We start from the raw sequence: 62,327 nt of genomic DNA on the forward strand, positions 1-62,327 counted from the left end.
AGCTGCAACACTTCTCATTTCCTCTCCCTGGGACGAATAAAGGATTATCTTATCTTGAACGTGGACAACGCAATGAAAAATGTTCCTTCATTACCAAAGTTTGAATTAAATTTAAAAAACCGAATACAAGCTACCAGTCACAGAAGCTGACCTGATAAATATTGTGTTCACTGTTGGAGCTACGGAGAAGGGATAGGACCATATATACACCAATACTTCTTCCTACTCCATTTGTGGTATGAAATATTTATTTATGTTAATTATAGATGTAGTTCGCTATATTTATTGTTCTTTTTATTTCTTAGTCTTGTTTTTTTACATGTTTTAAAACAAATAAAAATACAAGTGAAAGAAAATAGTTGTCACTAATAATGTCAATAATGCAAAATGGGCATATTGTTTCTTTTTAAATGTTGCTGCCACAATGAATTGTGGGACGTCATTATCTCCTTTCCTGTCGTAAAGGAACGTCCAGTGCCTGAGGGAGGCTGGCTGTCTGGCTCATTTTACTCAGCTGGGAACCTTTCTAAGCAAAAAATACATTTTGACCGCAGCCAGTTCTTGAGTGTGCTGTCGATGGACACTTATCTTCCACAATGCAATCCGCAGAAAAAGGGAGAATCTGTTCACCGCTTTGAAAACTAAAAGTTACGTTTCAAATCATAAATAAATCGATTCTGAAATGAATTTCCTTTCAGTACAAGATGATTAAGTAAATAGATTTTTTTTTTTGTATTAGTATGTTGTACATGCTGAATAGAAATACTATGTAGTAAGGATTTGGGACATGCTGACAGTACAGGGGAAGTTGTGTGAGTAACTGAAAGTTACAATGAGTACTATACTTAAATACACGTTTGTGCTCCTGGAGACTGTATTGCATCACATTCCAAACAATGTGATGCAATACAGTCTCCTGGACCAGCAACATCATTGAACTGCTGCTTCTGAAAGGCTCATTACTCATGATGAGTAATGAGCCCCCCCCACACACACACACACACACACACACACACACACACACACACACACACACTATGTTACTTCTACCACCTGTATACTTTTTCTTAAGTGCACTTTGTCAGTACACAATTTGGATACAAGACGTGAAAGGCTGTAGCTTTACAGTGATGTGTTGCAACTGTTACTTAAGTAAATGACCAATGTGGCCTCCAGCAATTGTAATCAATAATCATACTTTCCTGCCTGGCACACGGATGAACTCTGCAACGCAGCTTGAACAGCTCTCTGTGAGACTGAGAGCCTCATCAGAGCTGCTTCACGACAGCGTTTGTCACAGGACACATCTATAAAAAGAACAATAAGAGTGTAATTCAGTGAGTGAATGAACTTACTGCGAGAGCCACACTGAGACACAGACGTCCCAAATACACCGAACAACTGGCCGAGCCACGCCACTGATCTCTGTGTGTGTGTGTGTGTGTGTGTGTGTGTGTGTGTGTGTGTGTGTGTGTGTGTGTGTGAGAGAGATAGAGAGAGACAGTGGAGCATGTTAGACAGACAGCCCGTCTCCTTTCTTCTTGGCTGCATGTCTTGGTGCAGACTGGAAGAAGCTCAGGCTACTACAGCTCTTGAGGTCTCTAATGTTTTGTTCAGAGATTAGAGAAAACATTTTCCAGCACATATATCATCTATAATTCATCCCGCCTATTGAATCGGCAAACATCACTCACAGTCTATTAATAATCAAGTTCACAGACTTACAGCCTGATGAAAGTCACTGTACTGCAAACACATGAATTCAACGTTTGTTCGTGTAACAAACCGCCTGAAGGTTTAAGCTTATCACACACTATATGTTTGTAACTGTTACCAGTGAAGCCCTATTTTCATGTGACTTCACTTTTTAAAATTGCATAAATATTGCGTAACAAGTGTCGTTCAATAAAAGACAGTAATGTTGCACTAATTGCTTTTTGTTTACAGGTGTTGTAGGCTAACTGATGGTCTCTATAAGCTGGTTGATAAATGTTTGGACGTACCTTTTCTTTGACATTGTGGACATTTTGAAACAGTTGCACAAAAACCTCGACACACACAAGGTGCTTAGCAAGTCATTAATAAAGACAAATTCACACACCTGTGTCATATTATATCTAAATGACTGCGTGTATCTTCAAACCTCGCTCTTCTCCGCGATACTATTGTTTCGCAGCGACCTCTGCCGATTATTATCGTTGTCTACAACTCCTCTCACGAGTTCATAAAAGCAACAGCACTGCAACAATAAGTGACTGACCAAAGATGGGACATGCATGTATGAGTTTAGTCCGTGTTTGCTTACTTTAAAGGCGAGGTCGTCGAGCAAAAGCCAGGGCACGGCTGACGTTCAGCTCAGCGCATTGATATGTGAGTTGTTATCCGGTCGCAGGTGATTTTACAACTCACTCTGTGAGGTCTAGGGTTTTTTTTTACATTAGCAATTCTGTGTCACCATGGCATGGATATTAGCATATTAGCTGTAAAATAACAGACATCTCGAATAAAACAAAACACTGGTAGCCTTTTTGTTATTGTTACTTGCCCATTTGACACACAAGAGGGCGCCACCAGCTTGGATTATTTTCACAAGTCGTCCAAGCAGGCAGGAACACTGGCTCTAGTTTTTCATTTCAGGTGGCAGGACAGAGGGAAATGTGTGTATCTGTGACGTATGAAGGTTTTTCTGATGAAAATAAAAGCTTCTTTGTGCTGAGTTGACTGAGTCTGGGTGTGATTTTATGGATTTGTGGTGTGTAGGCTAATCTAATAATAGCGTACGATCTAATAACTCTTCTTTCAGTGTCTTTCCTTATCAACCTACTGCCCCTGTAAACCTAGAAGTACTCTAATAATAAATGTCATATTTATAGATTTGTGTAGGGTATCACTCGTCTTTTATTGGAAGGAAAATGTAATTATTCTGTGGATTTTTTTAGGCACATCCTCTACAAACATCCTCTACAAAATATCTTTAAATTTCTTCAATTAAAAATGATTATCAACTATTTAATTATCTGTGCACTCACCGGGTCTCAGCATCCTTTCAATGTTGTAATTTAATGCCCTAAATTTCCCTTGCTTTGCATCTTCTTGCACTTTGCATAGGTTACTCGACACCATACAGGTAAACACAAATTGAGGATATAAAGCAAACATTTGGGCTGGACCTTTGTTTTAACAGGTAAAAGAAACAAAGGACTACACAAAGTGGACATTTCAGGAAACTCCTTCAGCTCTCTTTCAGATCAAACCATCAGGAGGTTGTTTTCTTATGAAAACATTGGGAAACGTGAGTCTATAACCTCAATGAACGGAGAGGGAATTGCTGCTTTCGCATATGACATGTATTGATGTGATTGACTAAATCGACCCCAGCCGTAAGTGAGCGGTCTCAGCTTAAGAAGATTTGGATCATAAACACCCTCCATCTATCCATTACAGCTGCAACGCAATAGGTGTAAATGAGACATGACAGCAGCATCGGACAGCTATTGGCCAGGAGGCCGGGGGGGGGGGTTAGATTACATAAACTCATCCAAGAGTCATGGGAGAGCAGGAGAGAGAGGAGTGCAGTAATAACCTGTGGATCGCTTCTCTCTGAGTCAACATCAAGGCTCTGTGTTTATTTTTCATTATTTCCCAGAGGCACTGAGCTCCTGGGAGAGAGGCCTCATGCACGTGAACAGTGTCTCATCCGAACTACGGGCTCAACTTTAACAGTCACGTTTTTCAAGTCTCGAAAAAACGACTGTCGCCATGGGGACCAAATGATGGCTTTACTATTTGTGTTTGCAGCTTTTCCTCGAGGTGATGGTGTAGCTTTAACAGATGACACACCGGTCTACAACCCAGGGAGAGAAGCTCCATAATCTGTTTAAATATGTCTCCGAAAATTGTTGTTGTGATTACCTGCAGAGCTGTTATTACAGGCATTACTGCGAGCTTGTTAAGTATCTCCTATGCTTTTCAGTTCACGGGCACGTTGACATCAGCGATGACAACAATAGCTGGAGGATACATGATACGTGCGTGCATGGATGCATCATTTCAGTTCAAGCGTTGAAATGAGAGAATAAAAAGAAACAAGAGACCAACCATGAGTGAAAGAGAAAACGATACAGCCGGACAGAGAAGAGTTTGAGTGAAAGGGTAAGTGCCACCAGCAGACATGCAGCGGAGAGTTCAGGATGCCACAAAACAGTCGTAAAAAACAACAACAACAACTCTTTAGGCCGTTTGTTACAAACCAGGTTAACACACTGGAGGAGTTGACAACTGATGGTGAGGCACAATAAAGCACTTTACACTGTCGTGACTGACTGGTTTGGCAGACACACACACACACATACACACACATACAAAGACACTCCCAACACAGATTTTTGGAACAACTATCTTTGTTTTGAGAGTGTTCAGGTCTGGTTCTACCTGACAGGGCATGACTGCTGACACAACTCTTTAATTTTCATTTCAACTCCCACGTTCAGTCCCAAACCAGCCTTTGATAAACAGTATTCAATTATTCATTGCAGCACTTCTCACATACTGCAGCAGTCTGATTGCTTTTCTTAATACCTGACTTTATCACCCGTCAGAGTTTATTCTCAGCCCCCTGATAACACGTTGAGCCTGTGTTTACCTAACTCTCAAGCACAGCTAATACCAGTGTGGGCGCACCACCTCGGCTGTTGAGCCTCTCCCAGCGGGGCGCTTGCCAGGCGTTTGTTGACAGTGGCGTTGCCTCAGTAAGCCTGATGATTCACGCACAATATTGTGCCAATCTGACACGTCTCAACACACACCAACGGTACAAACGCCAGCCAGCCGGTTGCTTGTTGCGCAACAACAGGTCACCACTTTTTTCTTGACTCATGAGCAGAACACACTCTTCTCTCTTGGATATTTATTGTGCAACTACAACATGATTAAAGGAAGTTAAAAGGAAGATTTTATTGTCATATACACGAAATTTGGCTTCTGCATTTGACCCACCCCTGTATATAGGGAGCAGTGGGCTGCCATTGATCGGCGCCCGGGGAGCCGGGGGGTTCAGTGTATTGCTCAGGTACACTTCGACACGTGACACGTCCCAGTCGGGGATCGAACCGTTGACCTTCCGGTTCCCAGACGGCCCTCTTAACCCAGTGAGCCACGGTCGACCGTTCAGCACTTGAAATAACAAAAAATCCACGAAGCTGCCTTTCGGTCTGGTTTGCAGTACATCGCTTGGCATTTAGCTCTATGCTCTATTTGCGGCTGTCAATAGGGATGAACAATATGACGACTGCTGTATTGTTTGGAAAGGTCAAAAAAATGCTTTTGTCAGCGAGCGACAGAAGGTATTTTAGTGCGTCAGTGGAAAGCACCTTTTGTTTTTAAGTCAACCAAGGTCAGGTGTGTGCTTGAGGAGAGCCTTTGAGGCGTGTGACGCTCGCAGAGCAGCACAGTGGAGAAAAACCTGTCAAAAACATTTGTCAGGCGTGACACCCAAGCCCCGCAGGGCCTCACTGCAGGTGAGAGCCGCGCAGGCGGTTTGCACCTGTAATCGGAAGCCCAAGTGAGAGGTCACCTCTATCACTTGGGTTTACTTGTTCTCTGTGACTTTTCACAAAAAAATAACCCCCTCCGGCTGTTGTATCTGGTGTCTTTCTCCCTCCTCTCACCCTCAGTGTCTGTCCTGTGATGGAAAACAAGGGTGGGAACCAGAGCTGATGCAGATGGTGAGAGGATGTGGAAGGTGAAACGTGAGAGTGACAGAGCAGGAACACTGTTTGTCCTAATGGCTACCAGAGAAGGCAAACAGCAACCAGTGCTATCCAGATGTTGGCAGGTCCTTCTTTACGTCTTTCTCTCTTAAATGAACATTTTGTTTTACCCAAGTAGCTGGATAATTTGTTCCATTTGAGGGGAGGGGAGGGGAGGGGGGGCAGGCAGGCGACAGTCAGGCGAGCAGCCTCACAGGTTCAGGCCTTGTTGGAAGGGTATCGTGTAGCCGCTTTTTACGACCTGTTTAACGCCAGAAAGTTGAACGCAGCCATTTATCCCGCAGAGCATGACACGGTGTGAATGCGATAGGGTGAACACGGCAGTAAAACAAAAAAAAAAAAGCTCATGTTCATCACTGGGAGAGGAAATCAGGCAACATGGAAAGAAAGAAAGGCCCCTGTTTGTCTGCAGTAAATTACACTGACGCTGCCTCTCTGGATATACTGACAGAAGTTGTTGCTACAACTTTCCAAGAGGGAGACACTGTTGTGCTTGTGCTCATGTGCCAAGGGGAAACCCTGATGCATGCTGTTTACTGGAGGAGCAGTTATAAAATTGAAAGCAGCCACTGTCAGAGCACAATGGATCATTTGCATAACAATTCATGTCTCAGCTAGAAAGTAGAAGTTCCCAACTGCCTCCCAAGACCATCTGACCCACCAAAACATATTTCTCTGATGGAGCCGAGTGCTTCTTCCACGAGAAGATAAGAGAGATAACACACATGTCTCTGTTGACACATTAAGGGCTGCCATACAAAGGTAATGAGTGCTCCCTTATGTGATGCATGTGTGAGAAAGCGGAGCGAGGGAGAAAAAATAATCGACATCAGCATTATTAGCTTCATCTCATTGTGTGTGATCGAGAGAGGAGGGATTAATGGTGAGAGAAGATGTGTGCGAGGCGAGGATGAAGAGCAGGAGTGTGTGTTCGGACACGAGTCGTCATCTTTACAACGTCTTCAGCAGAACGAGGCACATTTTTCTTGACAGCAACCAACAGGAGCCGCTGTTAAAAACCGGCTGTGTGCGAGAGAGAGCGAGTATATGTGAGGTATCATGTTTATCGCACTGCTGTTTATTATGAATGTCAGAGCCAATATGTTTATATGACCGCTCTTTGGCTCAGGAGCCTGATCCACCATTTTCTTGAAAGATCACGAGAGGGTCCCCCTGTGAACACTTAGGCTCTGGCTTTCAGAGGGAGAGGAATAACAATCCCCTCTATGATGTCTTCCACATGCGCTCCATGACGCGCTCTCTTTTTTTTTTCTTCTTCTGACTACTTTGTCCTTCATCAGATGTGTTGGGAGGTTGTGTAAGAAGGAGGGAGAAGAGAAAGAGGGAGACAAGGGTGAAGGAAAGTGAGTGGGAGAGAGGAAAAAGTGAGAGCTGATCTTAAATTTCAATTGAGCCCCGGCAGCTACGCAAACAGTGGATGATGGTGGTGGGGGGGGAGGGGACAGCAGCTGAGGCAGAGGGATGGATGTGGATGTGGAAGAAGGGAGGGAGTGAGGCGCTCGGCAGAGCCACTCAGTCTAGACTCCAGATGTGCAGGCAGCAGCAGTGTGGCTGTTTTGGCCCCCACCAGGCTGCTCTGGGAGTATCCCCGGCACATGTCCCCACGCCGCCTGTAAATCAGCCCAGCCAGGCCTCAGGCAGCACCGCAGCCACAAAAACCCTCCGCCCGGACCCCCAAAACGGGCCTGGCCAGCGACAGACGGACGCCGATGAGCCCACTGTGCCGCGTTAAGCCTGTAATAGTCTACACTGCCTGTATGAGATAGAAAGGGCTCCAAGTTTTAAGAATTGCCATCATTTTCCTTGTGCACCTTATTTTTTTATTTGTTTTTGCTTCTTGTTTTCTTAAGTGCGTGTTTGCATGCATGTGTAAGTGTTCCTATAAGTGCAGATGAGGTGCAGCATCAGGGTACGGCTGCCTATAGATCAGAGAGGAATGCAGCTCGGTGTCATAAATGCTGCCGTCTCTCCTCGTTTAGATCTACCACAGCTCGTCTGCTGCTCCGCTCCCTAGTCTCACTGGCACCAGGGCATGCCTTCAATAGCACACTGCTTCCCAGGCTTCACATCCACTCCAACATCCACAGAGAACATTCACACAATTACAGATTCCTACTGGATGTGTGTGTGTGTGTGTGTGTGTGTGTGTGTGTGTGTGTGTGTGTGTGTGTGTGTGTGCGTGTGTGTGTGTAATCCTTTCCCATCAGTGCTCAACACATAATTAGATGTTGGACTGGGAGGCCCGCCCCATATATAGTAAGTAATGCAGACCGCAAACATGTACTTAAAACCAGATTTTGTATTGTACTCCGTCAAACCAGAGTGAACTATTTTAAGGGGGGGGGGGGGAGGAGTCCTTCAGTGGGTTACCGTGCAGCGTTTAACACATCCAAGTCCATGCGAGCAGAATGAGCACATGGAGGAGGAGGCCTGTGTGTGTGTTTCCAAACCAATCCCGTGCTATTGTGCAAAGTGCTAAAGTCAATGCGTCACTCAGCTGTTCAAACAGGCAGCGTGGAAACATTGGAGCGCTGTTTCAGTTGATCCGGCTGCAGGCATCCTCTGAACAAACAGGTGAGCGGCGGGAAAAAAAATGCAGAGGTCACTGTGTTTGCGTGCGTGCGTGCGTGTGTGTGTGTGCGTGTGTGTGTGTGCGTGTGTGTGCGTGTACACTCAGCCGTGACTGTGGCCCTGTGAAAAGAGGCTGCCTCCCCTTCTGTCTACTGTGTGTGAACAGGTGAGCAAGCCACCATTTTCGGTCCAACCAGTAGACACAAACACAGGAACTGAAACACACAAATACTCCTATTCACACACACACACACACACACACACACACACACACACACACACACACACACACACACACACACACACACACACACACACACACATCCCAGCTGATCCCCTTAAACCTACCCTTGTACATGGTGAGATTCTAGTAGCAGCAGCACTCACCCAGCCTCCTCCTGCATCCACACGTGTGTGTGTGTGTGTGTGTGTGTGTGTGTGTGTGTGTGTGAGGGTGTGCACTTCACTTGTTCAAACACCTTTAGTGTGTTGTTCCTTGTCGTTGGGATTCGGTGGGAGGTTTCCCAGCATCAAGGCCCAGACCCCGTACGGGACGCTGCAGCGTAAAACAGCTGACAGCCGTTGGAATGCTCCTGGACATATGAGGTTAACTGGGCTTTAACCTCTGCACCTCGGGAGGGGAGCGCTGCTGAAACACAACACAGAGCCCTGACTGGACTGTCATCAGCAGCTTACATTACACAATGAATTGTACAAGTATCACGGTGCTGTGAGATTTGTAGTCAATGGTGTTTGGTTTCAGCTTACAGTATGCCTTTGGGATGAAGAAACACAGAGAGATGAAAAAGAGGGGGATGTTTATGAATTAGGAGGGCTGAAGTGATTCATTGACAGGAAATAACTGTGTCTTTTTAAGTAATTTATCAAGATGTTCATGTGACTTTGGTGAATGTCTTTATGTTTGGGACCGTTGGTCGGTCAGAACAACTGGACTGCCAATCTTCAGTCAGTTTGGTCAAGTTTGTATTTGCACTTCTGCCACTTGGAGTGGCATTACCTTCAGCGAACACTCGCTAACGTTAAACCATTTCAACTGCTGAAATAGCTTCACTGTTAGCCTTCAGCTGTTAATCCATTATCTCAACATCTATCACTTTTAGCTCTTTTAATCATTCATCCGTCAGCCTTTTCATTTAATACTTCTGGCTATTCATCCGTTTCATGTCTTTTAACGATTTGGCCATGTATACAATACGTTTAGCTATCTTAAGCTAACTTTAAGCTATATTTCAACAGCTGAAATTGCTTTCAGGAAGATGGATGAAAACTTTTAGCTTTTTAATTTAATTAGTCGGCCAACTAACCCATTACCTCTACATCCATCACTTTAGCTATTTCAATCACTTATCATTCGATTGTTCATCGATCTAATACTTTTCGCTGTTCAATTGTTTGTTAAACTAACTATTCAAGTTAACCATTTAGCTGCAGTTTCAACAGTTTAATACTTTTAACTAACTATTTGACCTTTGGTCAAGTTTAGCAATCAGTTTCAACTCTTCCTCTATTACTTTTGGCTAACAAGTTGAACTGTTTATTCATTATGTTTAACAGTTTAGACTCCGCTGCTTGCTTGCCAACTGGCAGTCTCAATTGTGTAAAGGGGCAATGTACACGTAACCCTGGTTGGGATCTCTGGACTAAACAATGAATTGTGTCGCATAATAACTGGAAAATGATTTGACACTGAAAGTAGGCTAAAAGTTAGTTGCAGCCATCGATAGCATGTAGCTATCCACAACCAAGCCTAAATGTGATTATTTACTTCTTAGGTTTTCGGAAACTCATGTCGTCGAACAGCAACTGAGAGAATTACTCAGGACTGATTTATTATCATCAACAGCCTCAGCTTTGTACCACAAGAGGGCCACCTTCACCGGCTAAGATCCTCCCGGGGTCCACAACAGATAGGAGTCTGTGTGTGTGTGTGTGTTTTTTTCCGAGTGTCTGTTAGTATGCATGCATGAGCAATCCTGAGTGGGGGGATTGCAGGAGACAAGGCGGTCAGTCAGAGGGCCCTGGGCTCTCACAGTTAATTAGTAGCAGGGCTAGGCCACAAACGGGCCAGCAGCAGCCGCCTGGCCCACAGTCATCATGTGAAACGGCTGGAGGGGAGAACGTCTCCCTGACGCTGCAGATAGAGCCGTTCAAAGAGCTTATCTGAGGCGGTCTGGCCTCGCCTTATCTGATCTGACCCCAGCTCATACGCCTCCTGTTACATTATGTTTCATCTGCTGCAGAGCGTGGAAGGTGTTCCCGTGTGTGTGTGTGTGTGTGTGTGCATGCAACTGAAGACCCTCGTGTGCGTCTGTGTGTGTGTGTGTTGGAATCTGGTTATAATGTTAAATGCTTGGATTGGATGTCAACCAGGCCAGTGTGAGGTCACCATCCGTTGTAATGCAGTAAAACAAAAGGGGGGGGGGGGGGGTAGTGGAGGGAGGCTGCATATCAAATCAACCACAGGTACTGTCATTGTTACGAGGCAATCTGAAATCATTTAAGCGTACATTTGTGCAGTGATGTATGAAGTGATTTATGGGAAAGTTACTCAGGCGAGCTCTGTGGCCTGAGCTGGATATGTTCGGGGGGGTGTTTTTGTTTAAGTGTGTCAAGACCGCAGCTCAGCCAGCACAACAGAACTTGCAGAAACACAGGGTTTACAGAAAGAAGACCGATATTGTGGAAGATAATCAGTAATCTGTGCAAACTCATTCTTCAAACAGCCCTCTGAGCTTTGCAATGAGTATGCACTCATCCTGCAGGTGATCATTTATTTTCCATTATATGCTAATAAGCAGTGTTGTGTCTTTCAAATGAGCCGCTGCACAGCAATTACGTACCCACTCTAAGCTTTTCTCTCTTGGCACCGGCTGGCTGTGGGCAGGGACGAACAATTCAGACACAATTTAGCTACAATGCTGCAGTAATTGTTGTTGCCCACTGTCTCCCCCGGGGGTGACCCCTCACTTCCTGAAACACAAACACATGCAGATACAGATGCACATACTCACACACATTAACACACAATGTTTACACAGCTTCAGCCGGGACACCCCCTTCTACACCATGACACCCTCCCTCCTCCTCCTCCTCCTCCTCCTCCCTTTTGCCTTCTTGATCCCTCATCCCACCGTCCCTCCCTACACACACACACACACACACAGTGCTGTTTGGTGGAGATCAGAAGCCCAGCTCAGAGGCCCCACACCTGGGCATGTTTGCGAAGGAAGCGGGCCCTGGGCGGGCTGCGCTCCATGCGCCTGTCGACTGGCTCCACCAAGTCTGGCCAGCTGTGCTCCTGGCCTGGCCTCGCGCTGTGGGGGCTGTGCAGCTGGGAAAGGCATGTTTCCCAAAAGAGGAGAAAAAAAAGACAGGCAGGGGAGGAGGGAGGGAGGACACAGAGAAGAGAAAAAGAGAGAGAAAAAAGGGCTTTAGGGTTATTTCAAGCTCATTACACATTCATCCCTGAGCATCTCCCTTTATAACAAAAAAACATTCTGAACTAAGCTGGTTAATACCTTTGAGGTGTTGGAAGTCATTATTTGACTTTTTTATCAAGCATGTTCAAATGATTGGAAGCAAACACATATCGGTCTTGCATAGCAGATAATCAAATTGTAACTCTCGTTTTGAGATACATGTAGCATGGTTTCAGCATGTTTTTGACGTATTTGTTTTGAACTGAAATGTAGACTTTCCTTTTTTTACTGGTAATACTTAATATTCCTTCCAAAACAAATCCATGTTTCTCATAGAACGCAATATGTTTTCAATGATTTTACTGCGATGAAATGTTTAGTTTGTTCCATATTGTTATTTGGCAGACGCTCCAGTGTGATGAGACGGCCTGAGGATACAGTGCGCGCACTCAAAACGTTCACCAGTTCAAAGTGACGACAAACAAACTGTTGCAGCATCTGCTGTTTTCAGATGTCACCTCTTCCTGTGTGTGTACTTAGCCTGCTGCCATGTGGAGCTCCTGAGGGCTGTCGAGCCCAGCAGTAGCTCAGGAAGTGGAGGACGTGTGGAGAGGCCACCGTGTTCTCCTGTCACTCAGCACTCCGAAAGAGCAGCCGAGCCAGGCCGAGCCAGGCGGGCCGGGGCCAGAGCCCGGCAGAGCTGGTGGATCCCGTCGCAACATGCCCAGAGAGCAGGCCACGTCCTGGGCAGGAGCCACTTCTTAGCCCTCTCCCTCCAGCACCTCCATCCCTGAGGATGAGTTACGAAAACAACATAAACTCAATGGTGATGGATTGAGAATGAGATTGTATCTCTGCTGCTGTGATTTTGTGTGCGGAAAGTGAAACTGCCAGAGATTGCCACATAACACTGATATGTCTCCAAGGCACCTTCACTTGTTCAGTATCACTTGTGTGTTTTATGCTCTGTTTGCATCGTTCAGATTTTAGACACCTTCATGCGCTCTGTGTCAGTCAATTGAGGCAATTAAAACCGTAAGATGCGGTACACTTCAACAGGTATGCTTTGAGTGTTCAGGTGGGTGAGAAAGGTTGGGTTGGCCGGCACCCCGGGACCTTCCCCTCTGTCCCCAGACTAGTGCTGCTCCCTGCTGCCCCCTCTCCTCTGGTCTGACCCCCAGATCTGCCACCCTGCTGTCACCAGTGGCCCAGGTGGCCAGATGGACACACGGTGAGGAAGCGGCATAAGGTGAACATATGCTGCCGAAAAAGAAGCGGACTGCTTTTACCACAAAGTCCATTTTCTTCATGTGTTGACAACGCGCACAATATGGCAGATAGAAATGTTGCGACGATAAAACGAGATGCATGGATGATTGGTGACGTTTTGCAGGATGGGATACGCCAGGAGCTCAGATAGAGAGACCTCTAAAACCAAACTATTCTCTCTCCTACACACTCTTTCAGCTTCTTTCCTCTCTTTCTCTCTGCAGGCCTGTCCTTGCTCACCCACTGAGGCGTCCTCCTTGCCGGCTGTCTGTGCTCTGCCCTTCCTGCCCCATCGCAGGAGCCTGTTCTCAGGCTCGGCGTACCAACCGGAGCCAGTCTCTGCTCGCTACCAGAGGGCCCACACATCCACACCCACCACATTCCTCCACCCGTAGCCAGAGGGGAGGGCGAGGTGAAGATCAGTCCTAATGGATGGGACGGCCTCCCGTAATATCGCAGGATATTTTCTCCAGATCAGCGGGTATGAACTGTGCTTTGTGCCTGGGCCACATATCATGAGAGGCTATGTGATATCTGTTAGACTCATTTTCCTGTGATGTCCTTCATAGGTCTGCCCTTTCAGAAGATGATCCATCTCTGGGGGGGGGATCAGATGTGCTTTGCTTCGCATCAAAAATAAACCTGCAGCTTAGCAGAGTAAATGGAAAAAACAGTACAGGGGGAAAAGAAAACCTCTGGAGACACAGAAAGAGAGATAGAAAGAAAAAAAAGTCCTGACAAAAGCAGAAAGAGGGGATTATCTCCCCAGCTGTCTGTGCATCAGGAAGTCTCTCCCAGAGAGACCGCTCTGACCGGCCTGATCACAGAGGCTGGACAGGAAGTCCCACCAGAAGAAAAGGAAGTGAGCACAAGCTACAGGAAGTGAGTTTTTGCAGCTTCGGCTCCACAAAGTCTGGACCTCGAAGGGGGGGGGGGGGGGGGGAGGAGGAGGAAGGGAGGCAACCCAGCTGAACACCAGAGTGTGAGAGAGGAGAAAAAGAGAGGGAAAGACACACAGAGGGAGGGAGAGACAAGTTAGGGCGTAGTGACGGCAGTGACAGCTGTCTCCATGCCGCCAGCTGTGTGTCATTTAGTCAGCGCTTATAAAAATGAGCCTGGCACCAGGGAGCGATGTGCCCGATGCTGTGGCGCCAGGCGCTCCGCTTCAAATGACACTGGGTGCCACCACTGACTTCCTCTCAACCTACACACACACACACACACACACATAAATATGCACACAAATGAAAGAGCACAACAAGTCCAATTGAGCACAAGTAAATGCAGGCTTGTGTTTGTGAGAGGCGTGTTTTCAGCTTCTTGATATCCTCTGCAATCTCCTACAATAGAAAATTGAAATGTGTTGTTCCACAAGTCATCTAATCACACAATGCTGTGATTCAACACTATCACGGCAAAGCAGAGTACGTCAGGGCAAACAGATTAGTGGCTCACCCCCACCGCTCACATACCCACCTGTGTTCACACATTTTCTGCCTAACCCCGGCGTTTTGCATGTAAATAGTGTGTCGCTGTGCTGAGGAGGTGCTAACTTCCTCTGTGTTGCACCTGGCCGACTGCTCATCTGCATAAAGAGAGAGGGAGGGGGAGGGGGGGGGGGGGTGGAGGAGAGCTGCAAGGACAGAGAGAGAAAGAGGGGGAACATCAGAGGTGTTAATGGGTTAAAACCTGGTCATTGGGGGGGTACTTAGTCAACTATTGTCATCCTGATGCCTGAGGGACAACAGATGAAGCCTCATTTGGATTTCTTAGAGTTCTCGCGTCACTTGGAGTGCCGATACCTTTTAACTCATATGAGTTACTGTCGTTTCTTCCAGTATTTTTTTAAACCCCCTCCCAATGCAACACTTTCTAACTATTCCAGTACCTTTAGTGTTTGCGCTTCACATCTTACATGATATTCTAGTGTTTCAGGTGACTTATGCATCTTTTTTTGAACTTCCATTTGTTGCTGTGACACTGTAATTCCCCTGCGTGAGATCAATAAAGTAAATAAATAAATCGCATCCGTTATCATAAAAAACATATCCATTATGAACGGACTGGATGCCGTGTAAATATTTTTACCAGCGTCCGTGCCATAAACATGCGGTCGTAAAATCCCAGCCAGTCTTGAAACCACATCTCAAAATGTGCCCTTTGAGATCCCTCCAGATATCTCAGAGGCCGCTCGTGCAGAAAGGCAGAAAATTGAATGACGAATAATAAGAAGGCACAGTTTGACTTCGCAGATACGTTGTCGTGTCTCGGCACAGCCAGTGTGGCGCTTGCCTTCGTGTCCTGCTTGTCCTTTATTTTGAATGATGAAGAAGAATACTTTGTGTTGTTTTCTTTGCTATCAGAGGCTATCAGGGCCTTCCAGCAGTATTAGTATCTGCTCGGGCCCCATCAAGGTCACGCACCAGTTCATCCAAAAAACCCTTCAGGCTCGCAACTGCGTTTCAGATTGGACTCTGGCGTCTTGGAGTCAGCACGAGACACACAGTCATAACATTTGCGTTGGAGTCTTCCAACAGACATAATTCAGCACAGCTTTAAAAGCAAAAGCTGATAATATTCAAAATGACCGCTGTCATCATACTCATGAGAGTGAGCACTCTGGCTCGGGGCCAGCCGAATCGCTGCTCTATATTTGGTCATTTCTCCTGGCTTAAAATGACTCCATCGATGCAATTTCAGCCCGGGGCCATGTGTTGTTTCAGTCTCATTTTCAGTAAACTCTGTGATCACCTTGCCTCTGCGTTCCACAGGCCTTTCACTGGGAGCACAAAGAGAGAGCGAGGGGCGTTAGTCCACAAGAAAAGCCCAGCTTTGGCTTCTTAAATAAAGCAGAGGTTTAGCTCTTTCACTTCCACTGCATTGTTATGCTAAGGACCAGCTTGGGAATAAGAGTGAACCATTAGCATCTGAAGAAGAGCCAACATCTGAGGGAAACATGTCTTTAAGGCCCCAAAGAAAAGAATCCATGCTGTCTCTCCCTCTCATTTTCTCATTCTCCAACTCACTCACTTGTTCCTCAACTCAACTCTCATTCTTCACCATTCGAAGGCCCATTCTCTTCCCTTTCAGTTTCTCCTGCTGGCTCTTTTGGCGCGAAGAGGGATAAGAGGTATATATATATGTGTGTGTGTGTGTGTGTGTGTGTGTGTGTGTGTGTGTGTGTGTGTGTGTGTGTGTGTGGGGGTGGAGAGGGGGATTAGGAATTGAAATGCTTCATGAATCAATGAATATAGTTCTTACCAGATACTATGCATCTATATCAAAGATGTAATATTCATTAAAGGTCGATTATTAAAGACACCACCTACTTAACTGATGTAGAGAAGGTGAGCTTACTTGAAGATGTTACTTAAAGTTTACAAATTGAACATATTTTACAAAATCATCTCAAAGTTAATGTCTAAACCGATGGTTGTTATTTGAAAATTGTAATACTTGAGTCAATATGTGTTGCTACAAACACTTTACTGATATATTAGTTCATGGAACATAAACGTGTTGCTACAGAATCCTTTTTTAATTTAAAAAAAGACTCAAATGTGTGTACAATTGGCAACGTTTTGATCAAAATCATGTACCAGATCAGTGAAAGACTGAACAAGATTGTTGCCATTTGATGCCAGCTTTTGATTCTCAATGACATAGAGGCATTCCAGGCAACGGCAAAAAAGCATTGACGCTTGATACCGTGACATTGGTGAACTTTGTACTATCTTTCTTTCAGTCATTTCTATCATATATCACTGGCTTCAACACCACTATCATTTCATCAGCTACTGAGTATCAGTCACACAGTTCAATGCTCGTCAACCACCCCAAATCCAAAAATCAAACGTGGAAAAGTCACTTGGTTCAGAGTTTAAAGCTTTGGGCTTATTTATGGACGTTTCCATTGTTTTTGTCAGGTGGTCACTGGAACCACAGTTGAGACACTTTTAAAGCACTCTTCAGAGCACTCAGCAGGTTATAGTGTTCTTTGAGATCATGTTTTTTACGAGCGAGTCGGTTTAAAGGACACTCAAAAACTTTGCATGTTGGTGAGAGACAGCTGAAGAACAGGATTCTGATGCCTACAAGTACTGCCAGTACTGAGCCGATACCTGTTTTTGGTATACCTCACTGCAAGGCACTCATTGGAGTATTCCATTATTCATTTCAGGTAGCATGAGTCCAGGGATTACTTGGTTGCTGTGGCTGAATGAATGTAACTGACGATAGAAACACAGAATTCTATCAGGATATTGACAAAAAAACGATATTTAATTTGGGATGGTCGATACCAGATCCGCTCAGATCCGGCGCATTGGATCGGTGCATCCCTACTGAATTCACAGTTCACAAACAAGGAACAAGTTTTAAAAAGAAGTGAATTTGCTATTTTCGTTTAGCTGAGAGCGGGGTAGTTGAATGTACAATCCCTATGGCATTTAGTTTCTGCATTGAAGTGCATTACCATGGAACGACGACAAAGCTTTGACAAAACCAAAGCCTCACAGATGCCAAGGCTCACGTGAGCGCAGCCTAATCTACCCGGAACAATCATGTTACCTGGATAATTGAACATGGCATCATCGCGGCATCCAAGTGCGAAAGCGGCTTTAGTTTCCTCACTGCTGTGAGCTGGGGTTTTTTTTGTAAACAGCCTGAACACTGGCTGTGCTGCTCCTGCAGAGCTGGAGACGGTCAGGGGGCCAGCTGTGGGCACACACACACACACACACACACACACACACACACGCACACACACACACACACACGTCATCCTGGGTGTGATCACCACCCCTGGGTCACAAATGGCCGTGGAGTTGACCGAACTGTAGAGCGAGAGTGATACTGTAAAGATAAGGGATAAACAAACACACTGTAGGGCAAAAAGCATGAACCAAAACCTAGAAATGCTGAGTCACTGGAGTTCGGCGGACTGTTATGTTCCCAGCTCGGTGTTGACATCGAAGGGAGGAGTGATGAGCTGAGTGGTTACAACAACACCGTCACCAGCAGCACTGTGAAGCCTACTGTCTGTCTGATAAACACATGACTGTGACAGGGCTTTTTGGTCAAGCCCTTCCAGCCATCGAAAGTCTTAGTGAAGCACAAAACTGTTCGGCGAAGAAAAGAATGACTAAGTCGTGCACCTGCCTCTCTTTCAGGGTAACGCAGCCAGCACACTGACAGGAGGGAAGGGGGTGAGAGGGTTGTATGAAGAAAGAAAAAAAAGGAATTTCCAAGGACAGGGAAGATGTTGTGAAATCATATTGCGCATGTGGCCTGCACAGCTGCAGAGGGAGTGAATCACTCCATGTGTAACAGCATGAATCACCAGAAAAGTTTCCTCAGAAGTCAGTAGCTACATGCTTTCGGCTCTCTGTCTCTCTCTGTCTCTCTCTCTCTCTCTCTCTCTCTCTCTCTCTCTCTCTCCCTGTACCTCTCACTCCCTCTCACACACTCCTCTCTCTCCTCTGTTTTCCATACCTCGCCTTGTTTATCACAGGTGCAAGCAGTGAAGTAAGCTGACTAGATTATCCACTTTTGCAATCTACGATCACACCCCGATCTCACAGCAGTGTGCGCACACACACACACCCAAAAACACACACACCTCAGTATCACAATGAACAATGCTGAAAGCATCCAAAGTCTCTTCATCAGCATGAGATCATGTCGCACATATAACCCACATCGCTCACACACTTCCTACTTCTCACCCCCCCCACGCACTCAAACGCAGGTGGCTGACTGCAGCAGCCTGAGCAGCATTCCTGCTCGGTTGTTAAGTGACATCTCCTCTGTAGAAGTGTCCTCATCCTCATCCAGGAAAATGAGATGCCTCACAAGCTTTTTTTGTTTTGTTTTTTACCTCATATGGATCTCGTTGAGATTTCCTTTTTTTCTTAATGTCTGGAATGCTTATGGGGGCAGCTTTGGGTCAGTGCACTACAGCATATTGCTGCAGATGTCTCATTTTTATTGTTAGCGTTTTGGCTGCTGCGGCTCACAAAGGGGCCTGGTCACGTCAGCATTTAAATGGGAAAATTTGGGGCCAAAATAAATCCATCTACATCTACAATAACTATTTGTTTTATTTTACGAGATTTTACGCTGTTGACCAAATAGCAAGCCACCATGACAGTGCTGAACTTTGAGGAAATGGAGGGCTAGATGGTCCAGAAACGAGTAAGCTATCGTTTACTATTAGCTGTGTTTCAACATCAACTTTTTACTTATTGTCATAAACTTCTCCACAAAAAAATGTATGTTTTTTTCTGACAGATATGAGACAGGAGTCAATGGTGCAAATACATCTTTTGAATAGTCAATAGTTAATGTGTCAATGTATTGTTCCATTAGCAACCAAGCTAACAAGCTTGAAGGGCTTCTATCCACCTACGATAACCCCTGTTGTGTAAAATGATGTACAGCCTGAGGACAAACTATTGTGACTGAGCTGTGCTAGCATGTTACTTGCTGGCTAGCTTAGAAGTTAGCTTGCCAGCTAACGTTACAGTAGTTCTCCAGCTAAAAGTTCTCCAAAAAACATATTTCTTGTGAATTTTGCTGTGTCACTCTCTAAAATGACTGGGCTTTAAAAGTGATTGTCCAGAAAACATTTGGCCTTCAAAGAGAATACTGTGTGTTGAAAGGAGGAGCGACCTCATGAAGTGGAGAGGCTGCCGACATCTTTATCCATCAAAGCTTTGGCTCTGATGCTAAATTGACAGCTTTAGAATGTGTCTTTAATGCTAATTCAACAGCTAAATCCACCGCGAGCCGGGCTAGCTGTAGTGCCCTGTAGGGCAGCGGTGTTATCCAGGGTCCCTAAGGACTGTCCAGGGCTGCTCTGTGTGGTCTAGCCCCCCCAGGAGAGGGCTGGGGGGCTTCAGGCCTCTGCCTCCCTCTCCTCCTTGTCCTCCTTTGATATCAGGAGTGCTGGAATGGAGGAGCAGAAATGGAAGGGAGAGGGGGTGGCGGGGGGGTCTCCCTAGTTGCCAAGCGAACGCCATATGGGCAGCTCACTGGTGTTACTGGGGGCCCGGGGCAGTTCCCAGAATTCACATGATAATGAAGCCTGGGGCCATTCACAGTGCTAGCCTAAAGCTGGGCCTAAGAGCTTTTGATAGCCCCCAGCAGCCTGTAGGCCTGCCCACCCCGGGCCCAGCCAGCTTTCCTGCCAGGCCCAAACCACCTGTTTGATTTTCCCAGGGCCCTGCCACAGCGGAGGGAGAGGAGAGAAAGAGGGAGCAGGGAGGAGGAGGGGAGGGGCAGCAAAGGAATGTCTCCCTCTTATTTTGTCACTGAGTGTGTACTTCCCATTCACTTCCTCTTTATAATCCTCCGGCCCTCCCCTCACGTGCACACACGCATACACACTGTTGCATAGACACAGGCGCGCACGCCAACACATGCACCCGAGTGTAACCTAGATGCACATACGCACACACCCCCGCTGACCCGCACACAGGCTCTTTCGCCTTTTGTTAAACCCCCTGAAACAATCCCAGGGAGAAGAATGACGTTTAAAAGTAGGGCACCTTCTGCTGCATCGAAGTTTCACACAAGCAGATTTCTGGAAGTGGGCCCTGGGTTAAAAGCAGGGCACTTGTCTTAGATCTTTGTCTCTCGATTCTACATGGGAACCAGGGGAGGGTCCATCCTGGGCGGCTGAGGGGACTGGTAGTGGAGGGACATGGGGTGGGGGGGGGGGGGGGGGTTGGATAAGAGGTTGATGGAGACTGGGGGTGGGTGAGAGGAGGGAACAGGGGATGGCGCTTGTGGCTCTTGCGGGGGGTCGATGCATGTTTACAAGAAGGGCACATTCCTCTATCGTGAGAATGGCTGGTTGATGCACAGCAATAACACCGGGAGAACAGACAGGGCAGATGGCCCCCAGGCCTCCCTTACTGTAGCCACAGCACATGAAAACAAACGCTCAAACCTTGCTTGTTGCCTCGTCAAACAATCAAAGGTTGAGCAATGTGAATGTGTCTGTTTAATTTAGCTACGGGGCCTAAAATGACATTTACATACATCCCGCTGACTGAACGAGTGCTCTCTAATCCGACAAGAATTTATGGTTGAATATTTCGTGTTGGGAAATCATGTGATGTGATGACAGCAGCAAAACAAACACACACACACACACAGGGTGGTGCACAGGTGTGCAGATGTGACGCTGTGTACTCTGCAGCCAGCTCTAGTTTGTGGCGTTAGAGGCGGGGCAGCGTTCCAACAGTTTAACCTGAAATGCTACCTTGCTGGGGGCTAAACACCTGCGCTGCACTCACAGCGAGTGAGAGAAAAGGTAAGAGAGGATGGGGGTGGAGGGGGTTTACACCTGAGATGCCTGTGTTTACCCCCAACCCTGACCGAAACAGGGTCTCTGGTTACTATCGTCTGTTCTTAGAGCTGTTCTTTTAACACATTATTCAGGTCAGGTGTACAGGGGACATCTGCATAGAAAACATCACAATAAGTCTGCGCTGCAGCCCCATTGACTGTGACACGAATACACGCACCTACACCTGTTGCACCTGCACTGCCTTCTGTAGGGCGCATGAATGGATAGCCAGATTCCCACACCCAAGAAAATTAACTTCCTCTCGCTGTTGTGCCCCCTATACAGCTTTCATATAAAGAAACAACAAACAAGGGGCGAAACTTGAGCAGGCTCAGATCACAGCTGAACCAGCAGAGGCTGTTAAGGTGGGACTTTAGTGTCAAGAGCATCAGGAGAGAGAAACAAAAACTCCCCGAGGCCCAAATAACTTGATTATACCCGCTCCACAATCAAAACAAAAGTGGCAGGCCCAATCTGTTCACTGTCAATGGCGGCTCTCATTTGTCAAGCCCATCCAAGAGGTTGGTTCTCAGGCGACTCGCACAATGCCCAGTGACAAACAGGAGGGCTCTCCTTTTAGCCCTGCCTGCCACCGGGAAGCCCATCTGAAGTATTAATCTTTGGGTGGAAGAGTGGAGGAGAGGGCTCAGCCTGGCCCAGCCATTGTCCCCAGTCCTGGGCCCTCTGAATGGGGCTTTGTCAGCTCCCCAGCTGCCACTGTCCATGCTCCATCTTTGGGCTTTGGCTCCCATGTCCCCTGGCCGTGCTGACTGGACGCCTCTGTGCAGCTGTGGGGATGTGCGGGTTTGTGTGTGTGTGTGTGTGTGTGGGATGGAGAGAGAGGTCAGGTGACAGACCATTCCTCTCACGCAGACACACACACTGGCGTGGCACGACGTGGTCATTTCAAAGTAGTGCATTCTGTTACCATGGAATCCTAAAACAACCGGAATGAGTCCCCGCCTTTAATACGTCCGTTCAGTTTCTTAACACAAGTTCTATTGGGGAATATAAAAAATAGGTATTTATCTCCATGGCTCTTGATTTCATTGCTCTTTTTATCGATTTGATTGAATCACAGGAACACTCTCTGGGGAATTTGCTGGTGACCTCTGACCTCTCACCCTTTTATGTTGGGTGTTGATGAGGACAACCTGGGCTTGATTTCATACACTTGATTAACTCAACTAAATGTCTTCATTAAATGATATATGCGTATATATATATATATATATATATATATATACACATATATATATATACACATCCAGTCCAACAAGGCTGTCTGGGGTGTAAATAAGTGAACACTGGTGATAGACAATGCTAGAGCTGATCTCATGGTTCCCCAGAAGCAGTTATTTGTTTGTCCCTCATCTCCCTCCTATAGTAGGGGGCAGCTGGCCAGCAGCATTCAGGATTGTCCCCCATGGGCATCCTCTGGCCACCAGCTGGGAACAGCTGGTCCCCCCTTCTGCTACCAGTGGACCCTGGGCCCTGCTGGAAGTCCTGGAAAGGAGAAGGCCTCATAGGATCTGACAAACAGGCCGCATTCACTCGTAGACAGGTTCTGCTAATGAAGAGGCCTCATTAGGCCACATTTACAGTTTCTATAGAGGTGCACCTATTGTTTGGTCCAAGAGAGGAGCAATAGCCCGGGGGCTCCTCAGAACAATGGAGCACCTCATCAGGTTGCGTTGCCAGTTTCACCGTTGCCTCGGCGCAGAGTCAGATGTAACTCACCGACCATCCCCTGTGTGATGTCAGCGGCAACCTGTTGCTAAAGTGAAAGAAGTAGAGGGAGGGGTGAGGTGGGGTTGTGAAATAGTTGCTTCTGGTGGTGGTGGGGGCGGGGGGGGGGGGGGTGATGACTAGTGGACGGAAAAGAGACTCTGGCGTTATTAGATTTGCAACAAGCCGTAACACTGTCTCCCATTGTGCATCCCTCCACCGCTGCCCTCCCCCAAGCCCCTGACTGTAAAGAACACTACCCAGGATCCCCTCCTCCTCCTCCTCCCTCTCACCCCCTCCTCACCCAGCCTCACCCCAGCACCCCACACCCCCAACTAAAGCTCTCTCTCCAGGCAATTGCCACTGGAGTGGAAAGTATTCCAGAGCACAATGCCTATGCTCTCAATGGGAGCTTTAGCATGCCACCAGTGCGCTGTCACCAGCAGATGGGGAGCTAATTAGAAGCCATTAAAGGGCTTTGATAGTGTGTGTGGGAACCAGGCGGAGGGAGATGGCCACAGGGGTGTAAAGGAGGGGTGAGCTCTGGGTCCGGTGAATGCGCGCACATAAACGCGCGAGAGAGAAGGAGATAGAGAGAGACCAAGCTGTCCCTGCGAGTCCTCCCGGGCCAAGGACACAGAGCAGAGGACACCTGTGGGGCTTCAAGGATCTCTGTGAGGCTTTGCCGCACATCAACTATCCGATGGAGATAGTGTTCCTGTAACTTGCCCCTGGCTTTCAGCGAAGGGTATCTATCCACCCACCCAGTCTGCTGCCTGCACACAGGAAAAACACCAAACAGGCGGCGAAGGCTCCAGCCGGTCTGTGCTGCTGATGACACATCTCTGAACCAGGACTCCCACAGGAAGTGACTCCCAACCACCGGTCCTCAGTCATTACAGAGGGTGGGCGGCCCAGGGAGGTGCCAGGCCACGGCGGGGACATACCAGGAATCCAGGGCAGAAAACATACACAACGCACACCCACAGAAGCCGTGACACACACAGCATACAAAACCTCCCATTCAGCGCAAACTTCCTCCACCTGAACCTGTGACTGATGAGTCCTGGACGTCCACCAGTCAATCATCACTCAGCTGTGAATAGAGATGTGACGCTGTGGTGTGGCAAATGCTTTTGTATCCGACACCGCAATCACCCCTCCCAGTCCCATGTGAGCCTCTCCACACACCTGCACACAGGTGTGATCATTATCAAGCAAACAGGAAGAGCGTGACAGGGAACTGGAAACTAATCCCACAGCTGCGAGGAGATGGCCCATGTGTGTGTGTGTGTGTGTGTGTGTGTGTGTGTGCATGTGAGTAAAAATTGTTGGAAACTTGCATGTGGAGCTCTCCTCTCATCATCAAATTCCTGAACATTTCTTTTCATCAGTGCCTCTCAATGATCATGCTGGAGTGAAATACTCACCATTTATTCTCCTCGACCATTATTGTGCTTCGGTCACTTTCACGTTTCAGGAAGTAGTAAGCACACTACTTATTGTCCCCGCAGCAATAATAACAGCAGCAAACGTGTGAAAGCATTTCTGGAATTTCCTCTGGGTGAATTCCCGCACCAGCTTCCTGTAAGTGTGCTTTTGTAGATCTATTTGCTGTGGCGATAAAGAGGGCGTATCAGCTAATAACGTTTCCTCTGCCTCAAATGGAACAATTTATCCTGAAAAACACGACTGGGAAACCCGGGTTGTGTGCTGGAACAAATATAGCACAATGTCCTGAACAACAGAAAGACAAGTGTTGCCTTTTCTGCATGCAGGACGTTGCAACAGCACTGTCACAAACAGTAGCCTGTCGCAGCAATAAAATAGCAAGTGATAATCGGCTCTGGTGTAATGAGTCCGCTGGGAGGTGAATTCTGTGTCAGCGATGGAGGAGGGAAAGGGGAGCTGGGAAAGGGCACTGGCATTCTGTCAGTTAAAATCAGGAGCTAATATGTTTCACTTTTCTTTCCCCTCCTCTGCCTCTTCCCTCTGTCTTCCCTCTCCCCTCGCCTTGATGTGCTGTAAACAGGCTAAAAAGGGCCCAGCTGTGTGGAGTTATTGTTGGTGTCAGTAGGAAGTGCTGATAGCTTTTGCAGCTGAACAAAAGCTGGATGAGGGGAGTGGAGGGGCGCTCCAGACACTGTGGCTCCAGCCTAGATTCTCTCCCACAATCCCTGCACCGCACTCCCATTGTTCTGCCCAACCGCCCCCCCCACCCCCTCTCCCCTCTCCGCCCTTTCAGCTGCGACCTAGGACAGAGGGCAAAAAAAAGAGAAAGAGAAAAAAAAAGAAAGAAAGTTTCTTAAAAAGTTTTTACAGGCTTCTGCGAAAGCGAGAAGAAACGAGCCTGGTGGTAGTTAACTTTGTTACAAGACATATCTTATCTTGGATCTGGTACAACATCTGTGCCGATATAAGAAAGGGGCTCTTTAAATGGCATTTGTGTTCAAATGTGAAGAGAACAAGCTGTTTTGAAGTCCCTCAATATGCAAATGATTTTTTAATACGTGATGGAAAACTGTGCAGCGCGTCGGTCAGTTCAATACCTAGAATATTAATGATGCTCTATAAACCAAATCTGCAAAAACATGCATTTATTAACTGGTACGTTTCTGATCCTGAATGCAAGACTGAGTTTATAAGCATAACATATGGTCTATTACAGTGGTGGAATGTTACTAATTTACTCAGGTAATGTGCTTAGATGCAATTTGTGAGGTTCTTAAACTTTACTTAATTATTTCCATTTTATGCTACTTTATACTTCTACTTCATTTGGACAAAAAATACTTTTTTTTTTACTGTATTTCACAACTAAAGTTACTGGTTACTTTAAATATTCTGATGTGATGGAATGCTATAGATTAGCATTCAGATCAGTTTGAAATATGAAGAATAGCTTCACATTGGCCAGCTGCAACGTTTAAAATACGTGGCACACGTTAGATCAGTCATCGAATTATTTAAGAAACAATAATATGACACTGACAGGGGCCATAGCTTTAATTAATGAGTGTTGAAACTTTTCACACTTTTAGCACATGTTGCTTATAATATTCAAGAATTGTATTGAACTACGTTTTGGAACCATAGCAACTTACGGAGAGTACATTTTAGCATTTATACTTTTACTTGAGTACGGGATCCTAATACTTCTTCCACTTATTATCTGCTGCAATATTATAGAGGGAAAAGGTTTTTTTCAGTTAATTTAAGTGATAAGTCAGTAAATTAAGTAATAAAAATGGGATTTTCATTCACTTATTTTGTTATTCTTAAAAAAAATAATCAATTAAATCATTAAATTATCTTTAAATAAGCTTTATTAATTTGATGCATGGTGTAGTCCACACGATTTGACATAATAAATGATCATGTTGGAAAAAGGTGTAAACTACATAACTGCAAATAAAATGCATGGAATCAAATGATTAAAAAAAGAAGTTTTTAAGTAACCACATGTGACATGCAGAAGTCAAAGGGTGATGTGGTGGAATGCGACAGTTATTTTGTGTGAAAGTGCGGCAACAACATAATGGCGAAGCCTCTCCCCTCCTCTGACAGCCCGGGCTCTGCAGGTGCGCTGGGCGGTAATCTCACCCCGCTGCTTTAAAGTGATAAATGAACGACAAAGCTCCGGAGCCGGTTTGTTCTCAGGGGCTCCGCGCGCCACGCAGGTGAATGGAGGAGTGCGGAGTGCGAGCTCTCTTGTTTGACGTCTCCATGGAGACCGCCCGAGCGGCGCCAGGCTGACAGGCGTCAAGGCTCGGATGAATGGGTGACGTCACCGCGCTGGCGCCTGCCAGTCTGCTCGGGCTTGTTTGGACAATCTGGGGGGAAGATTCGGAACAGAGCGATGCGATCTGAGTGTGCACACAAGGCTGAGCACACACTGCAGAAACATGTGAAGGAATCCGTGAAGCTGCTGCTCACACTGGGCTTCCTTCAGCACAAGGAACCAGGAAAAGGAGAGTCTGTGCTGCAAGAAAAAAAAGTGCAGTTTGTGAGCATAAAGGGAGCTTTGAGTTTAAAAAAAGAAAAAAAAGCAGAGATGTTGTCCTGGGAGAGAGAAGTGGTGTGGGAATTAGGTTCGCAGCATATTTTCTAAAACAATCAACAATCTGTCCTCAAATTAATTGAATAAGATGCTTATCTCTTTAGCATTCCACTGTTATACAAAATACAGGTTTTTTTCCAACACAAACTTCATCATCCTGAACAAATTAAAGTTCACAAAAAGTGAATGCTTTCCCAGAATCTTTTGGCCACTCTGTGCATCCAATTGTCTTATTTGACTGTACTATTGTCATCCACATCTGCAGCAATTGTGAGAGGCAAATCTGGGGCACGGTGGCAGCCTAATTATCATGAGCCATTCATCCTATTCATCCCGTCCCATCCCACACACATTCTCACAGTGCATACCCCGGCGTTCACCACCCCTTAGCTGTCCCCAGGCTATCTACACCTGCAGAGTCCCCAAGCCATGGACAGCTGGATTCCCACATATTACCCATAAAAGACACACATTTGTTTCCATTTGTAACGCCATCCCTCAAACAGATTGTAAATCCCGATAACCAGGCGAGAGCTGTTATTGGCTCAGAGCGCTGTTATGGACCCGACCCATCAATACAAACGCTGTCGTCTCATTGGCCTGCTGTCTTCAAACAGGACGGATCTGGCACGCCCCCGACTGCTGCTCTGCTATAAAGACGAGGAGGCTTACCCATGTGGATGTTGCGAACTGTCAACATAATCTTGCCAAGATATTTTAAGATTAAGAGGAGGATAAGCCTCATTGCTCAACTACTTTATTGCATTCCCTCGGCATCTTTGGAAACTACACTTTCTACACTAATCATGAAGGTTGTCGGATCTACCTGCGCCCTGAAGAGCAAGGTCGGCGGCGAGGAAATGGTGCGCTGCCTGTCCGAGCAGAGCTTGAGCATCGCCAAGTGCAAGATTCCGCTGCTGGACGAGCAGATGAGCGCCTTCCTTCACGACATGAACAGCTGCTACAGCAAATTAAAGGAGCTCGTGCCCACACTTCCCACCAACAAGAAGGCCAGCAAAGTGGAGATCCTGCAGCACGTTATCGACTACATCTGGGACCTGCAGGTCGAGCTCGACGAGCCCGAGAAGAGCCGCCATCACGCCGCCAGCAGCGTTACGCGCACACCGCTGACCACCCTGAACGCAGAGATCGCTAGCATCGCAGTGGAGGTAAACATCCCTCCACATATACTGCAGAATAAACCCGAGAGTGGTTCAGTGTGATTATTCGGTGTGTTTGAACGTCAGTACGCGTGCGTAAAAATGCCAAGACCGTGCGTAAACGTTGTTTTTGCGCACCGGTTTGCTTCATATCCATGTAAAGCAGATGTACTAATCAACCATTGTTTTCCTTTCCCCCTCTGCAGAATGGATGCTCAGACGACAGGATTATGTGCCGCTAAGAGCTCGTGGAGCATCGCACCATCAACCTATAGCGCGCACCGCGAAGAACGAACAAGGCTATCTGATGTGACTTCTCGACCACATCTATTAAAAAATAAACCTTGAACTATGTAGGGACGTTTCAAACTCCCAATGCTAGAAAAACGACGTTGTGTGGACATCCGACGACGACGAGGATCTCTGTCACTCAGGGCTCTCGATTCATCAGAGGGCCCTGAGAGAATGAAGAAGACCGGCGGTGTCCAGATATAGACTGGGTTAGCCGGGGGACCAAGACATGTTCAGTGCAACCAGCATCGCGCGTTGCTTGTAGAGTTTCTAAAGAAAGCTAATGTTTCTGTTACGCTCTTTGTATCTTTGTGTAAACCATATAGAGATGTTCAACATTTTGTGAAAGATAAAAAAGTAAATTTCTCAGATTCCTGAGCGACAAAACTGTATTGTATATTACAATGCCACAGTATGTGAAAATATTGTTTTCTTACAATGTACCTTATTCGTGTTTTTATTAAAACAAGATTATTTTTGAACAAGACCTCATCTGTGTCCTCGTGTGTGTGTGTGAGAAAGAGAGAAAGAAAGAGAAAGTTATGAGTTGCTGCATCACAACAACTATCAGGAGATTCTCAGTTTTGATTTCTCTGAAAACACGAGAAGTTGTGAAACACGACACAATCTGGTGGTTGTTATTGGCTGTTATAGACGTATTATTCCTGTGATTGACAGCAGCCTACCCATATGCATTGGAATTCCTTATCTTGATGCTGACTTGAGTACCAAGGGAGTGCGATGTGGTTGTCAATAAAAAAAAGTGCTGCACCTAGAAGAAGCTGTTAAGTCTTTGAAACATGAAACTAAAGCTGGAGGTCAATAAATGGCTCCTAGCCAGTTCAATTGGTAATTTGCCTCTATGGGTCGTTACCGTATCACATTACCAGAGGAAGTCTCACGTTAAATCGTCAAGTCTAAAGATCTTGACAAATTGAGGCAGTTTGAAATTAAGTTTAGGATTAAATAAAACAATCGCAGTCATGACAAAGCGTGTTTATTTTTTTCAATTCTACATTCAATTTACAAATGAATTAAATAAACAAAACAAGATAACTGGTTTATTAGGCAGGACAAGCTGAAATTAATACGATTCAAACGTTTGTTTAACTCCATAAAACAGCCATTTAAATATGGTGTTTCAATATGTTATCGTATAAATCAGCAGTTTCAGCCCCCCCCCCCCCCCCCCCCCCGGCACTGCAGGGGTTAAAATGGCTTTGGCGAGGCGATTCGTCATAAGATTTATTCTGTCTCCCTGGTGCAATGTTTTTCCCATTTCCCTGCAGTGCGATGCGCACAGCTGCAGCCCCGGCGTGGCCAGTGTGTGATTGTGTTTGTGTGATAGCTTTGTGCCAAGGGCAGGGGAGGGCGGCGGGGCCCAGACTGAGCGGCGCCTCGGCACACCTGGGGAAGTTCAGGTTAAATAGCTCCACATTCCTCAACACACAGCTGATTGAAACATTAACAAACAGTAATCCACGGGCCAGGCCGCAGATGGGCCGGGAACCACGCCAACACTCCGAGAGAGAGAGAGAGAGAGAGAGAGAGAGAGAGAGAGAGAGAGAGAGAGAGAGAGAGAGAGAGAGAGAGAGAGAGAGAGAGATTCCCACAGTACAGTCGTATGTTCTAAATGTGCTATTAATATATAAACTTATTTTTTTCCCCTTTTTTTTATGGAACTCTAACATTGCCTGAGAAGTGCCCATACGTACTTGCACATACATCTTTAGCATATACAATTCTTTAATAGGTTAATTTATACTGAACAAATTATTCTCAGCGCTGAATTTCTAATCACACACAATTATCTACAAACTCCCTTTTTACGTAATCTGATCGAGCTGTGGATAAAATGAAGACGAGGCTATTGTGGTCACCGTAAAACTCGATATTGTTTCACCATTAAATCCAGTTAGGACCGTGTCTTGGATTTTTATATTCGCCCAATGATTTAATTATCATTATTACTTTAATCCCTCAATCTATAAAAATGAATCAAACCTCATGTCCCTTCCTGCAACTCTCTTGTAGTCAGCGCCCTCGTGCGAGCAGGATGTGAATCTCAGGATTATAAACATGCACGAGCTGCTGTGTGTGACGTTAGCGGACAACAGCGCCCCCTCGTGTTAACAGTGAAAACATCAGTTTATATGATGTTGGGACTTCTGTCTCCCCTAAAAATACATGTTAAACTTTTAAACAATTGATATTTCAGATAAAATGCTACAGATTAGGATTAATATTAACAAACCAATAATGTCTTGAACGGTCATAGGGGCAGATTGTCTAATTCTACTATTTGCTACTAATACTTCTGAGCTTTCGCTTGTGTAGGATTTTGAATACAGGCCTCTTACTTGTAATGGAATATATTTACAGTGCAGCACTCTGCCTCAGTATATTACATCTCTTCTGAAGTATTTACACACGGTCCTATCACTACCTTTACAGGACGCTTCCTCCACCGCTGTCTGTTTGTTAGTGCATCACAGTATTTGGGCCTTCATGAGCATCTTCACCCGACAGCTTTGTTTAATCAGTGATTCTGTTGTCAATGTAATAAACTGGCTGATATTTACTGTTGCTAGAGTCAGGCTGGGTAAACTGCAGTCAAGAATCAGAAGACAATCAGAGAGCCAGGAGTCCAGGGTGTTTAAATAGAAATTTGTATTTACATCAATATCAACAACAGAAAAAATCTGTAATATACATCCTGTAAAATGACACCTTATTTTACCTCCAAACAAAGAAAAACAAACCAAATGATCTCTTTTTGCACTTCATTGAAACTCTACAAAGTTCCTTTTTTTCATGAAGTAACCAAAGATGGACATAAAAGTTGCTTCCTGACAGATAGAAAAGATATTGATATGTCTTGAAGTGGATTTCATTCCATTGGTGTTTGTCTTTCACAGCAAAACGTGTTGTTTTCTCAATTTCTTTTCTGGATGTAAAAACGTTCTGCTGCGGGGTTGAGTTTCCAGTCCTCTCTGCACCGATAGCCTCAGCCCCATGCGCCTTATGCTTGCAGTACACAACCATCAAATGCTTTTACAGATATGTGATTTGTACCCATTCTCCATCAGACTACGACAACGCATGTCGTTAAAAATGTACATCAGAAACTATACAGAGATGTGGAAAAATATCTTTGGATTGCGCGTGTTGAGAAGGTAGATTCAGCGAGTTTAGGACAACAGTCAAAAGAAAACGGTGCGAATAAAAATACACTCCACAGACAGAGCTGGAGGGGGGCATTGCAAGGACCAGGCTTGTTGGTACACTGAGGAGTTTGTGTTCCCGTCTTCACTCTACTGCAGACAAAAAAAAAACCCCACACAGCTCACATCACACAGAGCCCAACAAAAAATCATATCATGTCATGTAATCGACCGTCCCGGCAGAATTCACTTCCACGCCACTTTCCGATAAAACCTCCCGACAGCGTGAAAGCTCGGAACCTTCAACTCATCAGATACTCGTCACAAGTGAAAGTGCCTCGCTTAAAACATGGAATAACATGACTTTTCGGAAAACTTTTAAAATACAGCATTCATAAAAATGACAAAACGAAGGAGCATAAAAAAAAACTAAAAAAAACAAATCAGTATTGACCTATGGGACACAAAAATACAACCAGGTCTCATACTTTGTGCAATAATGGGCCTTTAAAAAGCATGTTTGATATATTTTGGAGAATATTTACAATTCATATTCACAGAGGACATTTGAGACATCTAATACTGCAGTACCATTTGTTTGCTTATAACAGGTGTCATGATGCTCAGTTACAGTCTAAAAGCATAGAGGCGAGAGTTATTGCTCCGATCTGCATAACATAGTTCACTGTGCTTATAGCTTCCGACGACTTCAAGAATGAGGCGCATCCCAAAGGAAAACGAAGAAGAAAAGAAACCCATCGTTGTGAAGGCATTGAATCTCTAGTAAGGCTGTAATGACGAAGAAATATTGCATCAATCTTTGTTCCACACAGAAGCTTCCAGGTAAAGTGCAGCCACAGCGAGTTGTACCATAGTCCCGTTCTGCAGCCCGGCCGTGACGCTGACTACCGCCCGACAGCTCCGGGTCGTTCACGCTCACCCACACACGCTGACATTTTGGGGGTTTTGTGCATCACCTTAACAGGGGTACAGTATGTGAGGTGTCGGTTGTCCCTGTAGCTCGCTTCCTCCTGCGTCATGTTTTATGCTGGAGAACTCCTACTACGTGTGTTTGTGTGTGTGTGTGTGTGTAGGTCCAGCTCTTCTCAGGGCTCAGACCGCTCTGCCACAGCTGAAAGGCTCCAGATTCTCTCATCAGCCACAGGTCTTCAGCAATACTTCTGCAGAGAGGAAAACAGTGAGATGTGCAAATTGTCCTGAATTTTCCTTCCCTGGTCTATCATATCTCAAATGTATTTAAAAACATGTGCTGACCCTCACATAAGGCCACTCCTGTGACAATGTATTACCTACCTGATCAGGCCCCATTGGCATTCTGCCTATTCCCATGGGGTTCATGCCTAATTGGCCTTGCATCTGGCCTTGCATCTGGCCTTGCATCTGGCCCTGCATCTGGCCCTGCATCTGGCCCTGCCTCTGGCCTGGCATTTGGCCCATCTGACCCGCACCGGGTGCCCCGCTGACTGGCCCGGGTCCACCCATGGAGTTGTTCATCATCATGGGTCCAAACTGACCCTGGTTGCTCTGCTGGGTGAACTGTTGCTGGGGGTACGTGCTGGAAAACCAGAAAAAATAAAGTAAGTAATTTACCTTTGCAACTTTAAACGGGAAAATTATTTATTGAGTATTGTGCTAAAATGGTCATGCGTAACTACAAGCACTTGAATAATCGGTGACTCTACATAATGTAGTTGAAGGAAGCCTGACGCTACGTACCTGCTGCGTGGCATGCCGCCCTGTGGCCAGCCTTTCATGTCTCCTGACTGGTACATTGGCCCTCCCTGTGGATTGCCCTGCATCCCTGGCATCATGGCGGTCTGTGGAGGACCTCCCATTCGTCCTTGCATCATGTTTGCTGGCGGGCTGCTTCCTGGAGCCATGAAGGATGGGTCCCCCTGCTGGTTCATCCCTGCAACAACAACAAGAGAGCAGAGAGAGTCACGAGTGTGACACTCGAATATGGAGGATGAAATGATACAGAGCTCTGTCTCAGTCAACTCACCATAGTTAGCTCCATAGTTATAGCCCTGCTGTCCAGGCTGGTTCATGGGGGGGCTTCCGATGGAGCCGTCCATGCCTCCGGGTGCTGTGACGTTTGGAGGGCTGAAGCCTCTCACTGCTACCTGGCCCTGCTGCTGCTGCTGCTGCTGCTGCTGCTGCTGCTGCTGCATCAGCATCATCATCCGCTGCCTTCTCATCTGCATGGTCATCATCTCCCTGCTGCGCTGAGCCATCATCTGGGCGTTCAGGAGACCGGGCTGCAGACCAACATCAATGTTTTGACCACAATCTCACAAATGGTGACCTGGCTGATGTTGTTAAAAATCAAATGCACACTACATTAGATGTGAGGAAGTGCTGATCACGTACCTGACCAGCCATGCTTGCAGGCTGCATGCCGGCTTGCATGCCGGGCTGCATGCCGGGCTGCATGCCGGCTTGCATGCCGGGCTGCATGCCGGGCTGCATGCCGGGCTGCATGCCTGAATGCATTGCAGGGCTTCCTCCGGGGGCCTGTTCCATCTTCAAGACTTGTCGGGTCTGGTTCATAAACTGCCAGATGAGACAAGATTAAGCGTTAAATATGCCAGTTTGCTTGCCAATTTAAGACACAAGCTGACCTGCTCAATGTTTCACATAACAAGGATATTTGGGCCTGTGTGATCACCTGTTGTCCTTGCAGTCTCTGCTGCAGTTGCAGTCGGAGAGGCTTGGTGGCAGTAATCATGCGAGGTCGCATCATGTTTGCGCGGGGGTTGCCCATACCCGTCATGCCAGGGAAGCCCCCCGTCTGGCCCACTTGATTCATCATGGGGTTGAAGCCTCCAGCGGACTGGCCTTGCATCGTGTTGCCACCATAACCCGGCTGCATGCCCATAGAGGAGGGCCCTGGGGGCCCGGGGTAACCTTGGGTATACATGGGTTTTTGGTCCATGCCTAAGGAGGAGCCTGGCCCCGGGAAAGGCTCTGATGGCGGGCCCCGACCCTGGCCTCGATCCGGGCCCTGCTGGTGGCCTTCAGGTCTATGGTTCTAGGGTACAGAGAAGCTGCATGTCATTTACTGCAAACTAACATTAAGTCGTGGATTGAGACCCCACATACAAATCACATCAAACACAATTGTCTAATTAGAATGTGCACTTAATTCAGGACCGCAGCAACCTGTTCACTTAAGTGTCGTATCATCTAATGCAGTGGTTCTCAACTGGTCTGGCTGCGGGACCCACCATCACCCCTTAATGACAAGCCGGGACCCACTACCCAAATTATACATACATACATACATATATATATATATATACATATATATATATATATATATATATACATATATATATATATATATATATATATATATATATGTATATATGTATATATATATATATATATACATATATACATATATATATAAATATATATATACATATATACATATCTACATATATATACATATACACATATATATATATATATATATATATATACATATACATATATACATATATATATACATATATATACATATATATATATATATATATATATATATGTATATATGTATATATGTATATATGTATATATGTATATATATATGTATACATGTATATGTATATATATATATACATATACATATATATATATAAATAATTTGGGTATATATATATTCAAGAAGTCTAGTAGTAGTAACGTCTCTGTGTAGTAAACAACTGTCAAATCAAATAAAGAAAGGACACATCAATTATATTTTAACAAATATTATTCTCGACAACTACCGGTATACATATAAAAATTGCGTTGCATTTATAAGTTCACACATTCTGCTTCATTCGTGTTATAAATTAAAATGACTCTTCGAAGAACTGAAGTAAATTTGGGCTCATGCCCCATTGGTGCCAGCACTGGTAATGCGTTACTATTTCCTATACCAAATATTATGTTTACTGTAGTGCGTGCTGTACCTGGCCTACGATGTCAGGGATGCCTAGGGCTCGGTCTATCTCCTGCAGAGCAATGACATCAGTGGTATTGAGCAGAGAGTCCAGCTGGTCAAGAAGTGCCCGTTCATCACTCGGGCCCTCGCTGTTGATCCGGGGGCCCAGCAGCTCCTCCAGGTGGTGCCCAAACTGGTCCCTAACACGACAAACGACAGAGGAAATGTTAAATCACTTCAAGGAGACAAGACTTCAGTCACTAACACCATTAACACCTGCTTTTGGGTTTCGTTTAGAGATAACCTGAGGGATAGTTTGGATGTTTTGAAGTGGGGTTGTATGAGGTACGAGTGACCAGTAGGTGATAAGCTGACTATGGATACGTACCCCATTCAACCCCACTTCAAAACATCCAAACTTTCCCTTTAAAGTCCAAGTTGGCAAACATTCAGAGGGATAGAGTCGGGACCAGTGCAGAAGGTTTACCTGTTTGTTTTAGTCTTTGGCCTGTCCAGTTGTCCCATTGCAGAGTCTGGCCAGGACGGGGACTGAGGTGGGGGCCCATGTCCACCAAACGGGCTCATGCCCATATTGGCTTCATTGGTACCTGCAGAGATGAAGATGTGTAGCGTATGATCAATATAGAGTGGATACAATGAGTCAAATTATCCACCAGTCAGTGCCCATAAAATGATTGCAATTGCGATAATTGCATGACTTTATCATATTAAGTACCAACGCAAGTACAAGCACCAAACATTCACTTGTTTCAGTTGCACACACCACATGAGACGTACCCATATCCATGAGCTGCTGCTGCAGCATAGACCTGGTTTTCCCGGGTACACTGTTGGACCGGTTGATCATGGGTCCTCCCATTGGACCAGAGCGACCCATGCCAGGGTGTCCTGGTGCGGCCACGGGGCTGCCGCTGGACCTCGGCATCCCCCAGTCCCCTGGCCCCGCCATGGGAGGCCGCTGGGGCATTACCATTCCTCTGCCCATACCTCCTGATCAACACACACACCATGAACAGTTAGTGTTTTCATCAGTAAGCTTCGCAACAAAATGAAAAGAAACAAATATCCCCATGCGGTCTACTCTTTGGAAAGTAGAAAGCCAGGCTGTGTTGGGCATGCTAATAAATAAGTGCTTCAGTTACTTGTTGGGTTGCCCCGTGGTGGACACACACCCATGCCCCCTGGAAAGCCATTGGGAACGGGCCCAGGTCGAATCGGAGCATCCATCTTCTCTTGTTTGACCAAAGTGGGACAGGGGACATTCCGTCTCCCGGCCAGGCCTCCTCCTCCTCCTACTACTACTACTCCCTCTCCAGCCATGAGCTTGGCGTCCATGGACAAGGCTCTTTGATAGGCACTGCGCTGAGCTGGAGGCATGGGGCCTCTCTCCCCATCTGAAACACACACACACACACACACACACACACACACACAATACCAACGCTGGATTACATACCCTCACACATTTAGATTCTCAGACCAGGACTGGCCCCGACAAGGAATCCTGTACAGCGCGATACCTCACGCAAGACTTAAAATGATCCGACATTACATGTAGGCTGTAATGCATACTCCTCTGTGTTTTTACACGGTGAGCGAGATTTGATCATGATACTCAAATAGGCTGACTTACCATGTAAACTGTCGGGCACGTTTCCCTGTTTGTTTCCCGCTTCCTTCCCTGCTCTGGAGTCTGGTTCTGGGTAGAAGCCAGGGTTGTTCCTCGGGACACCCAGAATGGTCTCCAGGGTTTCCGCCTGAACCACAGAGACACGACAACGATCAGACAACAATGTTCTAGTCGGCATTTCAAACTACATCCAACAAACGTTTATTCTAACGCTTTACCTCATCTGACGGCTCCAACTTGACCTTCCCATCCAAGCAGTGGGGGTCAGAGCTGGTGACCCCTGACCCCTGAGCTCCTCTCCCCTCCAGCTCCTCCTGCTTTGGCTTGACATCAGCACTTTCCTTGGAGTCGTCCTTATTGAGGAGGTAGTGAAGGAGGGCGTGGGGCTTCTCCTTTTTGGGGCTGTGCTGCTCCTGCTTTGAGTCGGATCCCCTGACCCCTCCAGCGGCTGCAGGCCCAGGCTCCGGTGCCCCCGACTCCAGGCTGCTCTTCCCGGTGGCCTCGGCTGTGATGCGAGCCACCTCGTCGGGAGTGTTCCCGTTCTGCAGAAGCTTGTGTAGGATCTTGTGCTTCTCCTGCAGTGACTGGCTTGTTAAATGTCCTGCGGCGCCAGAGGAAGACACTGCGCCGGGTTGCCCGCCCGTAGAGGAGGACACTCCCGTTGAGGAGGAGGGGCTGGTGACCCCGGCGGCTCCGTCTTTAGCCTCGGGCGTGGAGCCGGAGCCGGGCCCGGACCCTGGCGTGTGATTAGGCGGCACCAGCTCATCTGTAGGTGTGATGAGGAGCTGCAGAAGCTTCTTGTGGCACTTGGTGTCAGGGACCCGTCGGTTGGATTCTCCCCCGGTCGGTCCCGCCTCTCTGCTGGCCTGGCTGTCTGGCTTGTCAGGTGGGCCCTCGCTGGTGGGGGTGTGTGGATTCTGCTGACACTGCTGCTCTCCTCCAGCTCCCAGTGAGCTGCCCGGGCTCTTGGAGTTGGAGTAGGCTGGGAGGCTTGGTTTGCAGGGCCCCCCTGCTGCATGGTTGGTGGAGTTGATGCTCGGGGAGCTGTCAGGGGGGGGAGGAGAGGTGAGGGGGGAGGGCATCGGATTGCCCACTCCCTCACTAATGGCTTGGAGGGCATTCAAGGAGCTGCTGGAGAAGGTGGTCCCTCCTCCAGAGTTACCAGGGTGACTGGAGCTCATGGGAGAGTTCATACCTGCAGAAGACACAACCAGATACATGTCACCTATCCAACGCAACAACACAAGTGTCACAAAATGTGAGAGTTAGGAAGCTGTGATTTTGTCTGGTTCATACCTCCGGGAGAGAAGGGGCTGGCACCCATCTTGGGGCTTCCTCGGACTCTGGGTGAACCCATGACGTTGTGTGGGGGGCCATTAATACCCGGACTGGCCTGGGGGGGACTGGTCATTCCCATCCCGTACCCTCCACCTCCAGGTCCACCTCCATGGAACTGACCCATCTGCTGATGTTGGTGCTGCTGCTGCTGCTGCTGCTGCTGCTGCTGGTGCGGATGCATGCCATGGTGGCCCATCTGATTCATGGGCCCCATTTGGTTCATGGGAGAGCTCATTGGATGCATGGAACTCATTTGATTCATCTGATTCATTTGACCCATGTTGTTCACCTGATGCATGGAGTTCATTTGATTCATCTGATGCATGGGATTCACCTGGTTGATGGGATTCATGCGGTTGCCCCCAGTGTACGGAGGCACTCCTCTTTGTGGCATGTTGCCCTGCTCAGCCACGCCGTAGCCCCTGTTCATGCCCATGCCCCCTCCTGGGCCCATGTTCATGGGTTGGTTGGGGTTGTTCACACCCATGTTTTGAGGCCTCATGCCTCCACCCTGGTTTCCACGGCAACTGTTCTGCTCCCTACAAAGGGAAGGCAGCAGATAACGAAACATGTAAACAGAACAAACACAATGAGACAATCATCCAATTTAGGAGATGTAATTCCCGAAAGTTGCACCTTTGTAGCAAGTGTGTGGAGAGGAAAGAGTGCGGCTCATTGCTGGTGGGATTTCTGCAGAGGTCGCTTCTGGTCTGGGCGGTGACTGGAGTACCATCACAGAGTGAGAACCGGTAGAGCGGGGTCTCCGCATGGCCAGTATGGAAAGCTAGAGTGCGCAACATAACAAAGAAAACGCTTATGAACAGCTGTCCCAGGTTGTGGGAGGGACTTAAGCTGACTCTCCATACAGTTGGTTGATGCTTGCTGTTCTGTACTGTGAGTGCTGGGAATAGTCTGAGTTTTCCCCCCCCATACAACCTATAGTCGCTAATGTTGGCAACAATCACCGCCTGAAAGCTGCTAATGTGAAGCTGACTGAATTAACTCAGCAATTACAGTTCGGTAAAGTGGATCAGAGGAGGAAGAAGAAGAAGAGCGTGGAACAAAACTCCAACCCACAGAGACTCGTACACTACACAGGAGTTACAACAGTACGGAAAAGCAAGTGGAGAGATTTAAAATATTGTGTTTTCTTCCTGCCACCCCATGAAGTCAAGAGTGTTATTCAATGCGTCTTACATGTCCGGCAACGTTTACTGTTGTACTAGAGATGACTCATAAATGCTTTGAGCCTCTTAATGATCTAGCACGGGCCGTGTCCCACATACCAAACGTCTTAACGAGGAGACTTGTGTTCTGGTACATTCCTTGTAGACTTTTGTCTGTGCAGCCTTCTTGACAATGCTCAAACCTGCCCACCTGATGCCTTTAATAACAGCTCATACCTTCGCCAACGTTCACTCCCAATGCGGAAATAAAGTAGCTGTGGCCTACACCTGCTAATGTAGCTGTGCCATTTGTGGTAGCGACTGCGTGGTAGTGGCAAGGGAGGGTAAACGGTAGGGAGGGTCAGAATCGCATACCATCTTGATAGTGCCGTTTGTAGGACCACGGCTGTCCCTCGCTTCGATGGAGGAACATCTGCATGCAGCGCCTCACCAGGTCCTCCCAGCCTGGACGCATCGTGGTGTTGAGAGTGGTTTGCTGCTCGATTTCAATCAGCTTACCTGCAACAGAAGACGCACCGCTGGGATTACACAAAGGATAATGGCCAGTGAACGTTAGATGCAGTGTGTGTGTGCCGAAGGGAATTAAGAATCTATGGTGTACATCGCTCAATATCTAAAGGGACATGGCTTGAAAGGTCACATTGTCATATCAGCACACGTAATGAGCACGAGTGGAGAATTTATATTTTTGTTGCTTTTTTTTTTTTAAAGAAAGAAAAAAAGGGCAGAAGTACACAGAATCCCCAACAAAAATATTTCCAATGATAGTGACACATGTATACAACATGAATACACAATGGGAATGTACTTGCATTCATTAGTCATCGCTCAGTGGAAACTTACCAGACAGTTCATGGCGTGTGCTAAACCTCTCCGTCCTCTCTACTGCAATGATGCGCCGTGCCACACAGATCATACACGACTGCAAATCTAAAAGCAAAGAGACAACGCAATGTTAAGTCCTCATTGGACTACGCTGGGGGGGACAAACCGGACATGGACAACCTGGTGCGTATCGTATTATTAGCAACATTTATGCACACATTGACCATAAATGCAGTAGAAAGCACAGCCACACACTAAGTTTCGGCCAAGAACGTCTGGTTTTTACCTTCTCCCTCCTCCATCATGGCCCGGGGCTGAGTGAGGGCAAAACACTGCATGGTCTCATAGCGCTGGCCCCCGGGCCTCTCGTCCGACAACCCATGACTCTGACCGTGAACAAAGTTCACCAGCATTCGACAGTTGAAGGTGTGGCTCTTCTGCCGGGGTGCCTCTCCACCCCACGATGCCCCATTTGGTGCTAATGAAGAGAAATAGGCAGCAGGTGAACACAAGTTCACATCGTCATACGCATGTGTGCGCGTGTGAGAGAGTGGCTGTGTTTGAGCGTACATCTAGGTATGTGTGATCTGAGATGCGTTTAAACCCATGACTCACCATTAGACTTGGGTAGATTCTTGTGAAACTCCTCCCTGTCCTCGTCGTGGATGATGTTGTACACGCTGGTGTTGATCAGCTCCTCCTGCTTGTACTGCAGGTACTGCGTCACGTTGTCCGACACAAACACGATGTTGCCCTCTCGGTTAACCACAAAGAGAAAGCCGTCCAAGGCCTGAAGACAGCGGGGCCACACAAAGGGAGAGATGAATGGAAGAAGACGTATGAATAAAAATAAGAACATTACATTTACCATATTTGGTTACTAATGTTTGCCCTCCTATAAACCAGCTGAGACATTTCTATCAACTGCAAGTGAGCAATGATTAAAGAAGCACCGGGCAGCTAATAAGGGTTGTTTTTTTGCCCCACAGTGATTTTGCCCAAGCTGACCTGTAGGAGCAGCGGTCCCAGATGGTCCTTGTCAATGACCCCTTGACCAGTGGAAGACACGTCCGCCTTCTGGACATCGTCATCACTGCAAGAGCTCTTTCCTGAGGACAGATGAAGCACATCACACTCCTGATGAAGAGAATTGTCATTTTACAACAGCTTTCTATGTCTTTGGATTTGTTCTATTTGGTACTTTGCATATTGCAAACAGTTTTCATGGTGTAACTCGGGTAGAGCAGCTGCTGGTCAGAAGACCTTCCTTTTGAGAAGTGCACACGACCTGTTAAGATGTTAACAGGTGTTTTCCCGATCATACTGTTTTCACGACGACCACTCTATGAAGTCCAGTTAGCTGTGGGAGCAGCTTCCTTCGTACCAGGAAATAACATGCATTTGTTCCAGGCCAGCAGGTGGCAGCGTGAGTCACGGATGAATGACTAGCATGCCTTTCTATTTATAAAACCAGCATGTGTCTGAGGCTTTGTTAGATAGCTCTCTATATAGCAGAACCATCTGTGGCCAGAGACACCGAGCAAGATGACAAATAATACGACTCTGGATTTAATTTAATTGTTTCCCTGTCTGAGCAAACAGAGAGAGTAAAGCAAGGATTGACATAAAAAAGGAGGCACGGGGACAAAGAGCAAAGATGCATAAACAAACATCCATAAAAATGGAGGGAAAAGGTGTGTTCAATGAACAACAGACAGAAAAGAGAAGAAGAAGAAAACAGAGGCCCTCCATCATTCCCCTCCTGTCACTATGGCAACCTCGCGGCATAACACCGGGGCCAGCAGTAGCCAGCTGTGACCCTCTGGACAGATTCCAATATGATTGCCCTCTCTCTTCCTTACCCACTTAACCTCACAGATCTACTCTCAAGGCGAGCTCAAACAGTTGGAAGAAAATAGATGTTCTTTTATCCAATCATGTCAACTGTGCAAAACAATTGGAAAAGGGCCGACGGGTAGGAGCGATAAGAGGCCTGATTTCTGAGTCACCGGAGTCATTTGTCTCCCAGAGAGAAGCTCGGTCTGGCACTAACAGATACTCGCTGTCACTGACAGCCTTGAGCCGCGACCACCAAGGACTGGTCTCAATTACCGGTGTTCGTTTACCCCCAGCAATACGAAACAGCCAAACGGGCCGTCAGTGTGAAGCGGCCTGGCCGTGAACCAAACACTCCACTTCATCACCGGCATCGTCTGTCCTGCAGCAGGGCGCTTCACAAGATCCGGTCTAACTCACTGTTTACTCCCCACAACAAATACGGGAAAAAAAACCCAAAATACTATCTGAATAACAATAACAATAACAACTAAATATGAGTGAGTGTATTGGTGTACTTTGGTGGTACCTTGCTCTTTGATCTGTCTGATCTGCCTCACGGTCTCCTTGAGAATGGCACATTTGTCCGGCTTGACGTTGAAGCTGTCGATGTTGGAGAGGTTCGCAGAGATGAGCTCGGCTAGCTCCTCGATGTACTTGCTCTCCTGTTCCCTCCGACGCTTGTCACACCTGCCGGGGGGTTCAAGGGGATTAGACACGTTGCCGTACGGCCTCGGTTCGGATGCCTCCGATATTTTTGCTAAAAAAACAGCGGCGGACAAAGTGGAACGTTGTGTGATCGATGCTTAACTGAAGCCACTGCACTCACCCTAAGCCCGGTGTGTCGCAGGTGGACAGTTTACGCTTGCGGTCGGCGCACAGCGGCTCCAACAAGTTGTCTCCTACGCCACTCATCTTCAGCGCATATCAGCATCTGAAAGCACAAAGCTGCACATCACATATTCATGTAAACACACACACACACACATACATATATATATATATATATATACGCATACAGGCGGTGCAACATGACCAGAGGGAATGAACCGAGAGACAGTAGTTTTATATGCTCACACGTGTGTGGCGCAATCTATTTAACGGATAAAGTTGTGCATTGGAAATCACCCTCAGCTGTCGATGTTTTGCAAAGTTCACACTGAAATTACGTCAAATTCAGGCAAACATAAAAGCTTACTGCCAACTTATGGAAAGGGAGAAAAAAATAAATCAACAAAATCCCCGAGCTATTGAGGTTGTAAGTGAAGTGATTCTTCAAGGGAAAGAGTAGATTGTGGATTCACACAGATTTATGAGGGTAGACCATCCAGTTAGTAAAGCAGCCCTGGTTCCTGCTTAGTGCTTGATGGGAGTGAAATCTCATCTGTTCCACTGCGAGGAGCGACTGATGATGATGTAGTGATCTGGAGCCTCGGGGGAGATGGGTCATCCTGCGTTCAGCCAGCCTGCCCGCTAGAACGACACCACTCTGCAAGCAGCAGCAGCAGCAGCAGCACACGTACACACCGCATCCTTACAAACCGTTTACAGTACGCTTGCATGTACAGGCATGTGTGTGTGTGTAGCTACTGTCCCAGCAAGGCACATATCCACCAGCCTGCCTCTTTGTCTAACAGCTTGGGACAGCACTGTGGGAGAAAAAATAAAAAATACACACACTGCTCGGGCTTGTGGAGCCCGGAGACAATCCAGGCGAGGCTCCACATTGCATTTCAGGGACAAGTAAAAATGATCCCTCTTCCGCATTCTCCATACTCGGCTACATCCGTTCTTTCTTTCAATGGCTTTGAACTGCGCCCCCTCCCCCTCCCCATACCATCCTAAGACAACCCCTCCCTTCTCTCCCTCCCTTCCTTGGGTGTAGCAGCACCGGGCTGTGGACCCTGCCCTTGTTTTCTTGCTCTGGCATTGCCCCGTGTCTGACCCTCTCAGAGTTCACATTGGATGAAACCTCTGAAGCCAGCCTCTAAGGTCACTGCTCTTTCCTATTCCCACCCAGAAACACACACAACAATCAAACAAACTAAAATCAAAATGACCATCAACTGGGGTGTCTTCTGCACGTCTGGACATCTCAACGCTGTGAAAATAGCATGAGCTCTTTTTTGCTTTCACAGAAATTCATGGGGGGAAAAACAACAACAACAGACACACACACACACACACACACACACACACACACGAGTGAACTCATTCCACAGTGGAAAGCTATAGAACGGATGGGAGCCATTATGCAACTTCTGCTCGGCGACTGCAGGCTGGGACACGCAGCCCAGTCGCCCACCGCTGCTACTCCTACAAGAGGAGCACCAAGTCTCAGACAGACAGACACACACACACACACACACACACACACACACACACACACACACACACACACACACACACACACACACACACACACACACACGCACACACACACACACACTTCTACAGCAGAGTGAGAGATTGAGCAGCAGCCCACCAAAACCACAGCTGAGTCTCAACAGGCCTGGCAGCATGCCACTGACCTGAATCAGCTGCATTTGACAATGTGAAACTTGCTACAGGGACAAGACGAGATGTGTTGCACAAACGGCGGCCGCCGACGTGAGGAATACAACGTCTCATTGTCAAAAACAAAATGGTTCTAAATCAGATTGTCTACTTGGGGCCTGTGTGTTTTTTCTACTTCTCCCACACGCTCAGCTTGACTAGTACAAGCTCCATTCAGGGTCCAGTGCCGCCTCAATGTCTCAACATCTCCTAAAAAACTGACGGATAAAAAATCAAGACGACCATCAACTGGGGTGTCTTCTGCACGTCTGGACATCTCAACGCTGTGAAAATAGCATGAGCTCTTTTTTGCTTTCACAGAAATTCATGGGGGAAAAAACAACAACAGATTTCTAAAAATGCGCAGGAAGCCACAGCAGATCGCATCCTGTTTGTGTCCTCCCCTCGGCCCGCTCCACTGCGTCATCACTTCCCTTTCCTGGAAATGTGGCCACTCAGTCATCCACCATATCTACACATGTTCTGTTTCTCAGGCGGGACCCCGCTCGTCCTGGTTCCTGCTCACACCTGGCTGTCCAAAGCGTAGCTTACTAACATCCTCACAAAAGGTCGAATCAAATTTAAACTCTGCTTGGTGAAATAGTTTTCCTCACATAATTGTTGCTGCATCATTATTTAAGGGAACAAAGAAGCCATGTCACCTTCTTTCCCACATTTTATTTTAATATACAGTACTTATAGACCCAACTAACTTAGAGAAGCATTTTGCTTCTGTCAAAGCCTCCATAACCTTCCATACTTTAGTGCATTCCTATTCATAATCACAGTGAAGAAGGCCCTCTGGGGCTCGGTGTCTTCTCATCACAGCAGTTGGATCGGCTTTCATCAGAGCGACAGAGAGGAATCCCTCTCGAGCTCACGTCTGTGTAAAGACTTTGAATTTCGAAATAGAAGTTACAATGTTATACTCAAAAATAATTACTTTTTGTTCATCATTTTCACGTCAAGGGATCCTTTTTTGTGGAACGTGTCTTGTGTGTTCTTTTTTTGTGTCGTTGCTTTCATCTCTTTTGACGTGTCGAGGGACGAAAGATGCAAGATGCAAGATGTAAGAAGGTTTGATCTGGAACGGTGCAGCACATTTATGTTTTTAAACTGTACATGTAAATAAAATTCAAATAAATAAATGTCAGGAAACACAAAACTGGGAGGGGCTGACCTTCAGTGTTTGGGTACAAACTGTTCCAAAAACCAGTGACCTTTAGCACCATCATCCTACCGCCACAGATAAGCAGCTGTCCCTTTCTTCATGAAATATAATAATCACAAACAAATTCCTCATAACACAGAACAGCATGATTCACTGTTCTCTAGGGACATATTAAACAATAATTACAGATTTAAAACCTTAAAGAAAAAAATAAATATATATATATATATATATATATCTTTTATAAATGTTTCAACTCCCTAAAAAATAAAATCCTATCATGATGCCTCCAATCAGGTCTTAATAGTCTCAACTCACACAGTCGTCACAGCCACACACAGCTAGCAGTTGCAAGCATGCAACCTACTATGCTCACACAGTGTGTGTGTGTGTGTGCGCGCGTGTGTGTGTGTGTGTGTGTGTTTGTGATCCTCCACCACAGACCACTGATCACATCAGTCCTAAAGGCAGGGCTGCTACTGAGCTAATGCTGCAGATGAATAATTTAACACAGAGAAAGAGAGAGAAGCGTTCCCTTTCTGTCAGCTGTCCAAACACACTTTAATAATTCTAAATCGACTCTTCCGAACAACAAAACAAACAATTCACAAAAACTAGCGTGAGAGAGAGCGACGCATGAATAATTCGGAGAATCTTTTGGTTTTGTTGTATCCTCAACTCTCATCCGCGTGTTCACTATTAGTGTTCGACTTTGTTGATCCCCAGAGTTTGTCTGTGAAGAGTACACACTACTACACACACTGTGCATGCATGAGTGACTTCTGGTAGAGAAATGTAATTCAAACCAGAGGATATAAGCACTGGTATGAATATGGCCACAGCAGGAGGAGGAGGGGGAGTCAGGGCAGACTGAGTAGAATAAAGAGGGGGAGGAGGCAGGGAGAACAGGGAGGGGGAGGGGAGAAGAGAGGAGACAGCGCACCGACATAAATGGTGCTGGGGATCCATTAGAGAAATGTAGATACTGGTGGCACATTGAAACGGATCCTCAACTCCACTTGTTTACTACTTGTATTGAAATATATACAGTTTGTATGTGAAATTGCTAATTTAACAGACATAAATGATCTCGTCTATCTACACAACCTCTTGCACTACAAAGCCCTTTGACTGCTTTCTCGTATCTTCATTAAAAATATCCGCCAACATGGCGAACACTACCGATGGTGTGTTGTAAATAAAACAAGTATTTAACCCTCTGAACCCCGAGCAGTTTCGCCTCTCTGTGGCCTTGATTCTTTACTGCAATAGATAAGTCCTCTCCACCTCTATGGGAACAGCACAACCATGGCTGGAGGTAGTATAACTCAGTTATAATGTCAAAAATCATAAGAAATAGAAAAGTTGAATTTCTTTTATAATGTATCTTACAAAAATGGGCAAACAATGGAATTTACATATCCAACATGATTTCAAGTGTTACCAATGTTGGGGGGGGGGGGGGGAGGCTTGGGAGGCTATATATATATATGTTGAACTATTTACATCTTCACAACCTCTACTTACAACCTCTCCTCAAAGCTCTGCCTTCAGTCCAAGTTTTGCAGAATTTTTGTCATGTGACTGTTGGTCTGGTGGCCGAGGAACGCAGAATTTAATGTTTTTTTACAGGATGTGGTATTTGGTTTATTTGGGGGGAAATATTATATGACACATGTTGGACAAAATGTTTTTGAGGAATTATCACAATTTTAAGCTTAGTTTCGATTAGCTTACATGCGGGGACACATGAACAAGCCCCCCCCCCCCCCCCCCCGTGTGCCTTCGAGGAATAAGCAAGCGAGTCACCATAGATCTCTAAAACAAAAATGCCTCTTCTGTTACAGATACGATGCTAATGAGATTACTTAAAAAGTGGTACTGAAGGACACTGGGTTTTCTGCACTCTGTTGTATCAAAGCACTTCAGTTATTATTAATAAAAGAGCGTTATTTCGCTGCACAGGCTGCTGCCAGCATGGCAGCAGCGTCAGTCATTCAGGACCAGAATAGTGACGAGGACATTCCTGCCCTGCCTGAAATAAAGCCTGCAATCTGAGCTCCCTGAGACAATGAGTGGCAGGCCCAACAATAACCAGAGGCCCACCCAACACAAAGATACACACAATTACAGACCCCCGAAAAACACACCCAAAAGCCCCAAACTGTCTTTATTATAACTGGGTGTGTGCGATGTGGAAAGACAGCTACAAATATTGAGCTTCTGTCTTTTTTAAATCATGACTGACATGAGCTACTAGAAGCATTTAGCACCATTACTTCCCTGTAAACACACACACACACACACGGTAATAAAGCAACAAAAGGTGTCCACTAGAGTTCGGGACATCAAGAGTAAAAAAGACACAAGAGGGCCGAATGACTTCCTGTTTCGCTTCAAAGAACTTCTCCTCCTCCTGCTGAGCGTACAAGCAAAGCAGCTACCGGCTTAAATGCAACTGGAGCTCACACAAAGTCGAGGCTCAGTGTTTTTGTTCAAGACCGAATCCTGTGGAACAGAGAAGCCATGTTTCTGATGAATCCGAATGCCTTTAGACTTCAGAACTGGGCCCACTCGGACTACGGTGATATATAAAAAATTATGTAATAATGACAAAATAGTACAAGTTAAAATGATTGTATACTATAGTTTTGATCTATGATACTGTATATTTGGGTCACACAAGTGAAAAGCCCCCCCCTTCCAGAGCAACACCCTTTGCAGTAAATCTCTGAGTACTTCACGGCTCTTCACTTTCTTCCGGTGTTTTCGCAAAACTAAAAAAATTTCCCGGCGAAACCTGAAATAAAGGAATCTGACTGTTGTGACGTGAGCTACAGTTAAGCTCTCTGTCCACGTCATAGGACGAAGGGATGCCTTTAAAACCGGTGTGACGTGTAACAGGCCGAAGAACGCGTCGTCTATCAGGACCCACCTGTTGTAATGAAGCACTAAACTACTGTCCACAGTTAACGAGGAGTTAACGAGGAGCACCTTGTGAAGCTCGTTAACAACACTAATTAGTCCTGTGCGTCTAAATACATCACGTTTTCATGGTGGACTTTGAGGACGTGGCATAATGTGCGAGGGGCCTCCTGTGATGTTATGCTTACATCTGTTCCTTGAACCTTTGCGCTCTCAGAGAGGCATTCAAAAAAAAAAATATTGGACAATAAATATTCAGTGGAGGGGTTAAGCAAAGGGTAATTAATAAATGGTCTTTCGTCATGTCTTAATGCCCAATGGGGAGATATACGACCGATATGCATGGACCAAAAGTACTCTGCTCCTCTGGCCCTCAGCGAGGAATAAAGGAGAAGGAATCTACTTCGGTTGAAATCAAATTGTCATTACAAGCAATAAAAAGAGGTGCCGTGCTCCCATAATGGACTTCCATTAGGCCGAGTGAATGAAGGCATCACGCCTTGAAAAAGTGAATGTCATTTAAATGGATTTAAAAGAAAAAGGTCAGACTGCCGAGAGGAAGTAATGTCAGGAAAATTTGAAAAAGGTAATAAAAAAATGTGTCCCCTTTTGGCACTTCTTAAGATCCTTAATTAGTTATTCTCGCGATGAATCTGATTTATAAATTATTTTAAATTAGAGGATAAGTTAGCGTCTGACACTTGTGAACTTTCAATGCTGTGAACTCCATGTTGGAACCAATATTTTTTATTTATTTGACCCCGCGAGATCGCAGGAAAAAAACAAGGGAACCATGGGCGACATTACTGCTCTTGCCACACATCATTTAGAACCACATTTCACTTTGTTCAGCAGCAATCCATCATCTTGACATTTTGGGGATTTCCCCTTCATTTTGAGGGAAGATAACTTCCAGAGGCAATCATTTCCATCGAGTCAAATGCATCCTTGTTTAGTGAATATTGTTGTTTTTATGCTGTTTTTATGCCAACATTACACATGATTTTAATCAAATATGTTCCACTGGGACTAAACTGGAGCCAGAGGGTTTAATGGCACGATGTGGAGTGTCGCCACACAATGTGACTTAGGGAAGGGGACGAGGAGGACACATGTTAAGCATGTGTGTATGTATAAGTGTGGATTTTTAAAGAAAAGCGAAGCTGTAAATTGTTCAGAGAAAGTCTCTATTTGGGTGCTGAGGCAGCTGTGAAATTCCAGGAAGCAAAGTTAAAATAGCAGGCTGAAAACACGTTTGTCTGCAGTGTGTCTGTTGGTAGAATAAGATGTTTTAGTCTCTGTATTCCTACGAATACTTTTATGGATGTGATGATCCATTCTTCCATGTCCGCGTTGCAAAAAATAATAATAAAACAAATCCAAATTAATTTAATTTCTGACCACATTCACTCACTTGGATGAGTTTTTCAAATGGAAAGCCGAAAGAAGCTCCACAAGGAGCGGTTCACAGCGGAATAAAGCACACCTTTCAAAACCATGGCAGTGACGCAAATGTGAGAGGACGGTGTGTGTGTGTGTGTGTGTGTGTGTGTGTGTGTGTGTGGGGGGGGGGGCAGACTGAAGCTCTCGCTCACAGACACTTACTGGAGTTTATGAAGCATCAGACTGTCTTTAAGGAAGCCTTTAAGGATAAATTTGATCGACCAATCAAGGCCTAAAATGTGTGACGAACACATAAACGTGGTCTGCTATGTTCTATACAATTAAAAAGTTAAAAATAATCCAAGTCACACACGACCTTCTGCAGATGAAAAATAAATGTGGGGTTCACTATCAATCAATTAAACGCTGCATCGCCTCTCTGCGACTCGTTTTCTGCCGACTGAAAAACTAAATCGAATAAGACATTTTCTCAAAAAAAATCTATTCACAAGGGCCCATAAAAAAAAAACATTCGATTCATGAAAACACAAAACAGTTATATTTGACTTTGTGGCTTTTTCCTCAAACTTGTAGTGTACAAGATGCCGTTTGATGAATGTAGTGAGGGAGAGAAAATAGTTTAAAGCAGAGAGAAACGGCCTTCATAGGATTGCCTTTTCCCTAGAAAAAAAACACATCCCCCACCCATGCCCAGCGTGCACACACACACGCACACACACGCACACACACATCTCAGACAGGCTGTTTGTGCATCTCCACATTTTTTCTCACACAAACTGCATCGTGTAGAAAAACCAGGGAAAATGAATGAAGGTGAAAACAAAGAGATGGCAGATTCCACTGTGTGTGTGTGTGTGTGTGTGTGTGTGTGTGTGTGTGTGTGTGTGTGTGTGTGTGTGTGCGCGTGTGTCACACACATGCATATCCTACAACTATCCATCATTAATACGGACAAAGAACAGAAAAAGGGCCACACGGGCACAGATCCAACCAGACGGATCTCAAACAACCTCTTCATTTTTCTACAAGCTCGACACGTGTGTGAGTAAAAAGCGTGGCGATAAGAGCGAGGACGCGGCAACATCCAGAGCGAGGACGCGGCAACATCCAGAGAGAGGACGCGGCAACATCCAGAGAGAGGACGCGGCAACATCCAGAGAGAGACCACAGCGGCCGAACCAGACGCGGGTGGCAGCGACCATATGAAGGCTAATATTATGGAAATGAGTTCATTAATCAATGGCAACACAGCCTTTCATCTGGAGAGCCAGAGCGTTGGGGCCTGATCAGCCGCCATACTGCCCAGTCTGATAACACACACATCTTCACTAGCAACGGATGGAGATGCAGAGTGAGGAGAAATCTCATGTAGCCTCGCATAATTGTGTGTGAAGATTTCTCCACCATTGTAATTACTTATAGGCAGTATTTTGTTTCAAAGACTGTGCCTGGTTTTACCTTTGCTTATCAGAAGCAGTGCGTGCTTGTGTTGTAGTTTCAACTGTGAAACAAAAGGCAGATTTTCATTTTCAGACCACAGCGAGGCTCTGACCATTTTCTCTCTTCCCTTCCTCCCTTGCATGCCTTTCTCTCCTCCCTCTCTGTGCTCCCTCCCCCTATTCCTCCCCCTCCTCCCCCTCCGCCGTCCCTGTTGGATTGGTGGAGTAAACACAGGAAGAGAGCGGGCTCTGTTCCACCACGCCAGAGCTGTGGCTGGGCGTTCCCGCACAGCTCCTGCGCCGGGGTCAAAAGTTTACTGTGGTTTTCATTTCACCTTTCCTCAGCCAATCACAGCTCCACGCTGCGGCGCCTAAACTCTGACCCCAGCAAAGAATTCCACTCAAAAGATGGTCTGACGCCAGTTTCACAACTGCACCCCCCCCCCTCAACTTCTCCCATTTTTCCCTTTACTACTCCCTTTCCTTTCTTTCAACCGGCCAGTTTCATGTGTTGACAGAGTCTAGGTGAAAAAGATTCCAGAGAGCAGGAGCAGCGGAACTGTGTGTGTGTGTGTGTGTGTGGGGGGGGGGGGGGGGACATGCTTTGCTAGAAAACTACCAGTACTTGCTTCGTTTTATCTCCCGTTTTGACAAACAGCTAATCACGGTGCAATAAAACAAAACAATTATGAATTACAGAATTTTCCTTAAAATCGGAGAATCAAGAGGATCATTTTGCACAAGTGGAGGCCGTTTAGTTGACTCCAACCCAAAACACGAGGAGCACTGCTGGGCTCGTATAAAAAACACACAGGAATCTGTTTTGGAATCAAATCAGAGTTGCTCGGTTCTGACTGGACACAGACGCACACGTGTACTCTCTCACACACACACACACACACACACTGAGCTATAATCTAACTGTGGGTTTGTTTTCGTCCTGGTGACACTGCACTCCGACCCATCTGCTGAGTGATTAAGCCAGCACTGCGAATCAAGTCCCTCGTACTGTACTCACGCTGACCGAGCCGACACGCGATGGTCTTTGCTTCAAAACCTCTTTCTTCGTTTTTGAGCCACAAAAAAACAATCAAAAAAACTTCAGGGTCGATGTTGTTGCAGACCCACACGCTGCTCCAAATGAAATGCTTTTCAAACTGTCAAACCAAAAGAAAACAAACTGCAGTCTACTGCTCATTTGGTGATGTCTTCATGGAGGGGCATGTACGGTGCCTTGAATGAAAAACGACCCCATGCTTGTTCGTAGGCCAACAAAAGAGTTTTGTCAAACTCATGTTGGCACCTCACACAGTCGCAGAGCTAAATGGCTCCAGTTGCTGGAATCCTTGCTCGCTCTTCTATAGCCTTACGTTTTGTTTATTTGTAGTTCAGCAGCAACAACGTTTACTGTTTCTGACAGAAGTAAAAAAAAAAAAAAAATTTAGAAAACTACTTTCAGAACATGTCCCTTTTCTACTGAATTATTGAGGAGTAGCAGTACCAATAAATATGAGTTGTGAAAAGTGTCACTGACAAAACCCATTCCCACGAGGAAACTCCTTCCTCGCTGTTCTTGGGCGTTAAAGTCAGTCTTCTGTTTCTATTGGTTTTTGCTTGAAGCCTTGAGGGGCTTTGATAACACTGCATTACTGTGGAGCACTGTAGTGCAGCTCACGGTATGTTACTGCTGTGTTGAGGAGTAAAAATTAAATGATTTATGATAACCACCATTGTTATTTGTCCTCGCCTGGGTTTGAGTTGTTAAATTGAACATGGACTAAACAGAAATCATCAATGCTGTGCCAGATGCAACTTTAATTCGTCTCTGGTGTAAAAGCTTGATGGTAACGTGTTGGCACATGTTGTTTGTAGCATTGCTGTGGAAGCTTGAACACACTCTCCCTAGAGCAGCTGCATATACATCATTTCACTACGCTGAACACATAAAATATGGTATCCTGTATGTTATAACTCATGTGTGAAGTTCACCATAACAACGGACTTCTCACCGGTGTGTACTGGCGTGGAAGCTTATATGTGAACCAGGTGACACAGTATGCAGGCTGCACTGCTAGTACGAGTACAACTAGTACATCTAGTACCAACAACACAACATCGAAACCCAACACCGTAAATCCAATTGAACTTTGAAACATGCATCGGATCTTATTTAAGTTCATATTTTCAGAAATGGCTCGACTTAAAAAAGACTGTTTTTCACTTTATGCCCATTGAAGTATGAGTAAGAAATCTTCTCAATGTGGTTTTATTTTAAAAGAAATAACAAATGAAAAGTATTTAAAGCTTATAAAACCAGGTGGGTTGACTTCATGTCACTGGACTGTATTTGCACCACAAGACTCTAAATGATGTTTCATCCCATTTTAAGGGGGAACCGGGCGGTATCAGTCGGTGGTGCAGTACTTCTATACGTCTCCTATTTAGTAGGGCTGGGAATCGCCAGAGATCTCACGATATGCTATTATCACGATACTTCGATATTATCACGATACTTTCACGATACTGCGATATTCTGAGTGTTGTGACAACATATATTGCGATTTATTACTTTTTTCAACTTCAAATTATGTCCCCAAAGGAAAACTGTGTCAACAGCATGTTTTATCTGAGTTCTTTCTCAAATGTCTCCATCTTTGTTTCGACCAACTTCCTACCAATCACCTCTGCTGACCTCACCAGAAACCAACTCAGCACCATCTAGAGGACTGAAAAAGCAATTGATTTTATTTTTTATTTTTTTTAATAGTTTATATGATAAAATATCGATACTTGGCGTCCGTGTATCGATATAATATCGCCTCGCAAAATATCGCGATACTATGCTGTATCGATTTTTCCCCCCACCCCTACTATTTAGTCACACCGCAGTCGTATGGAATCACTCGTTCCTGTGCAGCAATTAGATGAGCAAACATGAGCACCCCGAGAAGCCAGCCCAATGAAAACATACAGATCTTTTGCAAAAAAGTAGAGCAACCTCCGCACAACAACATGGTTCGGACTGGTAATGGCCAACTTTCGTGAGCGTTGTTTGGTATAGAAAATACTGCAACGGTGCAAAGCTTTATGTGACGTGGCAATGTCAGGAGGCAACCTTTTGATTGCCTTAACGACAAGCAGCACACACACAGGGGTGACGTCAGCAGAGCAGCAATGGTGAGAGGAACATTTTCCACTTTATCCCAGAGCGAGAGAAAAAATCTGTCCAATTAAGAAAGAAATGTTGTGGAAAGAAACGGGATGGTAATAAATTATCTGACACGTGCGCTGCCAGTGTTGAAAGGCTGTAGTGCGTCTGGAGCCTTTCACGATGGGGGGGGGGGGGGGGGCTGTCGTTCACAACTTGACTTCTCACTGAACTTAAGGCCGCAATTAAAATAAAACATCGCACGTGGAAAAATCAGAATGCTGTGAGCGAACGTCTGCACGCTCACTGCTATTTGTGGTCGTTTCTTTTAATGAAAAGGAGCGTTTTAAAATTGCAGGTGAGCTCCACGCAGCGCTCGCACGGTCACATATACGTGCACACACACACGCACACACACACACACACACACACACACATCCTCCTGCAGCTGGCAAACTGCGGCGCTGTGCCAGCTACAGCTGCCTCTCAATCCACACGGACCAAGAAACCACACCCCACTGCCACAGACATCCAACGTGGAACCGGTTCATCTCGGAGATGCACAGAGTGAAAGAGGAATGCGACGTAAACAAAGAGGATAAACACAACCAACCATCTAACATTGTTCTATCTCTCCAAAGCCCCTTTTTGTTTTGGTTGCAAAGTAACTACTTTGCCCGTGCTAACACACCCTTTTTTAATTTGTGTGTATATAACGGAGGAAGAGTATACACAGCTGTAGACAGGGAGAAGATGGAGAGTATCCATGGAACAAGTTGAGAAGTTTGTGTCCTTTCTCTTCCCCTCCTCACACAGCCTCTCTTTCTCCTTCGCTCTACGCTGAATAACAGACAGAGACAGCATCTGGTAGCAGTTATCTCACAAGCCAAACTTTTTTTCACCCTCGTCTCTCCCCCTTAAAGCATTTTTTCTTTTTCTTTTTTATAAAAGGGGGCCCTAAAAAAAAAACACAAACAAGGTCTTGCTTACATTTTACAATGGTAACAAAACTAGGGCAGGGAGCGATACCCTCCCACTGGCTCGTTCAGGTGAACCCCTTTTACGAGCATTCTTCAGCTGGGGGGGGAGCGAAAGTTAAAGGGGGAGTTGAAGTTAAAGAGGAAGGGCAAGGAGGGGGTAGGTTGGGGGGGGACAAAAGCTCTTGGCACCACCCCCCCTTTCCCTAATAAACTCTTGCCTTCGTCCAATCAACGAGGACTGCAGAGAGTGAACTGTTCCAAATCCTCGCTGGTTATAAACTGGAATTGGGTGCAATGATTGCTTCAGGCTGCCCGTTTGGCTTTTCAGAAGTGTGCATGGCTCCCATATGGCTCAGCTAAGCCCAACACTCGGGTATTACCTCAGAGTTGAAGAAGAGGCGATGGGGGGTAGGGTGGGGGGGGGGACTTGAATGAGGCGGGACTTCAAATGGAGTCAGAGTACAAACTGTCTGGCTTCCTCCGACCAGTGAACAACAATCTGGTTTTCGGGAGCTCTCCTCTCATATCGTCACTCTCACTCGTCTGGGCGAAGTAGCTGTAAATATTTTAGCGGTGGAAACAGGACTGTCTTGTTGAGCAGAGTTTTCTATATTTAGCTCCACGCAGAGGTAGGCCTACCGGGTTGAGAAGTGCCACGCCGGCGATGGGGCTGTTCACTTTTGACAAAACACAAAGACGGATCGCCGTCACCGCGGGAGTGACCTTGAGACGGCGGGGGAGGGGGGGGGGCTGAACAGGATGTTTTACACAGCCCGAGCTGACCACAGGAAACTTTCTCAAACCTCGGTTGTAAAAAACAGCCTCATGGAGTCGAGTGTAAAGCGTCAGAGAATCCAGTACAAATGATGAATACCTTAACTTCACCTGGAAACCATCGACATTAAAGAAGAAATTTACTGGGAAATGTAAAGATCTACTCTCTCCCTAAATGACAAGTTATCCATCAGAGGCAGCAACTCGACTAAGCTTACCCGACCTGTACTGCTGTCTAACACAAAGGGACTACAGAGTCATATTTCAATTAAAGGGGAAACAATCAGGCTTTGCTTTCAGCTCCGTGTGTCATCAAGACACCGCTCACCCGCACAGCCGTTCATCTTAAACGGAACACACAGGCCCGTCACATGACCGACGGGCAAGTTACTCCAAACGAAACATTTTATCTCGGTCTCCCTGCCTCTCTTTAGGCACACGGACCTGACGAAACACTCACAGAATGTCGTGTATTCAGACATCGCCGACGCAAAAATGCAGCTTGACAAAGACAGATTAGAGACAGTTATGACAAGGCAGGCGCTTCGCTTATTTTTCCTCCTTTTTTGATGACACCACCCAGTATTTAGAACTCAATGCAACCACATAGCAGTGGCATTTACCCAAGATTTTAATTATTAATAAAAAAAACACATACAAATTCGTAAGAACTTCATTGAGAAGAATGATTTCTGATTCAGCGTACAGACTTCAGGAATCCAGTTTACGCCACACTACACGCCACACTACAAATACAGCTGGCTGGAGACGGCATTCAAAAAGGAGAACTGGACGCAGAGTCACAATGAACAAAGTCCAAACATTACCAGACTCGGAGCTATAGATGTCACTGAACACATCCATATATTTCCAGATGTATTTTGTGACATGCCTGATCCCCAGATGTATTAGCTTCCTAAGAATGTTTGGATACTATCTCTGAAACTAAATATTTTCTTTTACACGTTTGCATTGTTGACAGGATGCTAACGACGTCAAAAGCCAACCTCTATGAGTAATAACTAAATATCAGCAGTGGCACTAAACGTACGCTCATAGAATGATCAAATCAGGGAATCCGACATAACCACAGAATCTGCCACCAGAGAGAGACTTCTCCCAGTCCCATGAGAAAAAGTGATAAGTTAATGAATTATTGAGAGCTCGGGGGCTGACAGACAAAGAGCGAAAGCCATGCATCCCCGGTCACTTCTTCACCCCATCTGCAGTCAAAGAATCCCCCCAAAGATTGATTCATTGTTAACGCAGCCTGACACCCTGTGTGAGGGAGAAAGAAAGTGGGAGATAAAAGGGACAGAGAATGGGGGGGGGGGGCGACAAGGGGGCTCCATTTGAGAATATGAGCAGAAGCAGTTCATTGGACAGGTTCCCACAGTGGTCGTTCTACCACTCGCAAAAAAAAAAAATACCACATCGGTGGGCTTTGAGTAATGGCATTCCATCGGCCCCTCAAAATAAAGACAAGTTAGCTCTTCTGACGGCAGCATCGCTCACCCTTGTTCTTTTTCATTTGCATCCCCACATTGTTATCTAATGACTTGAGTGGCCTGCATGAAATCATAAGAAGCAGGAACGTTCATCATTCAGCGGCCAGCCAGACCGTGTAGTAACGTGACAAATACACCTTAATGACTTCAGAAACTCTCAAATGTGCATTGAGCTGTTAATAGCCTGCAAGTATTGGCAGGGATGGCCCCGGGCGATGAGCGAGAGCGACAGCACACCGTTTCATAAGACTGACTAACCCACCTGTCCTCATTGTCTGCCTCCACATGTGCACGCTCTCCAAGGATGTTCTCCTATCCCGCCTCACAAAAACTGAGTGAACGCAAACCTGGACTCTACCTGAACCCTGTGAGCGATCGTCCTCCGCCTGCACCGAAACACATCCATCTCACCCTGCCTGTCTGTCTGACACACACACACACACCTACCTATGATTCATCAGCGGGTGAAAACACCAACATGTATCATACTGTGACTGGCCATTATATACCACCCATTTACAATCACGGGATATGTAATCTCATTTACAGCCGTGCAGATACATAACAGATGCTGTGGATTCTCCAGAGCAGACACTCCGCTGCTGAGCCAAGTCAATTCAAGTTTGGTCGTCAGTAGTGAGGAATACAAGGTGGTTAATGGTGACGTTATGAATATATATATATACATGTATAAAATCAACAAGGAAATGTGACTTATCTTTTTTTTAAAAGACAATTTTGTGCGTCTCTCGTGTCATGTGACTTGACTACATTAGTGTGTTGCTGTTTGTTTAGATGCTGCTACACTCTTGGTGTGAAATTAAAAAGGAAAAGAAATGTGACACACACACAATGCAGGTACCGGTACATTACACCGTGTGTACCCTGCACTGCATTCACGGTGGAGGCTCGACAAAACGAGCAATAAACCTTTTAATAAACCATTTTTTTCTTGTTACACAAGCCTACTACTGCGGTGTAACGTCAGCTGTGAAACACAGGAGACTCCTGCAGCTCTCTCCGTTGTACCGAAACTGTGGAGCAAGTCCGATACAAAAAATGAACAAAAACCAGCCATTCTGCTGTGATGTGGGATAATGATACACAACCATGCGGCTCTACAAAGTTCACATTGTGTTTTTTAAAAACACCAACGAGTTCACTTCTATGAAGCAGAGATGAAGAGCTAACGTTCGGCTTTCGCATCTTCAGCGGATCAGAGAGCCTGTGTCTCGTAAACTTTGTAGCGAGCAGATAATGGAGAAGAAGAAGAAAAACGATACAAATGGCGCAATAACAAGCGGGACTTGACGCAAAATGTTCGTCTTATTGCTACTTTGGGAGGACGATAATTCCACAACAGACATTCCATAACAAACGAGACAGTGGTGAGATGGTTCGTTGTATCACCCGTATATAGCTCAGAAAAAAACACAGCCTGCTCAGAAGCGGAGCAACACACACACACAACTGTCTCTGTGACAAATGTGCACGTTGAAAACACGCGCTACCGCCTGGGTTTTAAACTTGGTGATGAACAGAATCACAATCTAGTCGCAGAAAACTCACCGGCTTCGATGCTTTCATTGAGTCGAGCAGTTTCTTTTTTACGCCTCTACAAACTCTCCGCCATCTTCAGCAGGACCGTGTTTGTTTAAATGCGAAACACTCCCAGAAGCGGAGGGAGCCAGCTTGTAAGCGGAGCGCAGTGACTTCTGGGTAATGCAGTTGCTTTCATTTGCGAGCCGCAACCCGAACAGCTTGACACGTTTCTGCAAACGAACTACACGCGCACCAATACCCATAGGCGATATGAGCAGCCAGTGACTGATATTATTATGGGAGAGATTTAAAACTTATTTATAGGCTGGCAGAAAGGCAGCTTTATGCAAATGACTTATCATACCCCTAGAGTATTACGTTATTATGTTATTCACTTTACATGCAATTACAATTTATATTTTTCCACATAAAATGTATATAGTATGTAATATGGCCTGCATTAAGCAGGAACAAATACAATTGCCAAATATGGATTTGCAATCATGCCAGATGGTCTCCATATTGTTAATCAGAATATCAGAATATGCCTTTTAATACCTTGATGTTTCAGTTATAAAGTAGCCACTGACTCTAATCCCAACATGTGCAATGTGCAATCCCAACAGCCTGATGTCCCACAGATTCTGGGTCCAGTGTCAATGATACTAATCGGAGTGAGTGCGGAGCCGCTGTCGCCCCTTGAGCAGCAACAGAGGATTGAAGAAGCTGTCTGGTGATGCCCATGGCACACAAGTTTTTAAATTTGACTACGAAGGAGAGAGTGAGGGCCAATGATGGAGGGAGAGCAGGTTGGGGGGTTAAGGGAGTAAAGAAGAGAAGAGTTCAAAACTATAGGTAATTACCTCCTTACTTGTTCTTTCTTGCCTGAACTTTCTGCAATCCTCTGAAAAACTTTGAGGTGGTGGAAAAAAAAGAGAAAGGGTGTGTTTTGTTTTGGATAAAGCGTAGCTGCTGAGGAGGTTCATTCCCAAAGTCACAGCATTTTATGTTGTGCAACCGATTCAAAAAAATGTAATCAGAAACATCTATAGGACTACTCCCAAACGTCTTACAGCTGGTAGTGAAGGATAATAAGACATACAAGCATTTTCACCATATTGATGCAAAACATGGTTACACATAGGTTCATCCAGATCAGATTGCTTGCTCATGTTGTGTTCATGACAGAATGAAATCACAAAAAGTAAAACATAAAAACCTTGTGCATTATTTGTTGGGTGTGTTTGGTCTGTTTGCATGTCCTCCTGCGAGGGAACCTCAATTACATTCCATGGAGACCCAAAGAGGGGCCTAGTGGCCCTCTGTTTGTGCCCCTTCCCCCACAAAACACGGCAAACTGACCTTCCCCCTCAATGAGTGTGAGACACTTTATCCCATCCCCCCCCCCCCCTCCCTACGCAGCCTCTCTACTTTGAAAGGACAGGAGATAACAGTTTGAAAGGACAGGAGATAGCCCCATAATCATTAATGCATTCAGATTAGTTTACCTGCAAACAGCTAACAGCATGCCTTTCTTTCTTTCTTTTCTCCAAGCCCGTTCCCATCCCCCAAATCCGCAACACTATGCAGATGCATAAAGCACAATCACTAAATGACTAAACATGACAGACGACAATAAAGAGTGTGAAATATAAAATCTAGGTTGACAAAAAGTGCACATTCCATGATCCGGTGTCTAAAAATGTGAACGAGTTAAAAAGTTCAGTGAAACACATTGATTGTCTCATCAGTTGCTGGTGGAATTTTAATTGTTTTATCTAAAAAAAAAAACATGAAAGGGGTGTAATCTATATGCAAATCGGTGATATATTTCCTCTGGCTTCTCTATTGTAAATAACTTGAAGACTTTTCAAATCAAGTCCCTAAAACTCAGTTGACGACACAGAAGAGAGAGAGAGAGAGAGAGAGAGAGAGAGAGAGAGAGAGAGAGAGAGAGAGAGAGAGAGAGAGAGAGAGAGAGAGAGAGAGAAGTCTATATTTTTCTTTTTGGTAACTGGATAATGATTGTGAGTCATGTTTGTTTGTGGGAATTGAAAAACAACAACAAAAAACATTGACTTTGTCTCTTTTAAGATGCCCTACATGGCAACATGAAAGTGTTTCATTGCCTCCAAAACCACAAGTCAGTAAATTGTCTCGTGTCTAATTCTCAACCAATGGATAAAAGGAAGCTTTATCTGTACGTAACGTTCTGTGGGTTAACTGTATGCCCTCCTCAATGGAAACTCTGATAAATGTCATG

General features: G+C 45.9%; 3 protein-coding genes across 5 annotated transcripts in view; 1 reads left to right on the forward strand and 2 right to left on the reverse strand.

Moving 5' to 3' along the window:
* Positions 1-1,289, reverse strand: part of sulf2a (sulfatase 2a) — a 43,391-nt gene extending 42,102 nt beyond the window's left edge. For all 3 annotated transcript variants that reach the window (XM_079265780.1, XM_079265781.1, XM_079265778.1), the window contains exon 1: positions 1,199-1,289. The gene's annotated coding sequence lies outside the window, so the exon portion shown is untranslated. The remainder of the gene's footprint in view (positions 1-1,198) is intronic.
* Positions 1,290-27,909: 26,620 nt separating this feature from the next.
* Positions 27,910-29,151, forward strand: id1 (inhibitor of DNA binding 1, HLH protein). The gene is made up of 2 exons (XM_079265487.1): positions 27,910-28,382; positions 28,580-29,151. Exons 1-2 carry the CDS (start codon positions 28,020-28,022, stop codon positions 28,613-28,615), a joined length of 399 nt encoding a protein of 132 aa, XP_079121613.1. The 5' UTR covers positions 27,910-28,019; the 3' UTR covers positions 28,616-29,151.
* Positions 29,152-31,316: 2,165 nt separating this feature from the next.
* ncoa3 (nuclear receptor coactivator 3) lies at positions 31,317-60,167 on the reverse strand. Its single transcript, XM_079266295.1, has 22 exons — positions 60,092-60,167; positions 43,447-43,551; positions 43,147-43,307; positions 41,790-41,890; positions 41,397-41,571; positions 41,068-41,259; positions 40,800-40,886; positions 40,311-40,454; positions 39,406-39,553; positions 38,728-39,308; positions 37,650-38,626; positions 37,435-37,558; positions 36,944-37,195; positions 36,579-36,791; positions 36,268-36,388; positions 35,809-35,980; positions 34,518-34,880; positions 34,220-34,402; positions 33,852-34,107; positions 33,566-33,758; positions 33,143-33,404; positions 31,317-33,009 (listed from the first exon to the last, which is right to left on the reverse strand). The coding sequence occupies exons 2-22, from the start codon at positions 43,530-43,532 to the stop codon at positions 32,998-33,000; spliced, it is 4,803 nt and encodes a 1,600-aa protein (XP_079122421.1). The 5' UTR covers positions 43,533-43,551; positions 60,092-60,167; the 3' UTR covers positions 31,317-32,997.
* Positions 60,168-62,327: the final 2,160 nt, after the last annotated feature.

Source organism: Melanostigma gelatinosum (genome assembly GCF_949748355.1).
Source record: "Melanostigma gelatinosum genome assembly, chromosome: 3".
Lineage (NCBI taxonomy): Eukaryota > Metazoa > Chordata > Actinopteri > Perciformes > Zoarcidae > Melanostigma > Melanostigma gelatinosum.

Bases quoted from the DNA above. Each gene is read 5' to 3' on its own strand.
- id1 (XM_079265487.1), top strand. From the start codon at position 28,020: ATGAAGGTTGTCGGATCTACCTGCGCCCTGAAGAGCAAGGTCGGCGGC. The intron at 28,383-28,579 runs GTAAACATCCCT...CCCCCTCTGCAG, and splicing joins TCGCTAGCATCGCAGTGGAG to AATGGATGCTCAGACGACAG.
- ncoa3 (XM_079266295.1), bottom strand. From the start codon at position 43,532: ATGAGTGGCGTAGGAGACAACTTGTTGGAGCCGCTGTGCGCCGACCGC. The intron at 41,572-41,789 runs GTCAGCTTGGGC...CGCTGTCTTCAG, and splicing joins TGGGACCGCTGCTCCTACAG to GCCTTGGACGGCTTTCTCTT. The intron at 40,887-41,067 runs GTAAAAACCAGA...CTTTGCTTTTAG, and splicing joins CATGATGGAGGAGGGAGAAG to ATTTGCAGTCGTGTATGATC.